General features: G+C 44.1%; 1 protein-coding gene across 1 annotated transcript; it reads left to right on the top strand.

Moving 5' to 3' along the window:
• The first annotated feature begins 28,869 nt into the window (after positions 1 to 28,869).
• Positions 28,870 to 31,853, top strand: ARL4A (ADP ribosylation factor like GTPase 4A). The gene is made up of 2 exons (XM_054020307.1): positions 28,870 to 28,968; positions 29,134 to 31,853. Exon 2 carries the CDS (start codon positions 29,232 to 29,234, stop codon positions 29,832 to 29,834), a length of 603 nt encoding a protein of 200 aa, XP_053876282.1. The 5' UTR covers positions 28,870 to 28,968; positions 29,134 to 29,231; the 3' UTR covers positions 29,835 to 31,853.
• The last annotated feature ends 35,970 nt before the right edge of the window (positions 31,854 to 67,823 follow it).

The following is a 67,823-nucleotide window of genomic DNA, read 5'->3' as shown; positions in this document are numbered from 1 at the left end:
AGGCCCAAATAAAGTCTCCCACTCTCTGCAAGTGCCTAAGGTTTGAAAGGCAATGGAACAGATGCAAATGTGCTGCACAGGGGAATAGGTCTTGGAGAGCTCATACAGGTACAGTAGAGCTGTGCTCCTAAATCACACAGCAGTGGAGGGGAGTATAAGTGGTTAACTCACTGCTAGGGTGCCTCCTCCTGGCTGCTCTGGGGATTAGCTTCTTCCAGATCTAAATGCATCCTTCTGTCACTCATTCTTGCACCCTGCCACCCCTCTCTCTGCAACTCAGGGTGCTCTCTCTCCATGGCTTGGCCCTCTGGTCAGGTCAATGTGTGTTTTCCCCTTCCAGGGCTTATCAAAGGCTCTCTATCTGAATGGCAGTCTTCTTTCTCACTGTGCCACTTCCCCTGTGGGTAGTAGGGGAACTCAGGCCCATCCTCTATTCTGGGTTTCAGCTCAGGAACCCTCTAATAAGCAGCTCAAGGCTTGCAGTGTCCCACCTTGCTGTCATTTCCCTGAGCCTTTTTGTCTCTCAGGCTTTTGCTCCACCACCCTTCTGGATTAACCTTTCATTCAGGGCCTAGATTCCTTGAGGTTTCTACTTTCCCCCTAGGTTTCCTTCCTTCCCTAATATGTAGTGAATGGCCACAGGATTCCCTCACTGCAGCCCCCTTCTGCTGCAAGCTTCCCGGCTTTATATTAGCCCTGCCTGTTCGTTCTCATGGGCTCCATCATCAATCAACGTTTCAGTCCCTGGCTCTTCCCCAGATGCAGCCCATCAGATTAATTAACCTTATTTAGCCTGCTTTGCCTTGTGTGGGGTGGACACCCCATCACAAGGAGCTTTGGTTAAGAGGGTAGTGGGTTTTGGGCAGGATGCAGCTAGTTGATCTGCAGCTATGTGAATCCATTACATTCCCTACCCTCTGTTTGTCAGAGGGTGGAGATGGATGGCAGGAGAGAGATCCGTTGATCATTGCCTGTTAGGCTCACTCCCTCTAGGGCACCTGGCATTGGCCACTGTCACTGTCAGGATACTGAGCTGGCTGGACCTTTGGTCTGACCCAGTATGGCCATTTTTATGTTATGTACATTTGGGACATTACAGTAGTTTTGGAGCATGGCTTAAAATCCCTGCGCAAAGTCTGACTCAGGTTTGTGCAGGGAGGGAGGATGGCTTTTGTCATTTTTGGTTATGTATTGTTCTTGAAACAACAAGTTAATTTATGATATAGTATTTGCTGTGAAGTTTTTATCTTCAAGAAGATAATCCATTAATTGGCATATTCAAAAAATTACTACTGCACTTGAGCTAGGGTACACTGAATCCACCTTTTAAACATTAATACTGAAAAAACACTATCTCGCAAGTCAGTAGTTCTTTTTCTTTCTCCAGTCAGTAGACCACAGCATGAAAGGGATCCTTTCATCAACCCAAGTCCCAAACTTCTACTTCACTTCACGAGTATCAGTATTTTTATTCTGTATACCATCAGGGTTCTACAGACCATTAGTTGTCCATGGGCCACTAGTTTGAGAACCACTGTAATAACCTATTCTTCAGTACCTCTGCAATGACTTCTACCAGCTATTCAATTCCAGTTGAATACCAAGCTCAAGAAGCTGTCGCATTACCAGTATATTACCTACAGCATTGTACATTGGAGCAGAAAAGTTGAGATTTTCAAATGACTCATGGGAATATAAACATATCTCCCAATAAAATGATATATCCATATAATGCAATCTCTATATAATCTTTTCTATTTCTACTATCTTTTATTTTCAGATGAGATGATCAACTGAATACTATATTCAAGGTAATGTGGCAAGGCACCTTCTCAGTTTCACCAGTCTCAACTGCTTTTTTCCTTGGCAAGACAGGCTTGGGTAAAACAGTCCCTCTTGGTGGCACAGGGGAAGTCCGTTCCTTCTCTCCACCAGTTTTTTAGCTTGTTTTTCTCCCTTATGGGAGGGAATGCAGCCTCCCTGCTCCTGACCTACTGGCAGCAGGACTCCTTTCTTTCTTTCCTTCCCCCTCCTCCCAACACGGGAGGGTTTAAAAAGGTCTCAGGCAGCCCTTAGTTGGAATCAGCTAATCCTAATTGACCTCAGGTAACTCCCTCTCAACTGATCCTAATTGATTCTCTGGTAACCGCTTCTCAGCTGAACCTGATTGACCTGTAGTTACCCCTCCTTAGTAGATAGGGAGGAGGGCCTTTCAACCCTCTGAGACTGTTTTCTATCTCTTTTCCCCCCCAACCTCCCCCCCGCTGTCTGTCCTGAGTTTATCACAGTGAGTACTTCAGGCTGTAATAACTTTGCGTAAATCAAACAACTTACTTTAACAGTTGACACTGCATATGGAGCAGGTGTCTTTGTTCAGCTGTTGTCCACAATGATGCCTATGTCATTTAATGGGCAGCAGGTTTAAAACAAATAAAAGTAAGTTCTTCTTCACACAGCGCACAGTCAACTTGTGGAACTCCTTGCCTGAGGAGGTTGTGAAGGCTAGGACTATAACAGTCTTTAAAAGAGAACTGGATAAATTCATGGAGGTTAAGTCCATTAATAGCTATTAGCCAGGATGGGTAAGGAATGGTGTCCCTAGCCTCTGTTTGTCAGAGGGTGGAGATGGATGGCAGGAGAGAGATCATTACCTGTTAGGTTCACTCCCTCTGGGGCACCTGGCATTGGCCACTGTTGGTAGACAGGATACTGGGCTAGATGGACCTTTGGTCTGACCCAGTACAACCGTTCTTATGTTCTTATATTTTCCCAAAGAGGTCACAACTAATTCAGAAGCCATCTACATGTACAAGACTAAAGGCACACAACTTCTGCCTCTGCAGATTGGGGGGCAAGTGGGTCACAGGGATTCATGAGCATTACCTTATACTAACTCGGGAGGGTCCCAAGCCTCTCCCCCTTAAGGGGGCGTATTCTTCAAGAAGCAGAGTCTCAGGTTTCATTGAAACCTATCTAACGCTTACATCCACCACATCATGGATTAAACCAGATTCAGTGTCTTACTCACTGAAACTCTAAACATTGCACATCTCCTTGTCTCTTTCCAGCTAACTTCCTCCTTTCTTTGCACTTCCCGCTAGATACATGCAGTGGCCGCAAGATGGCACTATGCCATAACATGCTTAGCAGGAAAGTATAAGCAGAACCTTGCAGGGATTTTTTCTGCCCTTCTAGTCCATTCCTGCTCTATGGAAGGGAGCAATGTATCACAGGACTTTACATCTCAGAATTTTGTTAGCAAATTTCCAGATTAGTCTTTAGTAGGGGACTATATTGACAGCAAGTTGGAAGTCTAAATAAATTATATCCACATTTTCCTCTTTATTTTATTGGTTCTTAGAATTCTCTATAGACTCATAGCATATGATTTACATTTACAAGAGTCATGCCGGTTTATTCCCTATCTACCTACTTTCACAGTACCATGATTTTGGCAGTTGTGCCTAATGGTCAGAGCAGGAGTCAGGTCTAGTGATTACAACAGGAATCAGTAACAAGGACTCAAAGCCAGTGTCAGAAGCCAGATCCAAGGGAGTAGGAAGTCTTGAATCTGAGCCAAGGGTCAGATCCAGGTTATCTGAAGTGGGACAAGGCAGGAGCAGAGCTGGGGCTAAGCAGGCCCGGGAGATATCACAGCCATGGGTGAATGCTTTGAGCAACCACCAAACTTCTTCTTTATGATGAAGCAGACTCACCTACTGAGTCTATAACCACCACTTACTATGTTCCTCATACATTCATGCCACTACACTCTCTTACCCTGCTCTGTCATTAAAAAAAATAGTAGAGCTTAGCCACTGAACTGCTGCTGGGCTTAAGAGCCAATCTGATGACTCTTCCAACCAATCAGGCAATATAACCAATCAGGCAGCCCACAACATGCATATGATAGGTTGCCTGGCCACTGGCTCTGCTGCAAGCCTGGATTCTTGACACCTACAGTAAATCTTTAATGGTTTTTCAACTAGTTTTCCCAGTACTAAAATACAATTTTCAGATTCACATTCATTATTTTTTTTAAAGTTGGGAACAATGTTTTGCTCATTCCAGTTCTCTGGTACAATGACTAATTTTAATGATAAATACAGATTTGATAACATGATCTGTGATCATCAATTTGTATATTCCTTTAGCTTTTTCCTATGGGCCCCGTTCAGAAAAACAATGTTGTGTTCTTAAGCATGTGGCTTATGCACATGCTTAAACATAAGCATGTCTTCAGTTCTTTGCTAAACTGGGGCCTGAGTAAGGATTAATTGCTTAAAAACTAACTTGTACCTCCTGGGAAGGGAACAGGAGGATTGGAATCTTTAAAAAGTTTAACTTTTACCATTCTTTTTATAGTTCTAAATTACTTTGACACTTTTTAAATTTCTTTGCATGAAATCAGAAATTATTTAAAAGATGTGGGTAATGATATATAGTATCATATCTACAGTTGTCAAGGCTGGATCCCCACTTTGAACTTTAGGGTACAAATGTAGGGGCCTGCATGAAAACTTCTAAGCTTAACTACCAGCTTAGCTCTGGTTCTGCTGCCACCATCTATTTTCCCTCCCTGGGAAGCCTTGAAAAACCTTCACCAATTCCCTGGTGAATACAGATCCAAACCCCTTGGATTTTAAAACAAGGAGAAATTAACCATTCCCCCTCCTTCCTCCCACCAACTCCTGGTGAATACAGTTCCAACCCCCCTGGGATCTACAACAGGGAGAAATTAACCATTCCCCCTCCTTCCTCCCACCAACTCCTGGTGAATACAGTTCCAACCCCCCTGGGATCTACAACAGGGAGAAATTAACCATCCCCCCTCCTTCCTCCCACCAACTCCTGGTGAATCAAGATCCAAACCCCTTGGATCTTAAAACAAGGAAAAATCAATCAGGTTCTAAAAAGAAAGCTTTTAATTAAAGAAAAAGGTAAAAATCATTTCTGTAAAATCAGTATAGAAATTAACCTTACAGGGTAATCAAACTTAAAGAGCTCAGAGGACTCCCCTCTAGTCTCCGGTTCAAAGTACAGCAAACAAAGATAAACACTCTAGTAAAAGGTACATTTACAAGTTGAGAAAAACAAAGGAAAACTAACACGCCTTGCCTGGCTATTTACTTACAAGTTTGAAATAGGAGAGACTTGTTTAGAAAGATGTGGAGAACCTGGATTGATGTCTGGTCCCTCTCAGTCCCGAGAACGAACACACTCCCAAACAAAGAACACAAACAAAAGCCTTCCCCCCAAAGATTTGAAAGTATCTTGTCCCCTTATTGGTCCTTTAGGTCAGATGCCAGCCAGGTTACCTGAGCTTCTTAACCCTTTACAGGGAAAAGGATTTTGGAGTCTCTGGCCAGGAGGGATTTTATAGTACTGTACACAGGACAGATGTTACCCTTCCCTTTATAGTTATGACAACAGTATTTTAGGAATTGCTTGTATAGACTGGATAATTATGATTATTCCAAGATAATTTCATTTAGAGGAATTAAATATTTTGAGTCTCATAATTTGTTCAAGGAAGTAGCTGTCTCATAATAAATAACCTCTCTGTTGTAATTTATTGCTTAACAAAGAACATTAAAATGCATAATAAGCATTGTCATCTGGGTTTGTAATTAAAATGGTCAGGACTATACAAGAAAAGTTTTTTGTCTACTTGGTGAGGAGATAATATTAGCTCAGCAGTGTCACTCTATATACATTACAGAATGTCATACAAATGTGAAATACTGTCTAGGTCATATATGGTGAAGTTAGCTTTTTGCAAGGACTAGCATCTTTTATGTTCATACCTCAACCTGCTGAGGCCCAATGTGGGACATGTTATATGTGACAAAGTGAGGAACACAAAAAATTACTCATGCAGAGGAGACTTTACATGCTATGGGCTTACTTTCTTAAGTGTAAATTACCCTATTACCTCAGTTCTATAATTCTTTATTACTGATGTAAATAATCTTCATAATAAAAGTGAGGGAGACACCACATTTGTGTGGGGTGTAGGTAAGTTTGGTGCCTAAGGGGCTTGATGCTATACCATTCAAGTCAGTGAGAGGTTTTTCCATTGACTTGAATGGGAGCAGGATCGAGCATTAAATGATTGATAGTGCTCAAAATGAGAGGTACTTGAGTGGTATGCATAAAACACTTTCAAGCCCTCAAAATTATCATCATCACCAGGGAAAATCCCAAAGCCACATGGCCTCCTTGCAAATCAAGTACCACCCAGATCAATAAGGCATTCTTGGGGGATATTCATTTTATGTCCATCACTAACAATCTTATCATGCCCCACTATGGAGTGGCATTCCTTGGTTACACACACTTTTGAAGCCATCAAAATAGGGCACCTTAAGTGGCATGTAGGCCTTGTACTGGCTCCCTGCACAAGCTTTTTTTTATTAAATAGCCAAAATTAGGTTCTAAAAGTATGTGACTGACAAATTGTGACCTGAGGTGCCTAGGGTAGCCCACAATGAAAATGCCAAGGTCAGGGCAGGCTGTAAAAAGGAGAGCAGATTCTCCCAAAATTGGTGGTTAACACTGTAATTAGATTCACCAACCAGTCATAAACTGTGCTCCTGACCCTCCACACTGGTGTGTGAGGGACATGATACAAAAGAAGTTAAATTATATTGTCCAATGGTAACATGGCATTTTGGGGGATAAACATAGGAATTGCCATCCTGTTCCTGCAAATGGCTAGCACCAGATTCTTTTAGAGGAAGGTACAAGAAGTGGTGGACAGGACTAATCTGTTCAGAGAGATTCCTTCTTACCACCCTTCAGTTAGTAATTGGCTTATGTTCTGAAGTGTAAGAGCTTATATCCCATTTTTTTTATCCTACCTAATGTAACTGTGTATCTCATCCAGATAAATTTTAAATCTAATATTTCTTTGAATCCTCAGAAGCTCTTGGCTTCAATGCTATATTGTTGCAGTGAGTTACACAGGTCACCTATATATTATTTTTAATGTATTTGTTTTTATAAATTTTGATTTAATTGGCTTTCAGCTTCCTTCAATATCACTTTGTCCAATTCACTTTTGCTATGCCTGTTGTTTTGGAGTGGAGAAAATATCTGCCAATATTAGGCAGGACTGTACAGTAACAAAATTAAGTAGATACCTTTGGGCATTATTGCACTTGTATTTGAAACAGTAATGCCTTAAAAACAACAAGGAGTCCAGTGGCACCTTAAAGACTAACAGATTTATTTGGGCATAAGCTTTCATGGGTAAAAAACCCACTTCAGATGCATAATGAGTAATCCCTTAATCAGCTTGAAAGCTACTTAGAATCATAGGACTGGAAGGGACCTCAGGTCATCTGGTCCAGTCCCCTGCATTCATGGCAGGACTAAGTATTATCTACTTCCAATGTAGTAAGGAAAAGCAAATAAATATACAACCTTGTTCAAAAGATGCACTGTAAAGAGACCATACCTTACAAAGAAACCTCAGCTTGATAAAATTTTTAAGAGGTTTAGAATAAGTCTGGCATGCAATCAACCTTCAACGTGGTAACATTCCAGAAAAAGTATTGGAAAAAAATATTTTTTCTCAAAAGGCTTTGGAGGCCAGATTAGTGATTTCAGCATGGTAAAGTTGAGGGGCATTACAGCAGTTCAGAACAAATATAAATGCTGCTGTGACAGGATCGACTACCCTGTCCTGGACTACCTGATACCCCCTGTTGGAGGCCTTGTGGCCCTGCCACGCCCCACCCCAGAAAAGGGCAGTAGAGAGGTCCCCCAAGCTGCCTAGAGCAGCTGTGTGGGAAGCAACCACTCAGAGCCCAGCAGGCTAGTATAAGAAGAGCTGCAAGGCTAGACTGAGATCAGTTCCTTGCTAGAGTTGAAGGAGATTGGATGATTCTCTGGTCTGGCTGCTGGGACTCTACCAGGACAAAGCCCTGAGATAAGTATGAAGAATGTGCTGGAGCAAAGCACGTCCACTATTTCCCACACATTGCTCAGAATCACAGCCCTTCTTGGCAGGATGCAATTATTGACCCTGCATTGCATGACCGCAACCCCAACAGTAGACTTCCCAACTCCAAACTGATTTGCAACTGACCACTAGCAGTCTGGAATTGCCAGCTTCCACACAGCAATTGCCACACGCTTCTCCGCTGAGAGGGCAGCTCTTATTTTGGTGTCCTTGCACCAGAGGGCAGGGCTGAGCTCCGCGCACAGTTCTATGAAGGTGGGTTTTGCGCATCCAGAAGTTCTGCAGCCACTGCTCATCATCCCATACCTGCAAAATAATGTAATCTCACCACTCAGTGCTTGTTTCCCAAACCCAATAGTAACAGTCCATGATGTGCAGCTGCTCTGCGAATGCCAAAAGCAATCTGAAATTGTTTCTTTCCATGGCACACAGCAGGGCAGGCACTATAGATTCATTTTCAGATTCAAAGCACATGAAATTCTGCATGATGACTGCATTGTGTTCATAACGCTTATCAAAAAACTGGAGAGCGGTGCAGGATCCATGCTTTCAGACAGAGATGGTGGGCGCACAGTTTATAGGGGCTGTTGAAAAACGGCACGCAATGTAGTTGGAAGCCCATCGAACAACAGGACAGAGAACTGCATCATGGGACAGTGAGCCTGCACCCAACATGCACGGTGATTCATTCCCAGAACTCCTAGTGGCCGAAGGTGATGAGGTGCACGTAGGATAGCACTGGTGCAATTCTCTCTCTGTTTTTGCTACAACACCAACTGTAGACACACTCCCCTGACACCAGGAGCATTGTGTGAAGATGCACAAGCAATGTAATTATAGTTGTTTATGATAGCGTAACTTGAGTCGACTTAACTCTGTAGTGTAGATATGGCCTTGGGGCCCAATCCTGCTATCACTAGGCATGACTTACTATTGTCTTAAACACTGTGTAGTCATTTATACCTGTGCAAACTGAGTGTAAAATACTACAGAATCAGAATTATCCACTCTTATATTGGGAAAGTATTTTACACCTATTTTGTAGAGCGGGAAGGTTCCTATCCTGTGATTGACTAAACACAAGCAGGTCACTCTGACCAGATGGAGTCAGTGGTAAGATCTGGACCTAAATAACTACATAACGTGCAAAACACTGCAGAATCAAACTCAGAGATGAGTGAATGGGAGTTTTGCCACTTTTAGTGGAAGCAAGATTAGGGCCTTAACACTTTAATAACATGAAGACTCAACTACAACACATGGTGGATTTCACTTTCTGCTGCTACTCCAATATATTTTTACTACACAATTACATTTTATTTTACACATTTTGCTATTTCAATTTCTAAAATATAAAGTGTAGGCTCTGAAAGGAAAAATGAATTATAATTGCCAGAAATTTGTCAAAAGCATCTTTTCTTTTAAATTCCCTAGCGTGACTGCTGGGAAGTGCTCTGGGAACCAAAAGATAAGTGTAATTTTGAGCATGACACCATTACTCTTTCATCGAAACATAGCAGGTCAGTGACCCAAGGCCCAGATTCTCTCCCTATACCTATGTAAGGACCTAATTGAGTTAAGCACATAAGCATATGCTCAATTTTGACTTCACTGGTTCTAAAGTATGTAATAAGTTAAGCATCTCAGTAGGGATGGTTTCCTGAATCAGGGCCTAATTGGGAGTTAATGAGCCTGATTCTCATTTACAATAAAGCCCTTTTTATACTGTTCCAAAATATGCCTTAATGTGGGCATAGACAGGCCACTTTACACTACAAGAGTTGTATAAAGGGGCCTTAGTGTAAATGAGAATCAAGCCTATTGGAGTTACATGGCTGTAAATATAGTGGAAGTAGAAAGGAATCAAGCACTAGGTCTCAACTCCTATTATTGTTTGTAGTATCACAGTGCATAGGAGCCCCCCTCATAGACCAGGACCCCATTGTGCTAGGTGCTGTACAAACAGAACAAAAGGATATAGTCCAGTAACGTACATAGATTTATTAATATAGCATTTAATAAACCAAAGTCTTTCACTTAGCTTATTGCTCTCAGAATAAGTTTAAATGTTAATAAATCTTAAACAGAATGTAGCATATCCTTGCAGTGTGAAGAACAGCTCCTACTGGAGCAATGAGGATGTCAGGGAGCAGGCTATAAGCAACAGTTCCAGAGTATTGTTTGAAACATGCATGTATAATCAGCTTTTCTAATCTCTTTTTCCAAAAGGCCACCTGGACTATTTGGCCTTATGACATGGAGGCCCATTGGTGCCAATTGGCAAAGGTTCACTGTTCTTTACAAGCAGCTTCTGTCTGAGACCTGACAAACTCACAACACCTAATACACCACTTCTTTGGTATTTATATAGGTTGTATGTGGGGTCTCTGCTGCAAGCTTGTAATATATTGATACTTGTAATCGTTGTGATGTGTGTATGGGTGATATATAAGGAATAATGTAACTATACTGGAAATTATGTACATATAGTCTTGGAGTGAAAGTGAGCCACCAGGGAATAATATATGTCTTGGTGATGGCCTTTTCAAGGGGGAGGGAATTATCATCCCTCCCTGGCAAGCTGATTACATAATGTATTGGTAGTCATGCTGTCTGGAGTGGCTCACAACTATGAGTCCCTACCTCAAGAGAGATACCCCAAATTGATGGTGTGTTCTATAATTAGATTTCACCAAGCCAGGGACAAATGTGAACTCCTGGATCACTATACCAGTCTCACCATGGACTCACACACAATCCCTTTAGACTCTCCAGTCTATCTTGCCACCCACACAAACTGGATTTTGTGATAAAAGGACACAAACCAAAAATCATATCGCATTTAGGTTGCTCCCAGCCTCAAGAGACCACTTACCCCAAATCAATTGGTACTTTAGATCTTACACCAAAGACAACAGTGGTAGCCAATTCTATAGTAAACTAACTAAAGGTTTACTAGCTATGAAAAGAAAATGAGTTATTGAGATGTTAAAGTGGGTAAAATTTATGCACAGATGAGTCACAGTTTATAATTCCAAATGGTGGCAGTGATGTAATAAACTGCTAGTTTCCCAAAAAAGTCTTTTCAAGGCTCCCAGATGGAGATCCCCAGAGTCAATCTTCTTGTTCAGTTATTCTACCCTGTTAGAATCCAAACAGTCCAGAGATGGAGATCTTTCCCAGAATCCATACTTATAGCTTCTTCTCACAGAAAACAATTTGACAGTGTCATTACCCACGTGGGCTTTTCCTTTGATGACAAAGTGAGGAATGCGTTTTGAGTCTTTGACCTGCCGTCATACAAAATGACCACTTGCTTTGAAATTAGCTCTTTCCTGTTAGAGTTCTTCATCTGCATTCCACAAGGCTTCTTTCTCATTTGGTGGATTATTTAGTTACAGAGTATACACAATGTAAATGTTTGCTACTACATTATAACAGGATACAGATAAGTGAACACAATGCAAGTAACATCCCATTAGTTTTCATGAAGTTTAAACACCAAATACACACTTATACATTTAACAAATCACTTTGAGCTATACTGTACTAATACAAATGTGAATTGGCCTGGGGCTTCAGTATGAGCTGGCACCTGGTTTGCCAGCATCACATTGGCCAACTGTTCACCTTTGCACCAACCAGGAAAAGTCAATGGAAAACTATCAAAGACACATGATAACCAATGCAACCCACTTTGAAGTGAAAAGGAACGATATGTCAGCGAGGGGATTGCCCTGTCTGTGAATAAAGACAAAAAAAAACCTGATTCTGTATATCACAGGGTGGAGAAAGACATGCTGTATCCATTTACTGAAGAGGTACCTTGATGAGAGGGATGCTTCATGAAAGACTGGGTCCTCGTTCCTTTGGGCTAGCGAACACTGCAAAAGCCTGAATTTTGGGGTGAGAATCCACTTTATTAGCTAGGAAAGGTGACTATTGATAAGTGTACACCCTAGTTTGCATTTTATTATTTTGTAGTAACCATTTGTTTCCATTACTCACACGTCTTTTGATTTCCATCTCTATTCTTAAAATTTCCTTTGTTTCATTATAATTGAACTCAAGGGCTAGGTGTGACACAGGTGCAGTGATCTAAGGTAAAACTGGTAAAGTGGAGTACACTGGTCCTTTGGGAATAGAGTATCTGGGATTTCTGAGGGTATCCAGAGATCACGGGCTGGACACCGCATGGGGACACTTTGAAGGGAATTGGGGTTTAGGGCAGGGGCGGCAAGTTATATACACTGGTGGTGCCTGGGCTCCACCAATATTTAGGGCCCAGCTCCATCAATGTTTGGGGCTGGGTCTCTCCCCCAACCACGCCTGCCACCCCCACGTGCCTCCCCCAAGTGTCCCCCGGCCCCTACTTGCTGTCCCCGCTCACCTCGACTCTGCTCTGCCAGCTCCCGGCATCAATTGCTGCCGCAGGGTCCTAGTGTCCCCCATTCACTAATGGCAAGGCAGGCTGCCCTTATCCTGCCCTTCCGTCCTAGCCCTGAGCCTCTCCAACGCCCCAAACCCCTCATCCCCAGCCCCAGCCAGTGCCCTCATCCCCCCGCACCCTAATCCTCTGCCCCAGCCCTGAGCCCCCTCCTGCATCATGAACCCCATAACCCAACCCTCTGCCCTAGCCCTGAGCCCCCCTCCACACCCCAAACCCCTCATCCTCAGACCTACAGCCCTCATCCCTGCCCCCAAACTCTCTCCCAGAGCCTGCACCCCTCACCCCCTCCTACACTCCCATCCCTTGCCCCAACCCAGAGCCTACACCCAAACTTCATCCCAGAGCCTGCACCCCTCACCCCCTTCCCCAGCCCGGAGCCTGCACCCAGCACCCAAACTCCATCCCAGAGCCTGCACCCCTCCTGCACCCTAATCCCCAGCCCAGGGCCTGCACCCCAGATCTCCTCCCCCCATTCCAAACTCCTTCCCAGAGCCTTAGGCAGGTGGGGGCGGAGTTTGGGGGACAGAGTTTTTGGGGGGAGGGTTCTGGGCACCACCAAAGTTTCTACAAACCTGCCACCCACGGTTTAGGGGGCATCTATTGTCAACCTGCAGGGAAAGGCAGGGCTGGTGTAGGCAAGAGGAGAAGGGTTGAGTGACTGACAGGCAGGTCATGTCAGGAAGCTAACACCCAACTGGCACAGGCAGGAATCTTGTGCTGAAGATAGATGGCACCAAGGTGACTCTTGCCTTGGGTGCCCGGAGAAGTGTCATACCCTTCTCGGGGAGGGGCAGGGCCCTGTGCAGAGGTGACCCATAATTGCTGATAGTGAGGGGCACAATTGAAAGGTTCTGGTCATATGCAGCGAGGTTCAGAGCAGGTACTCAAGAGACAAAGGTGTTTTGATTTCTAGACATATTTTTGATGTCATGTTTTACGATACTATAATAGCAGATGGAGACAGTTCTAAAAAGAGAGCTACACATTAGAAAACTGTGGTCATATGATTCATACGTGCATTAAAAATCTTAACAAGAAAGTTGCCTTAATATACAGTTAAACGTTAAGGCCAATTCGTATGCGGGTGGATTTAACACTGGAGGTTTTTTTTTTTTTTTTTTTTTTTAAAAGCACTCCCAGAAATTAGAATGCATTCTATCATTTGCTTCTTTGATGTGCTACCTTAGGATAAAATGTCAGAATTAATCTTGTGAATAAATATAATCCCAACACAACTACATGCAGCTTTATTATTACAACCAAACCAAGTGAGGTTTTGATTAAAAATCATCTATATTTTAATAAAAAACATTGTTTGGGGTGAAGTAATGGTGTTTGCAGAATAACATTTTTTTCCCATACTTAAAAAAACCCAATACATGTTTTGTGGAGAGGTTGGCACGAGTATGTGTTGGGTTTTAATTACCCAAATCTCTCTGGTAGAAATTATTAGATAAACAACTTTAGATAACATAACAACAATGCAGTTGTTACTGTGCATCGCTGGCAAGTGTAATTTAAACATTGTTTTAAACATTGCAAGTGTAATTTAAACATTAAACAACAACAAAAATCACAGCGCAACAACAGCGCCACAGTATTATTGAGATGACTAGCTGGTGTTCTTAATCAGAAAGGAAACAGGGCAACTTTATGCCACCTTGTGGCTTCCAATATGGAATGTTTTAACAAAAATATGCCCTAAACCTATGATCTTTATTTTTGATAGTGGTGTATCCAAGAAATGACTGAAATTTAAACCATCAACAATTTTTTTTTAATTATTATTGTTACCAAACAGAACCCAAATCTGGGTATTTTTCACAGCGGGTATTGTTCTCCTGACTGTCTATCCATGCATGACTATACCTTTTGTAACAACTAACTGTTAAGCAATAACAAATGTAAATGCTGCAAAAAATAATGACTTTACCTTGTCAAAAGAATTGTAGGTGTTGGTCCTTTCTGCTTGTGAACCTCGTAATAACAGCCAATATGTTAACAGCTTGTCCTCCTTCAATCTGTAGTATTGCCAGGTTAGAATCATGAGCATCTGTCATTGTATTCCTCAGGTAAGTTTTAAGTTGCCACAAGGAAGAAAAGCTTCTCTCAGCCGATGCTGTAATCACTGGGATAGTTAAGTAAAGCATGTAGCGTTTTGACAGATGTCGAAGGACATCACGCAGTGCTATTTCACAAAAGAATTGCCATCTTTTTTCAAGCTGGGTGGGCTCCTCTTCTTCATTACACTCGTCAGTATTGCTAATTTTGAACATGTGGGAAAAAAATTGTTATTTCAGAGTTCAGATCATCTTGATACTGTAAGTGGTGGGAATAGCACCTACACTTTCATCTGATGGGTTTTCAGATGAGAGACTGTCTGCAAGGGACTTGAAAATGAACAGATAGTTCTTGGAAAATCAGTCTTCTACCTCCTTAATAAGGGATCCAGAGTTCTGTACAATATTTCACTCCTATAATAGGCCTCAGGTTTCTCAAACAGGACTTTTCCCCTCTTCCCAGTTTTGGGGAAATAACCCCTTTGTGAGGCACACCAGGGTCAGGATAACCATTTTCCTGCCACAGTTCATTAACATGATTAAAGGTTTGGGATGCAAAACCATCACCAAGTAGTTTGTTTCCATTAGCACTTTCCACATAAAAAACATCCAGTACAGAAAAGTGAAGTCTTGCACATTTCTGAGAAGTAGAGAAGCTTCAGCTGTCGAACTCCCACCTGCAATTTCATTCAGAGCTTCAATCTTTTCATCAAAAATTTCCAAAACAGCTGATGATAATCTCAACATGACAGTTGCAATGAGTGTCACTGAGTGATTTAAGAGTAGATGCCCCCCTCCCCGAAAAAATATTTTCTGACATTTTTTCAAAGACAGCATGTTGCTTTGAGTTTACTTCAATGAAAATTTTGTGGAGCGTGAATTCCGAAAGCATTTTGGACAACTGGAATGCAGGAAACCATGTCCGCTACATACAGATTTAATATATGAGTGGAGCAGTGAACATAGTAAGCTAGAGGATTTTCATTAAGTATCTGTGTGGCCACACCTTCATAAGACCCTCCCATCCTGGTGGCTCCATTATAGCATTGACCTCTTAGAGCTGAAACATCAAGTCCCAAGGCTGATGGTGTACTCTTGATCAGGGTGGCAAGCGAAGCACCATTCACTTGCAGTGTCTTGTAGAAGACAATAAACCACTTTTGTATTTCAAATGACTGGTTTACGTAATGCACTAGGAGAGCAACTTGTTCATGTGTTGACAGATCCATTGTTTCATCTGCAATGATGGAAAACACTCCAGCTTCTTTGACTTCAGTTATAATTGAATCTAGCACTTGTGAAGCCATAATCTCAATTATTTCATTTGACACGAGCTTTGTAGGTAGGTGAAGTACTTCTGTTAGTTTGCCATAAATTACTGAATCAGTTACTACGCAGTTTAATCAATTCTTGCAAATTGCCTTGATCTGTGGAATCCAGTTCCTCATCATGTTCCCTCAAAGGTATACCCTGGCGAGCGCAAAATAAAGTACTATTATAGTTTCTAAATATGCTTGGTTGTCCTCCACTGGTTGTTTTTTGTTTGTTTGTTTGTTGACTGTCAAGCTCGGATGCAACACTCCATGTTTTCCAGGTTTGCAGCCTATCCTTCCATTTAGCAACAGCTTCTAGATGAGATTCACACTCTGAATGTTCACAAAATCTTTCATTTGCTTTCTTCCATGTTTTAAAACCAGTAATTTGAAATGCCAGTTCACTGTTTCGCCCATTGCCAAATGCTCAACAATAAAAACAGAAAACTTTGTCATCACAGACACTGTATTCAAGCCATTTATACTCAGTATACCACTCTTGCCTGAATTTTCTGGTTTTATTCCCACTGGCACTGGCCGGAAAATCAATAATTGGCTGATATGGGCCTTCCTCAATATATTCTAAAGCTGAATCCGGTCCAAAGTAAGGGTCTCTTTTATTGAAAGCTGCACTAGCCTCTGTAAGAGCGTTTGAATTGGAATCCAAAGTATCAGTGTAACTCTCGTTGCTGCTGTTAACATAATTCTGAACTCCAGATGAGTCAGGTTCAGTTCCTGATGTACTTGGTGTTGGCAATTTAGCTTTCTTCATGTAGAAAAAGTCCAAACTTAATTGTCTTTTCACCTTACAACAGGTACATTATTAAATTAACTCAGTTTAAATGTAGACTGTCCTCAAACCACTTTTCAGAAAAATAAGTAAAAAGCATAATAAAATTCCAAGGTCTAATGAACACATTTGTGAATGCCATTGAGGAAGATGACCTCATCACTGAGATCTTTTGAGATTTCTTTGTTGTACCGTTGTTGAAATTGTTCAGCTGCAGAAAGTAGATCTTCATTACTCTGTCTGTTGAACTGCCAAAGAAACCCAAAAAGGGTACAAATTAGTTGCAGTGACTCAAATCAACGTGTAAGACCTGATTGAATAGAGTCAATGATGACAAGGAAGACATTGACCCTATAATGCTGCTCGGCTTCAGATTCAGCAGGTAAGTTGCGATTGGTGGAGAACTCAGATGAAATGCCAATATTCTGTACTACTAATTTGGCGTCAATCAGGATCGCATCCCACTGTTCATGAAACTGTTGAATGTCATCGATAAGACTATCAGTGTTATCCCTCTCAACATCAAGTGTAGCATTGTGTTCTTCAATTACCAGATTAGTTTGGTGGATCATTGTAAGTAACTTCATCCACAAAGATGACATCAGAATGCATTCAAATTTGGACATGTGCTTCTGAATAGACTGAAGTTCAGTTTGAGCCTGTGCAGTGAGATTGAGAGATTCAAGCTCATTTAAAGCCTTTCTCACTGAACTCAAATGCTGCGGAACTGGTTGAACACCATCAATCCCTGCAGACCATCTAGTTTTGGACATCCCATGCAGTGAAACAGAAAGATATTGCTTCACAATTTCCTACCTTTATGTACTACTACTGAAAAGATTGTACATTTGCTGAACAGTTCTAAAGTAAGTGTCTCCTTGCATGATTCAGCACAGTCAATACCTACAAGATTTAGTGTGTGGTTTCCACAGCTGGAGAAAATACAGTTTGAATTATGCTCAAGCAGAACTGCTTGTACACTTTTGTACTTCCCAGACATATTAGATCCATAGGCTTGACCAATGTAGACTTGAAAAATCTGACCTTCTAGAATTGCTAGTACTCGAGCAGCAATTTATTTTCCAGTTTTTCTTGTGAAATTATCAAACAAAATAAACCTTTCTTCAAGTGAAAATTTTGAGCTGTCTACAACCTTAACATATCAAATAACCATAGTAGTATGTTCCCTGTGAGAACAATCTGGAGTGGCATCAACAATGATTGAAAAATACTTAGCATTTCAAATCTCATCAAGAATTGTTGTTTGTAGGAATGATACACACAGCTCAATAAACTCATTTTGTATGCGTGCGGAGAGTAGATAATGGACTTGCATGTGCTTTTGACTCTCTTGCAATTCTTGAACACGTTTAACATGCTCTGATAAAAGTGGGTCATATTTGAACTATGCCTAGAAAGTTTCCATTTGCACAATCATCAATATGTTGATTGGAACCAAAGAAAGCCAATCCCTGCTCAGAAAAAAAAAAAAAGGATGACATTTAGGATGCGCTCAAGAAGTTTCTTCCAGTTATTAGTTTCTATAGAGAGTTCAGTCAAGAGTAAATACTCAACTGAACTTCCAGCTGATGCTGCCCTACTGGCTGATTTCCATGCAACATAGTTTTCTTTGTGTGACATTGAACTCTCATGTGATGGCATTCAGTCTTTCAACTTCCTCCAACCTCTGTTGATGCTCCATCCTGATTGATCAGAGAGAACTGATGCATTTGCAGCACTTTTGTTCAAAATGAAGCAGGGTGCACAGTACAGAGATTGTTTTTCTGTACTCCAACATAACCAGTCTCTTGTGAAGGTCTCACCATTGGAAGAGTTTTTGTCAGCATATGAGTAGGGAAAGCATAATTATCAGCATCTTATGGAATGTTACTTGTAATTTCAAAACAACTACACCTCTACCCCGATATAACGCTGTCCTCGGGAGCCAAAAAATCTTTGGTCTCGAGCATTTCCGTAGTTAATACTCAGCAAATCATTTTTGTTAGAACTAACACGGTGTATGCAGTAAATAAATCTGTTCTTCAATGGTTAAATTGTATCTCCTTTCTTTAATTACAACAATTATTTTATAAGCTTACTTAAAAGATACAGTGTATTAACTACACAGGTACTAAACATTGCTAAATGCAACCATGTAGGCTAGGTTTCATCATACATCAATCGTTTGGTCCACGTGTAATGCTTAGGAAAATGCAAAATTCACATAAAATATCAGAAAATGCTTTTAATTACACATCCTTACAAACTGTTGTAAAAAAGAATTTTGGTATGTTAGCAAATAGGAGCATGGGCCACTTTGTCACTTAGCCAACTATGTGATATGTAGATTGTTACGTAATATGAACTGTTAACTATTAAATACACTGTAGTTTGAAAACTTTTTTGGGGTACAAGATGCTTTCTTATTTAAGATGCACCCCTTAACATTTTTTTAATTAAAACAAAAATCATTATACACCTCTACCTCGATATAACGCTGTCCTCAGGAGCCAAAAAATCTTACCGCGTTATAGGTGAAACCGCGTTATATCGAACTTGCTTTGATCCACCGGAGTGCGCAGCCCTGCCCCGCTGAAGCACTGCTTTACGTTATATCCGAATTCGTGTTATATCGGGACACGTTATATTGGGGTAGAGATGTACTTTGTTGCTTCATGCTACTGCGAGCCGCCTTCTTCACCAGGTCAATTATGGATTTTAACTGCAGTATTTGCAGTCTATCCACATCTTGGCTTTCTAGCCACTTAAGACCAATCTCTAACCCTACAACCGCATCAGCAGCTTTGGGCGGTGGCTCCAAGGGTTCTTTGTCACTATCCTCAAGGTTAGACACATTTTCTGAGGCACAAGGTGGTTTGAGGGGCATCATTATGAATTATATCTACATCTGTAAGTCATTCAATAGGTTGGACACATAGCATCCACCTCCATCCATTCTTGAACATCAGCTATCCCACTTTGAGCCATAAGTTCCCTGTAGACTCGTTCTGCCTCCATGGCCTCTTCTTCCGTAAAACCTTCAAAGTTGTTCTCATCTTCATCTTCTTCCTCATCTTGGTTGTCGTCGCTTTCAGTGACAAAAGCACTTTTGAGACACAATGCCAACATTTCTCTATCATCGACAGAGTGATTCCTAGCCAGGCTGTCTCACCTAAGTTAAATACATCCAGCAGATTCAATTTCTTGATTACATCCATTATGCTACTGTTGTCCTCAACAATTTTATTTACACCATCAGCTCAGGATTAAACAAAGACTGTGAATGGCTAGCCAACTACAAAAGCAGTTTCTCCTCCCTTGGTGTTCATACTCAACTGCTAGAAGAGGGCCTCATCCTCCCTGATTGAACTAACCTCGTTATCTCTAGACTGATTCTTGCCTGCATATTTATACCTAGCTCTGGAAATTTCCATTACAGGCATCTAACGAAGTGGGTATTCACCCACAAAAGCTTATGCTCCAATATGTCTGTTAGTCTATAAGGTGCCACAGGACTCTTTGTTGCTTTTTACAGATCCAGGTTAACACGGCTACCCCTCTGATACTTGCCAAATGCCATGACGTTTTTTAAAACGATTAAGCCAACCACTACCAGCTTTAAATTTGTTACCTTGATGGGCAGAAGCATCCTCGCCCGAGCATCTAAAATCGAGATCCTTCTTCAATTTCTCCGCTTGTTTCCTTATAATGTCACCAGAAATTAGTGTGCCGTCAGAGCGTTCTTGGGTAAACCACATAGAGCAGTATTTATCTAGTTGGTTATCCTGGGCAATTTTTAGGTACTTCCTTTCCAGGCCTTCACTTTCATCCAGTTCAACTAGCATTGATCGTAATTTTGATCCACCCTCTTAATATTGATTCCCCCACACCTAGTTCTTTTGAGACCTTTGCTTGGCTCATTCCTGATTTCAGTCTGGCCAAAGCTTTCCATTTTTCTTTGACTGTCCATGCCTTTCGTTTCCATAGCTGTGAACTACTTGCCATCATGTCAATGATATTTTAATACTGTATTAATGGAAACAATCTTTTTGTTTTGTTTAGAAAGTATCAGCGCACAGTTACAATGTTTCCAAAATACAACTAGCGAGACAACTTAAGTTTAGCCAATACTGCACACAATTTAGAAACGAGATTAAAATAGGCGGGAGAGATGAGAACGCCTAATGCATGGGTGGGCAAAATTTTTGGCCCGAGGGCCACATCAGGGTTCAAAATTGTATGGAGGGCCGGGTAGGGAAGGCTGTGCCTCCCCAAACAGCCTGGCTCTGCCCCCTATCTGCCCCCACCTACTTCCCACCCCCTGACTGACCCCTCAGAATCCCGGACCCATTCAACCCCCCTGCTCCTTGTCCCCTGACTACCCCCTCCAGAGACCCCCCGCCCCAACCACCTCTACCAAGACCCCACCCCCTATCTAAGACCCCCTGCTCCTTGTCCTCTGACTGCCCCAACCCCTATCCACACCCCAGCCCCGACAGGCCCCCATTCCCCATCCCCTGACCGCCCTGCCTCCAGAACCTCTGAACCATCCAACCCCCCTTGCTCCCTGTCCCCTGACTACTCCCCAAGACCTTCTGCCCCTTATCCACCCCTCGGCTCTGGCCTGGCACCCTTAACATGCCTCTCAGAACAGGTGTCAGAGCCAGACCCACTGACAGGCTGATCTGCCAGAGCGTACTGCCCCACCCCCCCAGAGCGCTGCTTTACCACATTGTATGCGAACCCGTGTTATATCAGGTCAGAGGTGTAATTTGAAGAAAAGATTGCATTTGGGCAGCATTGCTCTTGTCAATAATTCCAATGTCAGTCACAGTCAAACCTGTAGTACTCATGAATTGCTCTTGCTGCATAAGATCTACACGTTCCTCTTGAGTGTCTTGATCGCACACAGGCTCTTCTGCTGCATCTGTTACTGTTGTCACATTTCCTTCTTGACTACTGGCCTCATGTTCAGGTATTGGCATTGAAATATCACCCATTGCAGTTGCAGAGTTTTATCAGTAGCACTGTTTGTTGGGTAAGATGTGTTTTCCAAGGGTTTGAGAAATGAAGTTATTGGCTTTGAGCTCTTAGCTGCTGCTTCACTCTGTTGTTTTTGCTGTCTCTTGCTTGCACCACTTTCAAATCTGCTCTTCATAGTGCTCTATCTGAAACATGGAATAAAAACAGAGAACCTCACTAAAAAGTTATCTAAATAAATGCATTCATTTCACTCCTTTTCAATTCTAAATACGTGAACCCACTCAACTCATAAAAATAATCCGGTGGATTTCAAAATTATGGAACAATGCTTAGTGTTTTATTTTATTTTGCCCATTATAATAACATGGTTAAATTGTAAGGTCAAAAAAACAGCAAAGGTAGAATCAAAAATGGAAAACAAGATGGGTGACGATAATCTCATTAAGGCCTGGTCTACACTACGGGTTTAGGTCGACTTTAGCAGCGTTAAACCGAATTAAGCCTGGACACGTCCACACAACGAGGCCCTTTCTTTCGAATTAAAGGGCCCTTTAAACCGGTTTCTTTACACCACCTCCGACGAGGGGATTAGCGATAAAACCGGCCTTTGCGGGTCGGAATTGGGGTAGTGTGGACGGAATTCGATGTTATTGGCCTCCGGGAGCTATCCCACAGTGCTTCATTGTGACCGCTCTGGACAGCGCTCTCAACTCAGATGCACTGACCAGGTAGACAGGAAAAGACCCGCGAAGGTTTGAATTTCATTTCCTGTTTGCCCAGCGTGGAGAGCACAGGTGACCACGCAGAGCTCATCAGCACAGGTAACCGTCATGGAGTCCTCCCAGGATCGCAAAAGAGCTCCAGCATGGACCGAACGGGAGGTACGAGATCTGCTCGCCATATGGGGAGATGAAGCAGTGATAGCTGAACTCCGTAGCAGTAAAAGAAATGGAAAAGTATTAGAAAAGATCTCCAAGGCCATGAAGGACCGAGGCCATAACAGGGACACACAGCAGTGCCGCGTGAAAATTAAGGAGCTAAGGCAAGCCTACCACAAAGCCAGAGAAGCAAACGGAAGGTCCGGGGCAGAGCCGCAAACTTGCCGCTACTACGCGGAGCTGCATGCGATCCTAGGGGGTGCAGCCACCACTACCCCAACCGTGTGCTATGACTCTCTCACTGGAGAAACACACAGGGAAGACGGTTCGGGGAACGAGGAAGATGACGATGGAGGTACTGTAGGTAGCTCACAGCAGCAAGGAAGCGGAGAAACCGGTTTCCCCAACAGCCAGGATATGTTTGTGACCCTGGACCTGGAACCAGTAACCCCCGAACTCACCCAAGACCCTCAGGGCACACAGGAGACCTCTGGTGAGTGTAACTTTGTAAATATTTGTAAACATTACAAAAAAAAAGCAAGCAAGTCTGTTAACGTGTATGGGGATGGGGCGGAAATCCTCCAGGGACATCTCCAGAAAGCTCTCCTGGTTGAAATGGGGTGATTTTATTAAGGGGGACATTCAGAGGCGCCCGTTCCTGCTCTTCTGACCAGAAATGTTCCCCGCTGTTAACCACGCGGTGGGGGGGAGGGGTGAAGTGATCATCCCAGAGAATCGTGTGTGTGTGTGTGGGGGGGGGTGGTTTACTTGTGTTTGTGCCGCATGTTAACCGGGAAACCGCAGCCCCCTCCTTTTACATTGAAACCCCATTTTAAATGGACAACCCAATTCATCCTTGATATGGGAAATGCGCTGCTGTTTGCAACCTTTCCCGCATGTTAAGAAGGTTAAAAAAGCCAAAACACTGTGGCCTACGATGGCTGCCTGCAAGCCGAAATATGCGACCTTGTAATGAAAGAGTGTACCCATTGTTCCCTAAAATGTGTCCTTTTTAACCACCTCTCCCTTCTCCTCCACCAGCTGCAAATGTTTCTCCTTCGCAGAGGCTCGTGAACATTAGAAAGAGAAAACGTAAGACGAGGGACGAGATGTTCACGGAGCTGCAGATGTCCGCCCAGGCTGATAGAGCACAGCAGAATGCGTGGAGGCAGTCAATGACGGAGATGAGAAAAGCCCAATATGAACGAGAGGAGAGGTGGCGGGCTGAATCGCGGGAAGAACAGAGCAAGTGGCGGGCTGAAGACGATAGGTGGCGTCAGCTTGCAGACAGACGGCAAGAGGCAATGCTCCGTCTGCTGGAGCATCAAAGTGATATGCTCGAGCGTATGGTTGAGTTGCAGGAAAGGCAGCAGGAGCAGAGACCGCCGCTACAGCCCCTGTGTAACCAACAGCCCTCCTCCCCAAGTTCCATAGCCTCCTCACCCAGACGCCCAAGAACACGGTGGGGGGGCCTCCGTCCACCCAGTCACTCCACCCCAGATGATCGCCAAAGCATCAGAAGGCTGGCCTTCAATAAGAGTTAAAGTTTTAAAATGCAGTGTGTCCTTTTCCATCCCTCCTCCCCCACCCATCCCAGGCTACCTTGGCAATTATCCCCCTACCTCTGTAAGGAACTAATAAAGAATGCATGAATGTGAAAAAACAATGACTTTATTGCCTCTGCAAGGGGGAGGGGAGGGTGGGGTGGGGTGGTTGGTTTACAGGGAAGTAGAGTGAACCGGGTCGGGGGGGGGGGTTGGAGGGTTCATCAAGGAGAAACAAACAGAAGTTTCACACAGTAGCCTGGCCAGTCACAAAACTCGTTTTCAAAGCTTCTCTGATGCGCACCGCGCCCTGCTGTGCTCCTCTAACCGCCCTGGTGTCTGGCTGCGCGTAATCAGCGGCCAGGCGAGTTGCCTCAACCTCCCACCCCGCCATAAAGGTCTCCCCCTTACTCTCACAGATATTGTGGAGCGCACAGCAAGCAGCAATAACAATAGGGATATTCTTTTCGCTGAGGTCTGAGCGAGTCAGTAAGCTGCGCCAGCGCGCTTTTAAACGTCCAAATGCACATTCCACCACCATTCGGCACTTGCTCAGCCTGTAGTTGAACAGGTCCTGACTCCTGTCCAGGCTGCCTGTGTACGGCTTCATGAGCCATGGCATTAAGGGGTAGGCTGGGTCCCCAAGGATCACGATAGGCATTTCAACATCCCCAATGGTCACTTTCTGGTCCGGGAAGAAAGTCCCTTCCTCCAGCTTTCGAAACAGAGCAGAGTTCCTGAAGACGCGAGCATCATGTACCTTTCCCGGCCATCCCACGTTGATGTTGGTGAAACGTCCCTTGTGATCCACCAGGGCTTGCAGCAGCATTGAAAAGTACCCCTTGCGGTTTACGTAGTCGGTGGCTTGGTGCTCCGGTGACAAGATAGGGATATGGGTTCCGTCTATGGCCCCGCCACAGTTTGGGAATCCCATTTCAGCAAAACCATCCACTATTGACTGCACGTTGCCCAGAGTCACTACCCTTGCTATCACCAGGTCTTTCATTGCCCTGGCAAATTGGATCACAGCAGCCCCCACCGTAGATTTGCCCACTCCAAATTGATTCCCGACTGACCGGTAGCTGTCTGGCGTTGCAAGCTTCCACAGGGCTATCGCCACTCGCTTCTCAACTGTGAGGGCTGCTCTCATCTTGGTATTCTGGCGCTTCAGGGCAGGGGAAAGCAAGTCACAAAGTTCCATGAAAGTGGCCTTACGCATGCGAAAGTTTCGCAGCCACTGGGAATCGTCCCATACCTGCAGCACGATGCGATCCCACCAGTCTGTGCTTGTTTCCCGGGCCCAGAATCGGCGTTCCACGGTATCAACCTGCCCCAGTGACACCATGATTTCCACATTGCTGGGGCCTGTGCCTTGTGAGAGGTCTATGGCCATGTCAATTTCCTCATCACTCTCGTCGCCGTGCTGCAATCGCCTCCTCGCCTGGTCCGGGTTTCGCCTTGGCATGTTCTGGCTCTGCATATACTCCAGGACAATGCGCGTGGTGTTCATAGTGCTCATAATTGCCGCGGTGATCTGAGCGGGCTCCATGATCCCAGTGCTAGCTATGGCGCCTGGTCAGAAAAAAGGCGCGAAAGTAGTATCTGATGGACCAGGAGAAGGAGGGCGGGAGGGAGGGAGGGAGGGAGGGAGGGCCAAGTGACGACATGGCGTACAGGTACAGGAACAGGGAGAAACACAAACAACTGTCACACAGAATGGTCCCCCCAAAGATTAAACTGGAAACCCTGGGCTTAGCAGGCCGTTGATTTCACGGAGGAAGGGGAAGCAAATGAACACAGAATAAATCTATTTTTTACATCTTAAGGTGGCAGCCGACGCTGCAGCATGAGTGACAGCCATACCAGTATGATGATGATGGGTACCAATCATAATATACCATCATCTGCCAAAAGGCAAGGGGCTGCTGCTGTGTAGCAATGCAGCCCCATGTCTGCCAGCCCCACGTCCGCCAGCACCCAGCATCGCCCTCGGCCTCTTCTGGGTGCTTAGCAGACAATATTGGGCAATTGGCAGAAAATAGTACATTATGACTGGTAACCGTCATCATCGAGACAGTAGCATGTCTGCCCAGGTGGCCATGATTGACAGCCACTCCAGTACGACGACGACGGGTACCAGTCATAATATACCATCGCCTGGAAGGGGCTGGTGCAATGCAGCCCTACGGCTGCCAGCCCCACGGCTATCACTCATGCTACACCGTCTACTGCCAAAAGGCAGTTAGCAGCTGCTGCTGTGTAGCAATGCAGTCCCACGTCTGCCGGCACCCAGAGGACATATGGTGACGGTGAGCTCAGCTGTGCTGAGCGGGCTCCATGTTGTCTGCACAGGTAACCCAGGTAACCCAGGTAAAAAGGCGCGAATCTATTGTCTGCCGTTGCTGTGACGGGGGAGGGAGGGGCCTGACGACATGTACCCAGAACCGCCCGCGACACTGTTTTGCATCATCCGGGCATTGGGATCTCAACCCAGAATTCAAAGAAAAGGCGTGAACCGCTTCGCGGCTCGAGCTGTGGCGCAAACGTAGTATCTGACGGCCTAGGGGAAGGAGGGAGGGGGGCCGAGTGACGACATGGCGTACAGGCACAGGGAATTAAAATAAAGAACGGTGGCTGTGCATCAGGGAGAGACACAAACAACTGTCACAGACTGGTCCCCCCCAAAGATTAAACTGAAAACCCTGGGTTTAGCAGGCCGTTGATTTGACGGAGGGAGGGGGAAGCAAATGAATACAGAGAAAATCTATTTTTTACATCTTAAGACGACGGTGCAGCGTGACTGATAGCCCTCGGCATCTTTCTGGGTGCTTGGCAGCAAATACGGGGCGGTGTATGACGATGGTCTTCAGGCCTATTGCACGAGCTGCTGCTCAGGGAAGACTCTGCTAATGTGCGATGACCCGACTTGTAATAGGCCGGCTAACAGTCATAATACACCATTTACTGCCAAAAGGCAAGCCCCACGGCTGCCAGCACCCAGATCGCCGATGAAGGCTACCAGTCTACTGCACCGTCTACCGCCAAAAGGCAGTTAGCAGCTGCTGCTGTGTAGCAATGCAGTCCCACGTCTGCCGGCACCAAGAGGATATATGGTGACGGTGAGCTCAGCTGTGCTGAGCGGGCTCCATGTTGTCTGCACAGGTAACCCAGGTAACTAACCCAGATAAAAGGGCGCGAATCTATTGTCTGCCGTTGCTGTGACGGGGGAGGGAGGGGCCTGACGACATGTACCCAGAACCGCCCGCGACACTGTTTTGCATCATCCGGGCATTGGGATCTCAACCCAGAATTCCAAGGGGCGGCGGAGACTGCGGGAACTGTGGGATAGCTGTGGGATAGCTACCCATAGTGCAATGCTCCGGAAGTCGACGCTAGCCTCGTACTGTGGACGCGGTCTGCCGACTAGAGCACCTAGAGCATTTTATTGTGTGGACATACACAATCGGCTGTATACAACCGATTTCAATAAAACCGGCTTCTATAAATTCGAACTAATTTCGTAGTGTAGACATACCCTAAGAAAAAACAGAGATTTGGAATTAATGTTTTTTGTACTGTGTACAGTTACATGAATTAGGGAGCTCCGATAATATTCAAGTTATGAAAACGAGTCAGGTAAAACGGAGAAAAGGGTGGAAAGGAGGAACAAGGATTCTAGAAAAAGTAAATCAGGCTTCCCCGCTCCTCCTCCAGCAGAACAGTGCCGCCAGCCCTGGGAGCGCTACGTGCCGGTGCCTTTTCCATGCACGTCCCTCTCAGCCCCAACTCCTCCCATGTCCACCCCGGCAGAAAGGGGGGGGCAGGAGACCCCATGTGCCACCCCCCACTCGTCACCTCTGGGGGTAGCAGCGGGAGCCCAGCACCCACACTGGTGGCAAGGCGCTACCAGCTGAGCCTAGGTTCTCACCGTGGACTCCGGGTCCACCCGGCCCGGCGCTGGCCGCAGCTTCGCCGCAGAACCTGGCGTGAAGCACAAACAGCGCACGCCGCGTGCCCCCTACCTCGGGACCACGTGGCTGGGCTGGCGCTCGCTATGGGGGGGTCCGCGCTCGCGCAGAGGGCGTGACCCAAGCACAACAGGGTGGAGGAGTTGGCGCAAGGGGGACAAGAACGCGCCAGAGCCGTTTGAAGCGGGTTGCTAGGAGACTGATGTGGGCCGGGCCAATGGGGAGGCCATTGGCGATGACGTTCCGGGTGTGCGAGCGCGCGGGAAGCCTCAAACCCCTCCCTGCCCCCCTGGGGAGTTGGTGGGTCAAAGGTGGATTTCCGCGCTTCTCCCTGAGGGCGAGGGAGGTGGGAGGGGCCACGGGGCAGGGTCCCAGGGAAGGAGGCTAACCAGCCCCCCTCCCTTCCCGTGTTGGGTGCAGCTGCTGGCGACGGAGCGCTGGGTCTCTACGGCTTAAAGGTGCCTCCCCCCGCCCTGGGTGAAGGGCGGTCGCCGCCGACTGGACGGAGATCCGGGGCTCTTGGGGTGCGGGCGGGGCTCCTCCTGCTGGGGCACGTGCCGGGCTATGCAGCAGGGAGGGGTGTTGCTCCATCCACCGCCCGCGAGGAGGGCAGGTTGGGGGCGTGGCTACGTTGGAGCTCCGCGGTGACGGACTGTGGGACGTAGTGTGCACTGCGCGCTCTGCCTTGAGGGCATAACGTACAGACCTCTCCTCTGTCCCCGCCCCACACCCGCGTGTGTAAACCCGGGAGGACGGGAACGCGCCGCGGAGGCCCCTGGTGAGTGGCGGATGCCTGCGCCAATGGGAGGCGGCCCTCGCTTTACTCCCCACCCCGCAGCTCCCCGCGGCCAATGAGCGGCGCGCTGCGGGCAGGGGGCGGGGTTCGGTCTGTGCTGGGAGGAGCAGGCGCTGCCTCGGACTCCGGCAGACGCTGAGGAGGCGGCGTTGCGGCGAGTTGGTGGCTGTTGCGGTGCTGGGCGCTCGGGCAGACATGGGGCCGCCAGCGGCGTGAGGTGCGGGCTGCGCTAGCTTCGCCAGCCGGGGGACGCGCGGGCGGGCTCGGGGCATGTGGTGGGGTTGAGCGCGGACCTAGGTCCCCGGCTCCCCTCAGCCTGGGGCGGGGCGGGGCGTGGCGGCCGGTCAGTCACCGGGGCTAACGCCTCTCTTGTCGTTGGCAGGGTCTGAGCGCGGCGCGCCTGTGAGTGCGGCTCGGCGGCCGAGGGGAGCCCGGCTGTGCCTGTGTCGGCGGCGGCTCGCTGTCCCCCCGCCGCCGGCGATGGGGAATGGGCTCTCGGACCAGACGCCGATCCTCTCCAGCCTGCCCTCCTTCCAGTGCTTCCACATCGTGATCCTGGGGCTCGACTCGGCGGGCAAGACCACCGTGCTCTACAGGCTGCAGTTCAACGAGTTCGTCAACACTGTGCCTACCAAGGGGTTTAACACGGAGAAAATCAAAGTGACGCTGGGCAGCTCGAAAACGGTCACCTTCCACTTCTGGGACGTGGGAGGCCAGGAGAAGCTCAGGCCCCTGTGGAAGTCCTACACCAGGTGCACGGATGGCATCGTGTTTGTGGTGGACTCTGTCGACATCGAAAGAATGGAGGAAGCCAAGACAGAACTTCATAAAATTACTAGGATATCTGAAAATCAAGGCGTGCCTGTCCTTATAGTGGCTAACAAACAGGACCTGAGGAATTCCCTCTCTCTCTCAGAAATCGAGAAGATGTTAGCAATGAGCGAGCTGAGCTCTTCTACCCCCTGGCATCTGCAGCCTACCTGTGCGATCATAGGGGATGGACTTAAAGAGGGACTTGAAAAACTACATGATATGATAATTAAGCGAAGAAAAATGTTGAGACAGCAGAAAAAGAAGAGATGAGTTCTGTTTCCACACTTCTATCTTAGAGTAGTTTCGTGGTCAGAATTTGACATAACAGCTTCCAAAGCCTGACCTGCTTGCTTGGATGCTGTTAAAGCTTAGTTATGTTAAACAATCAGTTGCACAACCTTGCCTTGTGGAAGTTGTGCAGACACAGAACCTTTTGAAAAGCAAAAACAGAAAATAGTTTTTCCAAGGTTTCTGGCACTGTATTATTTTGGATGCCCTATAAAGTAATATAAAGCTATCAGGAAAGAGATGGGTGGGTAAATGTGACTTGGATATCTAAATAGCCAAATAAAATGAGAGGTTTTTTGCTTGGTGTTTGTATTCATATATTTGAGGGTGCATTTTTACAAGAAATTTGCATTGAAGGCATTGTGTTTTTAAACTTCTTATGCTCGTAAGTGGAGTGTTTTAAGTGAATATATACAGCTTTAAAATATTGATTTCAACAACGTGTATGGAATTAGCAATCCATTATTTCAGGAGGCTGTGAGCCTTGGGGTTTTTTATCTTCTTTGGTAATGATTTCCATGAGAGAGTTTGGCTATATGGTATGTTTTTAATTTGGCACTTTTGAAGTTGAATCACTTTTAGTTCTAATACTTGAAACTTCAGTGCTGTGGATTCTTCAACTGGTAGAGGAAATAAGACTTGTTAGACAAGTACACAACATGCAAGAGCATGGATTAGTTTTCCCAACATGTAGCATGATTTGGTGTGTAGTTTTCTTAGAAATAGCTATGCATTGTTATACAGTGCTAACTGGGTTTAGAATTTTTTTTGCTGTTCAAACAATTGAGTTACTCTGACATCCCCAAGTTATCAACACAAAAGTAAATTTGTTGGTGCAGTAAAGGAGATGCATACAGTGATTTAGGTCTCCCAAGACTTTTAGCAGTGCAGCATTCTGGGCTCTTTAGATTATGATTGCAATAAAACTTGATCATCATGAAATATAAAGAGAGCTAAAGTCAACAGAGCACACTTTTTGTATCTGCAAAAATGCCCAGGTTTGTTACTTATACTGCTAGGTCACTTTCTATATAGCCTTTTTTATTAAAGTTTTTGTAGTGCTTGTGGTTAGGAATGTAAAGAAGCTTTAAACACTTGACACTGGGAAAACAGTTTAAAGATGGCCTGTGTTATGCTCTAATTATGTTTAAGCTGTTCTTGTTTACAAAGTACGCAAACAGTATTAACTGGGCAGGACAGTATGTCTAATGAGAAGAAAGATTAGTTTTTCTTACTGGTACAGAACTTCAAACAGTTGTCTAGACATCTTGATTAGCAAATGAAAAGGGCTAAACTAGAGCCTGAATTTTAAGATTAACTTTAGTGGTGCTGTAAAACAGAATGTTAGATCATCTTGAAACTTCCATTAGAAATATCAGTCTTAAAGGAGCAATGCAAGAATAATTTCCTCTTACTCAACCAGCAAAGTTACTGCATTCTTACCTACTGCCATGTATTAAGAGGATAACAGCTGAATGTCAATCAACGTAAGGTCTGTCTACGTAAATATCTGTATAAAATCAAACTTCATAGCCAGCAGCTGTTTGTCCAGAAGGTAACCAAAAATGCACTTTAGTGTTTTCAATAATTGAAAGTGACAGCTGGTGTTTGTTTTTTTTTTTTTTTTTTTTTTTTTATGACACCCTGGTCCTTTTGAAAGAATTGAAGTAGCTTCCAGTGGAGCTTCTGTATGTTGGTTATATATGTACCTGCACTAGTGACATTGAAAGTCACTTACTCAGTAATGTCTATATTTATAGAAATGTGGATAACTTCTTAAACCTCAATAAACATAACTCAAAACAAGTCTGCAGGGAGAAGGTGTTTGACTTCCTTGAGTTACAGTGAAGTGTTCTTGTTGGCCTCTATGTGCAAATCTCGCTCTCAATAGCAGTAGAACTATCTGCATGAAAATCAGACTCTTATAAATGTGGTGAGATTCGTAAATGTGACAATGTTATAAATCACAGGTATCTCATTAAAGACTTAATATCAATAGCATACTTGTATTATGTTCCATATGTTTGTAACAGAACACTGTTTGCTTCTAGCTATAGCCATTACTCTCCTTGTGCAGTGGTCATGTGTATTGTAAACCTTCCCTTCTCATGAACAGATTTACATGTTACATACAAATTTGCTGGGGCAGCTCTCAAATGCTCAAAGCTCTGAAATCATATACAGTATTAACAGACTACAATGGTAGTATTAAATCCTTTAATCAGCTGAGACTAACATTTTTACTTGGTTTAGCATTTCTTATGCTAGAAAGGTGGGGTTTTTGACTATGTAGATGAAATATGTTGCATTTTTCATACCTAGACAAGGGTACTTTTTCATTGTAAACAGAAGTAGAATGAAATTTTCAAAGCAGGGCAGAGGATTCAGCCATACTGCTTCTTGATTTTTTTTTAATGGAGAATGAGTAAATCCCTTGCACTGACTTGGAAATCTCAATGACAGTATCAATACAAAGTACCCCATAATTGCTGTCAAACACTTGTGTACGCTATACTGATTTCAAGATCATTCAGTTTTGACAGAGAAACACGTAGGGCTACTTTTTTTTTTTTCAAAATTAGGTGGGTACAGTTGTACAATTGGAAGCATATAACAGCTCTAAAAAATCCCTCACCTTTGAAGTTTTTGGATGAAACTGTTCCAAATGTAGTGTATCTTTGCCCACCAAAACAGATTCTACATCTTTATGTTGTACCTTTTTATCCCCAAAGGGCTGAGGCCAGTTTGGCTTATACTGGCAAACCTCCAGTTCCCCTCCCCACTCCATGCCCTAATTAGCAGGTTGTACACTACTATTGTACAAAGAGGCATTGAAATGCCAGTCTTTCTTATGGCTCATGAATGAGGGTTGCATGCTGTGGAACATGCTCTGTTTCATCTGAGAGCTTAATAGTTCATAAAGTAAATTTTGTGGGGAACTGATTGTGCATCTTGCCCCAAAGCCATGTGAACACTCTTCTTTGTTTCCTATCTACCTGACCTTTTCTGAATAAGGATACTATATGATGCTGTCAATGGGAGTTAAGTGTACATTAGCTTGAAAGATCAACCCTATTTCCCTTAACTGTATCAAGAAACACTAGTGTTAATGCACCCCCTGTTGGCTCCCTACTCCTTGGTAACTTTATGAAGAACAGTGGGATGTGGACATGGTTGCACAATATATCTTGAGCCTCATAATGAGTCCAGTAAGATACTTTCTGCAGGAGATCCTGGCTGTTCATAAAGTAGCCTTGTTCATGTACAAATCACTATTCCCCTTATTATAATGTAATATTACATAATGTTGACTGGGAGCAATGTTATCACTTGACATAAGAAAGCTTCAACCCAGAGCTATGATTTCTACAGTAAGCTGAAGTTGGGATGTGTAAGGAAGTCTTTATTTGAAATAAACTAGAATTTAAACAAAAGTTTGTTTTAACTTTATGTTCAAGTTACTCCACTGTTATAGAAATTAAATGTTTGGTAAATGTCTTTTGTTAATGTAGGTTACTTTATAAACTGGTTTAATAAAGGTAATAGCTATTTCATATAAGGACATTTTAAACACACTAGGAAATACCTAGGAATGTGAAACTGCTTGGAGCAGCTGTGTCAAAGAGAATGAGTTACATCAGTAACTTTACCTACATTATTTGAATCTCCTAGTATAATTATACTTAAATCAACAATTACTGTGGCGAGGAACAAAGAAAACAAACTCTTTGAGACCCACTCAAAGAAATTGTTAATTTCTCAGGTTTTATCTTTAAAAATATGGGGTTGCTCGATTGATTAGACGGGCTTGCTCACTTTATGTAAACTTTATTTTTCATAGAATTAATATCTGTTTTAGCTAGCACATGGTGTTGAGCTGTGATACATTGCAGGTCCTGGCCTTGCATTAAGCTGAGTGTTGCAGTGAACATGTATTGGCTATTCACTTTTTCAGTACTCTGAATTTTAGCCACTATACATGTCAGCAAAACAATACTTAAGAGAGGTTGCAGTTTGGTAACCTAAATCATTCCTCCCCCATCCCCCCAATAAAATAAAAATCCTTGTATCAACTGAACAATAGCTATATGTATTTACTGCTATCTACGCACAATGTCTAAAATGGGCTCTCAAACTAGGGCTCAGGACCCCTCGGGGTCGTGAGCTGTCAGTCTCCACCCCAAACCCTGCTTTGCCTCCAGCATTTATAATGGTGTTAAATATATAAAGTGTGTGTGTGTATGTCTAGAGAGAGACTTGCTATGTAAAAGGGGTCACAAATACAATAGTTTGAAAACCACTGGTCTAAAAGCCAACACACAGTTCTTATATCTGTCCCTGGTATTTGTATATAGTATTGTAATATAAGAAGTGTGTTTACAGGTTTTATCTGTGTACTGATGTAACAAATCAAGACTCACAATGGGATCCACAAATGTACTTAGGAGCCTAAACCCCAGATTTAAGCACCAGGTCTCCCCCTGCCTTCTCCTTCTCCCCCCTCCATTATGATCCACAAAATTGCTGCTGACCCCTCTCAGTGCTTAAACTCACTTGCTGGCTAAATTTCAGAGGTGCCCATGTTTCAGCTTCTGGGCACATGCACTGCCTCTCACATGGTATCTCTTCCTTTTCCCCACACCCCATCTTCCTGTTTAATCCCCAAAGCTATTCACAAACCAGGGGAAGCCACCTAAAATTGTGGCTGCAGCCCAATCCAGCAGGTGTGCTCAGTCTGCCTATGGGTTTGGCTCCCATTCAAAGTCTGCCCAGAGGAGGAAGAATTGTCACTGCCTACCTTGTAACTCACCTGGCATGTAGGAAACCCAGATTCAATTCACTCCCACCTCCGTGTGCCAGAGGGGGAGAGAATTTGAATAAGGGTCTCCCACCTCTCAGGAGAGAGCTTTAGCCACTGGGCTATGTGATATGCTGATGTCGGGCTTCCTCAGTGTCTCCTGTTGAAGTTCTAGTAATTAAGGAGTGATTGGTGCAGAAGGATTGGATATGGGGTCTCCCACCTCCTAGGTGCTTTCCCTAAACACTGAACTACAGAATCGTTCTTGCACACTCTCAGGCCCCTGGATAGTTCTATCGTGGCCAAATGCTTAAATTGTCATTGAGCTGGGAATTATTCTGTGGTCCAATGGTTAGGGTACCCACCTGGGAGGTGGGAGACCCCGGGTCTAGTTCCCATAGCCCACTTACTCTTTCATTATTCATTAGAAGTGGCACAGCTTCACCAAGAGATATTGAGCGGGGGCCCCATCAGAATATTCAACACTGCAGTGATTAAAGCACATCCGTGGTTAAAGTTTGATGGAGACTCCTGTTTAAATTCTTTTGCCTCTGCTGCTAGAGAGGGAGGAATTGAACCTCGGTCTCCCACATCCCCCATGAGTACTCTAACCACTGGGCTAAAAGTTAGAAGGTGGCAGTGGTGGCACTACCACACCTCCTCTGGACACTTTGTGTGCCTCAAGGCAAGGCAAGAAAGAGCTTAGGCACTTAAACTGCCTGACTCCAGGAGAGGGGATCCTACTTGTGGATTGCTAAACAGAGCTCTGGCCCTCCCTGCAGCCCAGATTTAGGTATCTATCTTTGAGAGGGGGGTGAGGTTTAGCACATGCCTGTCTGGCCAGCATCTCCATTGGCTAGTTTAAATGGCTCCTGCCACTAGCTGGCTTGTGTGGATCACGTTGATTGTACAGGGAACCTAAACACTTAATTCAGCCTTGTGGATTGTGGTATCATTCCTATGATTTTTCTAGTCACCGAGAAGTTAGATGCCAGGCTGCTCAGCACGGCAATGTCAGTCCCTTGGTGGATCCCACCCTTAAGCTTCACTTCTGAGAGTGGGAGGAAGTAAAAGTATAGGGAAACAGGTTAGGTGGGACAGAGAGGATGGATTAACCACAGTGATGAAAAAAACCCTTTTGTCACTGTAGCAAGCATCTACATGATGGCACTACAGTGGCACAAGTGCAGCACTGTAGCTGTGCTGCCATAATGTCTGTAGTGTAGACAAGCCCTCAGTCTTCTATCTAAAGCAGATGCAAGCTAAAAAGAGAAACACTTGGCCTTAATTAATTTGTGAGGACCTGACTGAAAAACAACCATAAAAAATAATACCTAGAAGTAAATTGGAGATTGGGTGAATTAAGGGGTAGGAAACCCAGCAATGTCATTGTATTTTCAGATCCTTACCTCAGGTAAAATTATATATGAACAATTATCACAGTAACAAAAGATAAGAAAATTGATAAAGGCTATAAACCCTCAACTTCAGGACATAAACCACGCATTAACTCGCTGTGATCAGGAAGAAATTTCCCTTTCAGGGAGACTATTCTCTAGTTGCCAATCATAGAATATCAGGGTTGGAAGAGACCTCAGGAGGTCATCTAGTCCAACCCCCTGCTCAAAGCAGGCCCAATCCCCAACTAAATCATCCCAGCCAGGGCTTTGTCAAACCTGACCTTAAAAACCTCTAAGGAAGGAGATTCCACCACCTCCCTAGGGAACCCATTCCAGTGCTTCACCACCCTCCTAGTGAAAAAGTTTTTCCTAATATCCAACCTAAACCTCCCCCACTGCAACTTGGGACCATTATTCCTTGTTCTGTCGTCTGCCACCACTGAGAACAGTCTAGCTCCATGCTCTTTGGAACCCACTTTCAAGTAGTTGAAAGCAGCTATCAAATCCCTCCTCATTCTTCTCTTCTGCAGACTAAACAATCACAGTTCCCTCAGCCTCTCCTCATAAGTCATGTGCTCCAGCCCTCTAATCATTTTTGTTGCCCTCTACTGGACTCTTTCCAATTTTTCCACATCCTTCTTGTAGTGTGGGGCCCAAAACTGGACACAGTACTCCAGGTGAGGCCTCACCAATGTCGAATAGAGGGGAATGATCACATCCCTTGATCTGCTGGCAATGCCCCTACTTATACAGCCCAAAATGCCGTTAGCTTTCTTGGCAACAAGGGCACACTGTTGACTCATATCCAGCTTCTCGTCCACAGTGACCCCTAGGGTGCTTTTCTGCAGAACTGCTGACTAGCCATTCAGTCCCTAGTCTATAGCACTGCATGGGATTCTTCCATCCTAAATGCAGGACTCTGCACTTGTCCTTGTTGAACCTCATCAGATTTCTTTTGGCCCAATCCCCTAATTTGTCTAGGTCCCTCTGTATCCTATTCCTACCCTCCAGCGTATCTACCACTCCTCCCAGTTTAGTGTCATCTGCAAACTTGCACCTTCTTTTGAAGCATATATACAGGTGGCTGCTGGAAAAAGGATATTGGACTAAATGATCTGGTCTGGCAATTCCACTGTTTCTATAAGTACATTGACTATTATGTGTCTTATGTTGTATACTGAAGGCAGAGTCCTTAAAATCTTTGCATCAAGTATAAAAATACCCCATCATTCTGATCAAACAAAAATGTATATTTTAAACATGAAAGATAAAAGTGGCCCTTGGTAGCTAAAGGCAGGGTTAGTCAGGGAGAAATCAGATGCCAGAGATTAAAGAAAAAACTTAGTGAGTTAATTACTCTGCAACAGGTATAAATCTTTTATCTTACCTTTAACTATTGTATTGAGTGCAGATTGGCAGGACAGACTATTCTCTACCATGGAATACAGTGTGTATTGTGTTGATAAATGTTTTAGAATGGTGTTACTTTTTTTTTTTTTTTTAATTCTAGGAGCAATAGGATTTGAACTTTTGTCCATTTGAATCCTGTGATGCTGTACCCAGAGTTTTAGTAAAGAGGGATAGAAACGATATATAGCTGGAACCATTGATGTGTTACTCTCCTGCAGCATACCCTTTGCCATGGGAGGGGAGAAATCCATTCAACTCTGCCCCCTCAGTAGCTTTCTTTTTTATTCATTGTCACAGAATAACCATTGGGAAAGGAGCAGTTTCTGTCTCTTCACCATTAGCTGATGAAGTAGATGACAGCACTACAACACCTTCTTTTGGGCTGGGCAGATGGTGGCTTAACAATCTGGTTAATGTGAATTTTCAACCAGGGGAAAAAAAGCATGTGCGTATGCCAGGCATTTGTCATCATTTCGCCAACCTGTGGAACCAGTGCTTTGATATGATCAGTCTTGCTGGCTTGATCTAAGAATGCCCCAACTTCTTGGGACCTCTAGAACCTGCAGAAGCTTCTGCCCCTTTAAACAAATCCTTCCTGAGGCACTAATGAGGATGCTTTTTCTCATTTGTCGAGTTCAGTTTTTTAAACTTTTGAATCAGCTACTAAAATGTAGCTGCCACACAATTCTTGTAGTAAAATTAGAGCCCAATTATGATGTGTTTTGTCAATTTTTTGACATCAAATTCCTACATTTAGTTTTTAGTAACTATAACATTAATTTTGATCACTTGTTTTTTGAATCATAGTCATATAAATATCCAGGTAACTTTATTCTTGTGGTACCATATCATTTTCACCTCTTTCCCCCCATTCCCCTTTGGCTGCCAAACTTTAATAGGCTTTGACATTTTGGTGAATGGGGCTCAGGTGAAGAGAGTTCACAAGTTAATAGGATCAGGCAGAGGACAGTTTCCACCTTTGCTGCTGTTACTATTTAGCTGGAGACAGTCTTTTGCAAAGCAGGCTTAATGTGAGAGATGAGGGAATCCAAAGCACTTTGGCCTTGTCTACAATAGGGACGTCTTCTAAAAATATCTCACTGTTGCTAGCATCAGTTGAACTCTACCAGTGTTTTACAACATGGGAAGCCCTAGTCTACAGAGGCTGCTGGTATTTATAACATTGACTGGTGTTTAAAATACCTGTAGCGGCTGATAACACATTGACTTTGAGGTCTCCCAATGTGATAATAACATACTGAGCTTGCAGTTCTTAGAGTGGAGGAGTATCACAGACCTGGCAAAATTAAAAAGAAAAGAAAAAAAAAAAGCCAGATCACTGAGTGCTGCATTTAAAGCACTGTCTTTGCAAAGCTTCTACTAACAGATTATGATAGATAGATAGACACCCCCGCGCCACATACACACACACACACACACACACACACACACACACTTTTTTAAGATCATTTTAAGCACTGTCAATTTGTATTAGCAATGATGGGAAATATTTCTAGTGCGGGACTCTGTTTTACAATGAAATCTTTGATTTTGTAGAAAACATTGGCAAATATAATGAATGTCTCAGCTAATGCAATGTTCTTCTCAGTGTTTCCCCTCATAATTGTGAATAAAATGCAAATAGGCACTAATTTTAATCAATTGTTTTGTTTTTAGTATTTTATATTGAATATTTTTTCCTGACCTGAAATGTTAAAAATAAACACTGAAACATTTCTGGGAAAGAGTTTTAAAACTTGAAATCAATTTACAGGTATAATTAATCAAGATAACTGGGGAGTATAAAACTGGCATAAGTTAATAGTCTTCTGCTGCTACATAAGTACTGAGATATTATAATTCCAAAGCAGGAGATTAACAAGGTTATTTTATAATAATTTCCTATCTAAACCCCTAAATATTAAATGTAGATGTTGTAATATTACATGATAAATGATATTACTAAAAAGCTGCATTCTGATTGGCTTATAAAACATTTTTCTTCTCTGTTTTAGCCAGACAGAGATACATATCCCTCACTGTATTAAATATACTGTATCTTTATAAATGAGCTGGAGTTTACTCACAGCAGAATTATTGATCTACTAATTGTTATGGAAAGTAGACTTATTGGGCCAAAATCATATCCGATGTAGCCTCACTGAAATCAGCAGAGTTACTCTGGGCCTGCAGGTTGTGCCTACAGTGAATTGTGAAATTCTCCCTCGATTACCACAGCACCAATGCAGCTCCACATACAGTAACAATGGTGGGAGCACTAATGTAATCTAGTCACCAGCATTCATACCTTTGTATCACATAATCCTGCTAAGAGGAGGTCTAGCCAATACACCGATTCAGATGCCTGCAAACAGTTTACAATTCATAGATTCCAAGGCCAGAAGGGACCATTGTGATTGTCTAGTCTGATCTCCAGCCCTTAGAACTTCCCCAAAATAATTCCTACAGCATATCTCTGAGAAATGCATCCAATCTTGAATGAAAAATTGTCAATGATGGAGATTCCACGACTATCCTTCCTAAATTGTTCCAATGGTTAATTACTCTCACTGTTAAAAATTTGCACCTTATTTCCAGTCTGAATTTGTCTAGCTTCAACTTCCAGCCATGGGATCATGTTATTCCTTTCTCTGTTAGATTGAAGAACCTGTTATTAAATATATGTTTCCCATGTATGTACTTAAAGTCTATAATCAAGTCACCCCTTAACCTTTCTTTGTTAGGGTAAATAGACTGAGCTCCTTAAATCCATCACTATAAGTCATTTTCTCTAATCCTTTAGTCACTCTTGTGGTTCTTCTTTGAACCCACTCCAGTTTATCCACATCCTTCTTGAATTGTGGATACCAGAATTGGACACAGTATTCCAGCAGTGGTCATACCAATGCCAAATATAGAATAAAATAACCTCTCTACTCCTACTCGAGATTCCCCTGTTTATGCATCCCAGGATCACTTTAGGCCTTTTGGCCACAATATAGCTCCTATTGTTACTACAGCAATGATAGGAGATTTGAAGAAAAGGCTCAGAATAGACAAGGCTCCTAGTGTGCTGTAGTAATTAAAAAAACAAAAGCAATCTTCTCCTCCTTCCCTATAGAGCAGAGGACTAGAAGTCAAGACTTGAATTTTATTCTTGGTCCGCCACTCACCTGCTATTTTACCCTGTACAAGCCAGATTCAACCTTCATGCCACACTTGACCCACCTGTAAAATGAGTATCATTGAAATACTTTACTCACAGCATGCTGTTAAGCTTAAATTCATGTTTGAAAAGTGCTTTGAGATCCCTACATGAAAGATGCTATAGAAATCCAAAGTGGTAGAAATTATTTAATAAAGTTCTGGTTACTAGCTGGTTTGAAGTTTTAGTTTATTTCTATATTGCCAACCACAAGCATTCAAAATCAAAACACATAAGTCAGGGTCCCCAAAATCATGTAATTGGCTTAAAAAGCATGAGATTTTAAAAAATCATACATTTTGAATTATTTTTATTTGCTTCTGTTTTTTGAACCTTGTATGTTCTCCACAACTATGAAGACTAGAAACTTACTCTCACTTTTATTTTTTAAATGAAAGCTGAGCTTGTCATGTAATCACCTGACTCCAGGAACTAGGGCTACAAAAAGTACACCAAATATTGTGAGAGTTGGCAATGCTGATATACTTTAATTTTGTCAGTGAATAATAATCACCCATTCAGAATGATGACAGTCTGCTGCTAATTCCATCTAGAATTAGGCCACAGATGTTCATTGATAGCAGTTAAAATATGCTTGTCATTATGCATAGTTTTGGATTTAAAGCAAATTGGAATGAATATAAGATCTTCTAGCCCTAGAAAATGAATATTTCTGGGTACTGGTGATCAGCAAAGTTCTTGTGTTAGAACAGCATCTACCCAAAGTTTTTTTTGAAGCAGCTAGTGACAAAAATTGCTCAGTTTGTTTAAAACGAGTGGCTCATTTTGTACAGTACAGGAGAGTGGAGTGTTGTGCAGTACTTTCAAACCTGAGGATTCAGAGGTCCCCCGTTCTCTCTCTTTTGGCTATAATGAAGCAGGCTGCACAGGATGTGGCTGTTAACAGATGATAATGAAAAGTGAAGGGCTGGGCCATGGAAAGCCCCAGGGTGGCTCAGCATGGTGCTAAATTCTCAAAAAGAGCTGATTGCTTTCCAAAAATAAGAGCAGGAACTAGGGCAGATAATGCCCATAAAGGCACTTGCAACTGCTAAACATTCACAAGTAGTGTATTGTTTTCAGAAATATGCATCCTTACACATTTGATTTTATATACATGTAAACATACCATACACATATGTATACACCATAATAGGATTCATTCAAGAATTGCTCCTCTACTAAAATATTATTTGTATTATTATATTTTACTGTTACTAATGTATTTGAAAATATTAATGCATTCATATTTTAAACCATTTAATTCCAAATGTGAATTGCAAATGTCTGACTAACTGAAACAAAAAACATTTGAAATAATGTGCTGTGTTTCAGATTAGCTTTACTTTATTATAAATCGGACAAAGGTTATCCTGATTTCATATTTACCTTGTTCACACTACACATGAACCAAGCAGTTCTAGTTTAGCTCTAAATTATGATGGCGATATTGCCATTGTTCAGAGTTAGGGTTATGTCAACACTTCTCTTATAAATATAAATGCTTGTTCCAGAAGCTTAATAACCTAATAAACCATGGAATTTCACACTTGCCTTGAAACTTGGCACAGAGGTTCTGTGCTTGTGGGCTAGTTTTGCGCTTTTCCACAATTTCTTTTAATTAAATATATTTGTTAGGAATGTAAATACATGAAAAAAGAAGCAGACTGTTTTTAATGCTTGTTGTACTCCTAAAAGCTTAACAATAGCTTTGTTTATTAAAATGAAAACATATGAGACATGGTTCCTAGTGGAAACCCCTGGGAAATGTTTTTTTAAGTTTGAAATAGCAGCTGCTAATGTTTGCAAATCACTCATTTTCAGGGTGGGTCAGCTTGTAGCCTTATTCCTGAAAGTACTTTCAGGGCAGGTCTACACTGAAAACGTACATCAGGATAGCTACATCTCTCAGGGATGTGGATTTTTCACACTCCTGAGAGATTTAGCCATGCTGGCCTAATCCCCAGTGAAGACAGTGTTAAGTTAATAAAATCACGTTTTACTTATTACTTAACTCAGAGTATGTGTTAATACCTGGGGGAGCAAACAACTGTGCATCTCTCTCTATCAGTGTTATACAGGGCAAACAATTGATGAGTTTACCCTGTATAAACTTTATACAGGGTAAAATGGATTCATTTGGGTTTAGACCCCATTGGGAGTTGGGCATCTGAGTGCTAAAGACAAGCACACTTCTGTGAGCTGTTTTCAGGTAAACTTGCAACTTTGGAGCAAGTAATTCAGACCCTGGGTCAGGGCCGGCTCCAGAGTTCTGGCCGCCCCAAGCAGCCAAAACAAAAAAAAGCGGGAGCGAGGGACCTACCCCGAATTGCCGCCGAATACCTGGATGTGCCGCCCCCCTTCGGAGCAGCCGCCCCAAGCACCTGCTTGCCAGGCTGGTGCCTGGAGCTGGCCCTGCCCTGGGTCTGTGTTGGAGCGGATGGGAGTGTCTCGCTCAGCAAGACAGGGTGCTGGAGTCCTGAGCTGGCAGGGAAAACAGGAATAGAAGTAGTCTTGGCACATCAGGTGGCAGCTCCCAAGGGGGTTACTGTGATCCAACCCGTCACACTACCAACTTACTGCCTCTTGGGGAGGTGGAGGTGCAGTGATGAGAACCCTCCTGTCATTGCAGTCAGTGTCCACTAAAATGTTATCGTGGTGCAGGTGCAGCTATGCTGCTGTAGCATTTTGAGTATAAACATACCCTCGTTAATTTCAGCAGGACTACTGATGACTACCTTCCTATCGTTTTTTACTAGACATACTGATGCAAAATATAAAACAAATGTAAATGACTGTTTTACTGTGTGAGAAAGCTGACACTGTTGAGATTCCCAGTCTGATTTTTAAAGCAAAGAAATTTGAAGACGAATCTGAAACCAGGGGAAACATAGAACCTTTTGAGGTTTGCTTGGCACTAGTCAACATAACCTTAAAGTTGTGTGAAAATTGATATGGTTAGTGTGTGTTCCCCATGCACAAAAGATTTTTTTCCCTTTAAAGGTGCATGTGACATGGAAATCTGCATTAATGACTTACTATTATGGGCCTGTCTTTTTTCTGCCTTGCTCCTTGTGCACTCATTTACACCCGTACACAAGGAATTGGAACCTTCCTGTTCTGATTCACTAGCAGTTCACCCCCACTTTCCACTTACTTTAACCCTCCATACAGGACTGCATAAGGAAGCCACTGTATTTCTTTGTGGGGTGAGACAGCATGACGGGTTCTCCCTGAGGTGCCATCTGGAACTGAGGTTCTACTGTACTGCTGTGACAAGCTGCAAAGCCCTCCAGCCTGCACTTTCACCAGACTTCATACAAGTAGGGCCACACCCAGCTGCAGTTACATGCAGGCTCTCTGACCAGCCCCTGCATAGGAAGACTACACAGCCAAGGCAACTCCCAGCTCCCCATGCACGCACCTCCTCTGGAGTATAAATCCAAAATTATACCATCTGGCACTACACAGGGAACTGTACAGGGTAAGCTCATAGAGTTCACCCCCTCCCTCAATGTGGAGAGAAATATGCAACAGCCTTTGCCCCTTGAGCTAAGATTCCCACACACTTCACGCCAACTCACTGGTTTAGATAAAAACAAGTTTATTAACTACAGAAGATAGATTTTAAGTGATTATAAGGGCTAGCAAATACATCAAAGAAGATTACCTAGCAAATAAATAAAAAATGCAAACTAAGCCTAGTATACTAGACAGATTGGATATGAATTAGCAGATTCTCACCCTAAGAGATAATACAAGCAGGTGCAGATTCTTAAGGGACAAGCTGCATTTGCTTTACAGCTTGAAATCCTTAGCTGTTTGATTTACAGGCTAGAAATCCTTTTAGCCTGGGTTCAGTTCAGACTTTGTTCCCCCAGTTCAGACTTTGTTCTTCAGATATTTCCAGGAGTCTTCTTGTGTGGGGAGTAAAGAACCCCCACAGATGATGTCACTCACTGCCTTATATAGCTTTTACATATGGCGGGAACCATTTGTTCCCAAAGCTTGGTTCCCAGACCACTCTGTGGAAAAATACTGACATCCCAAGATGGAGTCCAGAGATATGTGGTCTGGTCACATGTCCTTGTAGAGTCATAGCACCCATTACTTGGAGGCTGTCTGTAGCATTCTCAGGAAGGCTCCCCAGGTGGGATTACCCCAGTGTAACTACATTTGAAATACTGATACTTAGTCAATATTCATAACTGCAGATACAAAAATGATTCATGCACACAAACAGGATAATCATATTCAGCAAATCATAACTTTTCCAATGACACCTCACATGACTTATCTTACATGAAATGCATCATAACTATGCTCTAATCATATAATAATATCACTATGAAGAATATGGGGTGCAGTGTCACAGAGAGACTATAAGAGAAGGGATGTGTTGTGTCGGGCTCCTCCTCCACACTCACCTAGCCCACCCCATTTTATACTCTGCATATGGACTGTACAACAAACATTCCACATCATCTCTTTTCTCCTACTTTAAAACAGCCTACTCCTGTTTCCTGTGGGATTAGCAAAATTATATTTTCTATGCCACCACCTGCCAACAGACACGTCCATTGACTTCCTTGGGCTTTCAATCTGGCCCAGAGTACCCTTTGAATTCTGTCTGCTGTGTTGTTGTAGCCATGTTACTCTCAGGATATTAGAGAAACAAGATGGGTGAAGTAATATCCTTCACAGGACCATCTTCTGTTGGTGAAGGAGACAAACTTTTGAGCTGACACTACACTCTTCTTCAGATCTGGTCTGAAGAAGAACTGTTTGTAAGTTCCAAAGCTTGTCTCTCTCACCAACAGAAATTGGTCCAATAAAAGATATTACCTCCCCCACCTTGTCTCTTTGAATTCTGGTCTACCGAATCATTCTTCTTTTGTCATTGAACTCCCTAATCAAAACTCATCACCTCTGCGATGCCCACAAGAAATAAATCAATAGCCACAATTTAATATTATTTTTAAAAAGCAACTGAATCATGAAAATGCCTAACCTGAGTCACTGTTATTACACTGTCCTTCCTCACCCTCTCCTCTCCTCACTGCTTAATACCTTCATTTGTCACATTGTGTCTACATTTAGAAATGTAAGAAATCTAGGGCAGCGACCATGGGCCAGGTTCTCAGCTGGTGTAAATGCGTGTGATTCTATTGAAATCAATAGGGTTTGTTCCATTTAAAAAAAATGTAAATATCTAAATCCTGTTTACATACTGTTATTGAGTCCAGCTTGATAGTTCAGCTACACCTGTGCCTGGTTTTCTCCCAATCCATGGGGTTTAGAGTCCAAAGACCTTGTGAACAACAGGGAGTAAGGTGATTATGGGAGAGCTATACAAGAACAGCCTGAGTGTAGCCAAAGAGAGACCTGTGAAAGGCAGATGGAAAACTTGCCAGTTAGCTGTGAAGTACTCAGTTCGGGAGAGTCTGTAGAAACGGTTTAAGACAGGGGTGGCCAACCTCAGTCCGAGAAGGAGCCAGAATTTACCAATGTACATTGCCAAAGAGCCACAGTAATACGTCAGCAGCCCCCCATCAGCTTCCCCCCCTCCATTCTCAGCGTCTCCCACCCACCGGCAGCCCCACCGATCAGTGCCTCCCCTTCCCTCCCCACACCTCCCGATCAGCTGTTTTGTGGCATGCAGGAGGCTCTGGGGGGGAAGGGCGAGGAGTGAGGGCATGGCAGGCTCAGGGGAGGGTGCGGGAAGGCATGGAGTGGGGGCAGGGCCAGGGGTTGAGCAGTGAGCACCCCCCAGCACGTTGGAAAGTTGCTCCAGCTCCGGAGTCGGTGCCTATACAAGGAGCCACATATTAACCTCTGAAGAGCTGCATGTGGCTCCAGAGTCACAGGCTGGCCACCCCTGGTCTAAGAGAAGGCAGGACACAGACGATCTGGGGAGGGATAACAAATGAAGGAGGAGGCTATCTACGCAGTATAGGACTGGAGTCCTGATGTTGGTACCAGTTGTTTGTAGGGCCCATGTCTGGGCTTTCAGTGGATGATCAAGAAAGCCTCTTTAGATCCTGCATTAGTAGGATAAGGACCATTTGAGTCTTGGAGAAGGGTTGTTTGCTTTTGCTTATCTCTAGAAAGGAAGAACAATTCTGCAGGTGTGGTTAGTGACTCTGTCCGCTAAACCCAACAAAGCTCGAGAAGACAGTCTCACTTACTAGCCTCAGAAAGATAGTCTGTCTAGGTTGGATGGTGGAGAAACTGAGGCAGTGTTGTGCTGGGTGAAGATCCATTTCACTGTGCTATGGGATCCAGCGCTATTATTTAATGGCAGTTGGTTCTAGTAAGGAAATATTTTTATACACATATTAGAACAAGTCCCTACAAAATGCATGTTTTCTGATTCTCTGAAAATAGCTGGTTTACTGTATCTATTGCATGGGCTAAACTCTGGGCCATGCTATAGTCCCTTTGCGACACTCTGATGGTGCAAAGGGGCACCTAAGCTGTCCTAAATGGGCAGTTGGGGACTTGCCTGGCATGACAAAATCCATGGCTGGTGCAGAACTGCCATGGCTGTCTACTTCACCTCTACCCGTTTGCCTCCCTCCCTTCCCAAACATAGTGGGCATGTTAAGAAGGGGTTGTCAACTGGTGATTCCCAGGTCTGATGGGAGGCATTACTAATGAAACATAAATTAGAGCAACCCTGAGGCTGCTGAAACATTCACCAGGGCTGAACTGCCTTTGGCAACCCTGCAGAATGGGGGAAATCAATGGGGGTAGAGAGCCATGTCACTGGGCTGCTGGCCTCCTCAAGGGAAGTCAGCGCCCCATCTATCTATAATGGGTTTCTCTAAGGTGAGTGAGTCTATCTTGGGTCACCTGCATGTAATTAACTGCCTAGGTGGCTGGTTGGCAGCTAATTGACTAATGAACATCTGGACCTGATAAAAGACACCAGGTGGTGATGGAACGGTGCTTTTAGGGAAAGGAGCCTTATGGTAAAAGGCATTTAGGAAGGTACCTCCTAGATAGTTGCAGGAAGCCTAACTGGTGAGGGGCTGTGTGCTGCTGAGAGAAGAGCTTCAGTAGGTAGGAAGGCTCTGCAGGGGCCCTGGCTCTAGGAAAGGAATCCAGGTTGAGAGTGCATTGTGGGTAAAGGGCTTGGATGCGGGATTGAAACTCAGATGGTATCTGCTCCCTGCTAAGAACCCTGGGTGAAGATTCCTTGTGTTTGTGTGGAACTATCACTTAATAAGTGGGAGAGGATGTGTGGTTTTTTTAAAAAAATACGTAATAGCTTTAACTGAGGAAATTAAGGCAGAGTGTACGTGTAGCACCACAACGGGCTAAAAGGGTGCATGTCGGGCTGGTACATGCCTCTGAAAAACCATCTTTGCTCTGGACCCAAGGATTGGCCCATCTGTTCAGCACCTTCTCACCCTAAGAGAGGCTACAGGAGTTGCTATTGTTCTAATAGGATTCTTGGACGTATCAGTCCCATTTTTAAATATTGTTATAACTTTTTTTACTGTGCTGGAAATCTTATTTCTCTCTACTGTGGCATTATGCATGATGTGGTGGTTATAAATTAAAATGTAGACTAGTGTGACCACAGACTTTAAAAAAATAAAAAAAGAGTACTCCAGAATCTGGTGTACTACAGCCATAACAACAGAGGTTAGAAATAATTCTTATGAAAGCAAACTCTTGTTTTTGTTTTAAATTGCTCTTGAACACAGATTTAAACATTAGTGGATAGTTGGCAAGTTAAACTAAACTAAAAACGTGAACAGGTTGCTTCTGGTCCTAAGAATTTACCTCATGAACAAAAACTGTTAAAATCAAAGGCCATCTGGTTATTAAGCAGGAAATAGTGCCACATTATTTTTCACAGTTGGGGAATAACTTCTAGTACCTGACGCTTGCTGCTGCACAAGCTGCTTACATCTAGTGCCCTCCAGCAATGCTTAGTAAAGGGCTGCAATAAAAGAGATGGAACTCTGTCCTAAGTACAGAGGGGATTCTTTATTTAACATGCTGGGCACATGCAAGCCTTGATTACACTTGAGGAAAATTCCTACTGTGGGTTCAACTGAATTGGTGGGAGCCTTACTGCAAGTAGACTCTGGCCACTACTTATCTTTGTACTGTTAAACTGATTTAGCTACTGTGCCTCTGGGAAGTCTGCAAAAGTGGCAGGGGCCCAAGCTGCAGTGAGAGGCACTGTGACCAGGTGCATGGATTAGCAACATTGCTCAAATTTGGCCCAGCCTTCCTTCTGTCAGTGAGGGAGAGCTGGGCCTGAGTCAGTGCGGTTGTGACCTTGTGTGAAGGGTCACAACAACACTACTCAATTTTGGTCTTTCTGCACCTCCATTATGAGGGAGGGATGGCCAGGTCAAGGGAAGGGACTCTGCCATTACACCACCGAACTCTGGTCAGGGCCAAGGAATTTGGGTTCTCAAAAGCATGCATGTGTGGAAAAGATCCCTTTGCACCTGCCTGGGCTCTCATGCTCATGTTTATCTAACATCCTGGCAAAAATGCCAGAAGCCTACAGAGCCTTTCCTACACTAGGGCTTCCACCATTTTGAATGCTGGTTAAATTGAATCCATGCTAGCACTGGGGAGGGTTTTGAAGAACCTCCCACAGACTGTCAGGTTCTCCCTCTCTAACTCTGTCTGTTATGCAGTTTCACTCTGTAGGATCGACCTGAATCTTGTCCAGATCAGACAGACTTGTATCTAAATGGATTGCTGACTATACTATATGCTTTTCCACATTTAAAATGTTAACAGTTAAATGATTTGACTATTCTATGTTGTCCTGACTACTCTAAACTAGGAATATACACACACAGGAGGTTTAAAATATCTTAACAGTAGAACAAATAATACTCAAGTGATGGTGTCCAAAGAATCGCTTATTTTATCTCATTGGCCTGTCATCAGGAAGGTCTGTAGTTAAGTCCTTGGGGGTTCAGAAATCATCAGTGTTGCTGTCTGTGGGTCTTCTTGTGAAGAAATGTCATCCTCATCATCATCCTCCTTTTGACTGGCCGCAGGCTGTGTCTGACCTCTGAGGATTCACATGTGAAGCATTTTGTGTTTGTAGAACTGCCATTCCTGGGGATGTGATTAAAGTGCCTTGGACATAGGCCACTGCATGACAGTGGGGGTCAAATAGTGTAATCAATTTCCCTTCTTTCCTCTGATGGACTAGTGCTGGGTCACTGCTGTTAATATTAAATTGTGATGCTTGACTTTCTTGCTCAGCGTGTTGCTTCTCTTTAAGCCTGTGTCAATGTTATGCAATGATTCTCTAATTCCAGAGAAACTTGCATAGCATCTGTTCTCAGGACCTCCCCTGTACTGTAGAAATAAATATGGCTTGAGGTAGCATTTTCAGGAACTGTTCAGCCTCATTATTTGCCCAGGGCCAATAGGGAGTGACTTCCGTTCCCCAACCCCCTAGGGTAGGAGCCCATAGACTAGGCAAAGCCTGAACTTCTGGCTGAACATTGGTGACTTTCATATCTATATGTACAGCACTGCAGCTATACCAATACAGCTGCACCATTGCGGTGCTTCTGGTGAAGATACTCTATGCCAACAGGAGAGCTCTCTCCTGTTGGCATAATAAAACCATCTCTGTGAGTGGCAGAAGCTATGTTGGTGGGAGAAGCCCTAAGTGATGAATAACTCAAATGTCCTTTTTTCCCCCTTGCATTACTCAAAGTCCATTGTCTCTGCCTCAAGACCCAGGAAAGCTTCCTAGGGTGTAGATTCTGTCCCCCCAGCGTCATCACCCTTGCTTATTTAGCTAGATGGCTTTGTTTACTTTAGAGGTAAATGTATTTTTGTTGTCCTCTGCCTGTAGCTGAACCAGTCATATATGTTTCTTTGTCTAGGGCAGGCTGAGTTTATGCTCTGCCTCCAAAAATATTGACATATTTCCAGCACTCATTATGCACAACCAGTACCTACATCATCAGTGTGTCACCAGTTTACACATGATACTTTACATGACACCTTTGGTATATATATATGTGTGTGTGCTGGGGCAATGAGTGTGTCAGACCTGCTGTGAGTTACAGTATAGGGGGGCCCTCTTCCAGTCAGCATTGAGGTGCTGCTGGGGTCACAGGGCATTACTCTAGGGAAACAAAAGCCAAAGCAGAGGACAAAATTTTAATAATGACTGTAAACTTGACATCTACCACCTCACTGGCTGAAAGGTCCAGAATGAATCCTAATTCTTATAAAGGGATCTTTAATTCCTGAATTTGATATGTATATACTTCATCCCCCAAAACAAAGCTCCTATAAGCCCTTTGATAGACTGTATTGATTGCATTTTTCTGGCTTGAATGTAGGGGGTTTCACTTTTCCTGAAACCCTTCATTTTGCAAGCATGAGATCATTCAAGAATCTTCACTGCAGACTTAGCTCTGGAGGTAACCATGGCCAGTTTCCCTAGAACCACTGGGAAAGTCTAAAGAAGTGTAGATTTAAGCATTACCATAGTCTGGACAGCAAGTACAATACAGCTGGAACTTCACTACCCTTAGTCCTGTGTGGATTACTAGGAAGTGGGGAAATGAGTGCAGGAGTTGGTAGCACAGCCAAGGAACTGGAAATTACTCTCCCTATTCCAATCTTGGAATCCTAGAAATGTACGCCTGGAGGGGACCTTGATAGGTCATCTAGTCCAGTCCCCTGCAATGAGACAGGACTAAGTATTATCTAGAACATCCCTGATGAGGTATTTGTCTGTCCTGTTCTTGAAAACCTCTAGTGACAGATTCCACAACTTCCCTAGATAACTCGTTCCGGTGCTTAACTACCCTTATGGTTAGGAAGTTTTTCCTAATGTCTAACCTAAATCTCCCTGGCTGCAATGTAAGCCCATTACTACTTGTCCCCTCCTCAGTGGATAAGGAGAACAATTTAGCCCCCTCATTTTTCTAACCGCTTTCATATACCAAGATTATCCTGTTTCCCACTCAGTCTTTTTATCTCCTGATGACACAAACCCAATTTTTCAATCTTTCCTCATAGGTCATATTTTCTAGACACTTTATTGCTCTCCTCAGGACTTTCTCCACTTTGTCCACATCTTTCGCAGAACTAGATACAGTACTCCAGTTGAGGCCTTACCAGTGTTGAATAGAGTGGAAGAATTACTTCTTGTCTTGCTTACAACACTCCTGCTAATACATCCCAGAATGTTGTTTGTGGTTTTATTTTTTTTGAAACATTATTACATTGTTAACTCACAGTTTGCGATCCACTATAACCCCCACATGCTTTTCATCAGTACTCCTTCCAAGGCAGTCATTTCCCATTTGGTACTTGTGCAGTTGATTAGTCCTTCCAAAATGTAGTACTTTGCATTTGTCTCTATTGAATTTCATCCTACTTATTTCAGACCATTTCTGCAGTTTGTCAAGATCATTTTGAATTCTAATCCTGTTCTCCAAAGTGCTTGCAACCCCTCCCAGCGTGGGTATTTTGTACAGAAACCCAATGGAAAATCTGTGTTTTGTTTTTGAAGGCTGGCAATCAAATCCACTAGTGTTCACCAAAGATGACGTAACTGGAGGAATGTCTAAGTTCTGGGAAGCTTCATTCCACAGTGTATAAGGCCTGCAAGTATGCAGTATCTTTGTTTCCCTTTTTTCTCCTTTAAGGGAGGCAGAGTTTTCAGCTTGTTTACCTTAGACATATCAGGAATGTCAATGTTGATTTCCTCTGGGCTTGCTGGAGTGCTTGTGATGGCTCGGATGTATATTTTTAGCTTTTCTACCTTAATTGTAGGGGTGGGGTTTTTCCTTTCTTCAAAATAATTAATCATTATTTAAATATTAAGGCCCAGATTCCCTGAGTGTCACAACACCTAACTTTTAGGCACCTAGAAAATCACATGAACAACACTGTGATCCACAGAGCCTGAGTTAGGTGCCTAGGCTCCATATACAATGAATGGGGAGAAACAGGTGCCTTAGAAAGCAACCCACAAAGCCATCGTGCTAGGTGGGGAGCTGCCTAAGCTAGTCAATGAGAGATGCTGATGAGAGGGTTGTGTTAAGCCCTGCACTTTTTTCAGAATTTGGAGCCTAAATCTGGGCTGCAGAGAGGCACCTATCTCAGCTTATGATTTGTGAACTGAGGGAAGATGGGTGTCTGGCTGCCTAAAATTGTGGATTGGGAATGATCTGGTGGACATGCTTGGAGACCACCTAACTCCATCACACAGTCAGTGGGGGTGAGCAGGAAGAAGAGAAGCTCCCATATAATCTTTAGCCTGGTGCTTTTAAAGCACTCGCCCAGGATGTGGCAGACCCCTGGTTCAAGTCCCTCCATCACCCCTCCTCCACCCGATAAGAAAGGGCTTGAACCACTAGCCCCAAAAATGGGAAGAGGGGGTCAGGACCATGCCCCCCAACTTTTTAACAAAAGAAACTTATGCGCTGTGGGGAAAAAACATGATCATACTACTAAAGGCCAAGATGCACTATGGGATCAGATTGGATGCATTCCTAGATATCCACTGCCATCCTAGATAATCACGTGATCAAAATAGCACTGTTTACATTTTTTACTCAATAGATATTATATTACTTTTATCTGCTACAACCTGTTGATGGTGTTAGGTGTGAAGGGTTGGATCACAGAACCCCCCCCCTTGGGAACTGCCAACTGATGTGCCAAGACTACTTCTGCCCCTGCTTTCCCTGCCAGCTTGAGACTCCATCACCCTGTCTTGTTGAGCCAGACACGCCAGTCTGCTCTAACACAGATCCAGGGTCTGAACCACATCCCCCAAAGCTGCAGACTTAACTGAAAGCAACTTAAGTGTTCCTGTCTTTAACACTCAGCTGCCCAACTCCCAATGGGGTCCAAACCCCAAATAAAGCTGTTTTACCCTGTATAAAGTTTATACAGGGTAAACGCCTAAATTTTTCGCCCTCTATAACACTTATAGAGAGAGATGCACAGCTGTTCTTCCCCCCAGTATTAATACATACTCTAGATTAATTAATAAGTAAAAAGTGATTTTATTAAATACAGAAAGTAGGATTTAATTGGTTCCAAGTAGTGAACGACAGAACAAAGTAAATTACCAAACAACATAAAACAAAACACGCAAGTGGAAGCCTAATACAGTAATAACACTGGATACAGATAAAATTTCACCCTCAGATGTTTCAATAAGTTTCTTTCACAGAATGGATGCCTTCCTAGTCTGGGCACAATTCTTTCCCCTGGTACAGCCCTTGTTCCAGCTCAGGTGGTAGCTCGGGGATTTCTCATGATGGCTGCCCCCTTTGTTCCGTTCCACCCACTCATATATCTTTGGCACAAGGCGGGAATCTTTTGTCTCTCTGGGTCCCCCCCTCTTCTAAATGGAAAAGCACCAGGTGAAGATGGATTCCAGTTCAGGTGACATGATCACATGTCACTGTAAGACTTCATTACCCATTTGCCAGCACACATGTATACAGGAAGACTTACAAGTAAAATGGAGCCATCTACAGTCAATTGTCCTGGTTAATGGGAGCCATCAAGATTCCAAACTACCATTAATGGCCCATACTTTGCATAACTACAATAGGACCTCAGTTATATTTCATATTTCTAGTTTCAGATACAAGTGATACATTTATACAAATAGGATGATCACTCTCAGTAGATTATAAGCTTTGTAATGATACCACACGAGACATTTTGCATGAAGCATATCCCAGGTACATTATATTTACACTCATTAGCATATTTTCATGAAATCATAGAGTGCAACATCACACTAGGTTTTCTACAAATATAATTTTTTAATTTTTTTTTAATAAAACATTAGGAAAAAATATTTTACATGGTAGCTTTATATGGGGACACGTTTACTTCCCTTCAAAGTTGGTGGTTGTTGCCTTTTTCCAAGGAGATTTACAATTTAGGATTACAATTGTTAAAATATGCATTATATATAAACAAGGATGATTTGATTGTGATGTTCCAGAACTGCATGTTACAGTTTAATAATAACAGTGCACTATTAATAGTGGAGTATACACAGTAAAATGATAAATGAAAGTGAAGTGGAAAAATAAAATGCAGTCCCAATTGTTTAAAACTAAAATTGTCTTTTGTTTGTTTGTACTATAATTATGATGTGTAATGTGGCTACATTTTGTATTCTGGTTATGTTACATTTGTACTCTGCAGGATATTAAGTAGTAGGTTAATTTCCCCACCACTTTGGCTTTGACCCCTCCCCCTCTTCTACAAAGGTTCCGGTGACCTTGACTTGAACAGGGATCTGCCATCTCTCTAGTTGGAGCACTCACTTAAGCAGAGTGGTTATTCTCTCTCACTCTGGCCCAATTAATATTTAACCAGTTATTTAATTACAATGGAACAACTTCAGTGGAAGAGACTGAGGGAGACAGGCTATGGAATATTCCAATATCAAGCAGTCAAAGCACTCACCTGAGAGGGGGAAAGGCCCCTGTTCAACTCCCTTTTCATCAGGCAGAGGGTAGGGTTACCATACGTCCTCTTTTTCCCGGACATGTCGGGCTTTTCGGCAGTCAAACCCCTGTCTGGGGGGAATTGTCAAAAAGCCGAACATGTCCGGGAAAATGGCGGCTCTGCTCCTCCCCTGACTCTTCGGCTCTGTTTAAGAGCCGAGCTGCTCGAGCGCTATGGGCTTCAGGCAGCCCCCTTGCCTCCGGACCCCAGCCGCCGGCCGGGCACTTCCCCTCCCGGGCTCCGGCGGCGCAGGGTCCGGAGGCACAGGGGCTGCCCGAAGCCGGTAGCGCTCGGGCAGCCTGGCTCTTAAACAGAGCCGAAGAGTCGGGGAGGAGCAGAGCCGCTGCAGCTGGAGGCTCTGCTCCTCTTCGGCTCTGTTTAAGAGCCGGGCTGCCCGAGCGCTACTGGCTTCGGGCAGCCCCTGTGCCTCCGGACCCTGCGCCGCCGGAGCCCGGGAGGGGAAGTGCCCGGCTGGGGGCGCAGGGTCCAGAGGCATAGGGGCTGCCCAAAGCCCGAGCGCTACCGGCTTCACTGTTTGCCGGGCAGCCTCCAGACCCTGTGCCCCCAGCTGGGTGCTTTCCCTCCTGGGCTCCAGCTGCGCTGGGGAAGCGCCGGCCAGGGGCGCAGGGTTTGGGGGCTGCCCGGCAAACCATGAAGCCGGTAGTGCTGGGTCAGCCCTTTCCCCATGGCTGGGAGTGGGAGGGAGGAGGGGGTGGAGTTAGGGCAGGGGAGGGGAGGAGTTGGGGCTGGGCTAGGGGGTGGGGAAACGGGCGGGGCCAGGGCCCGTGGAGGGTCCTCTTTTTTTATTTATTAGATATGGTAACCCTAGCAGAGGGGAACCTTGAACTAGGTCTCTTCTCCATCCTGGATGAGTGCCCTAGGCATTGACCTAAAGGTTAGAAGGGAGGTCTGCTGTCAATTGTTGAGTGGACTTAAGAATGCTGTGCATGCTTACCAGATTGGGCCCAGCACATTACATAGGCAGCCCAACACCTGTCTTGCCCATGGTTTGTAAATCACTCTGGGGCTTAGGTGGGAGGTAAGTAGGTTTGCCACCCTCCAAGATTGTCCTGGAGTCTGCAGGAATTAGATTAATTTTTAATTAAAGATAAATGTCCTGTGATGAAACCTCCAGGAATATGCCCAACCAAAATTGGCAACCCTAAAAGTAAGTGCTTGAATACTAGAGTGAGCTACCAGTGTGCATGCTTGGAGGCAGAAGCACAGGTGCCTACAGAATTTTTAAATGTAGGCGCTGAGTGGTTTCAGGTGCCTTCAAGGTTAGGCAGTGCCTGAGCAATTTTGTGGATCACAGGGGTGCCTCAATGTGATTTAGACACCTAAGTACTTTTGTGGATCCCACTCTAAGTGACTTATCTAACAAATAAAATTAAGCTTTATATTCTGACTGAAAACTCCTTCCATTCAATTTTCACTCTTGGTTTTTGTGTTGATGTCATGCCACTATTTATCCACCATTGTGGACTCTTAGGCTAGGCAGGACTTGCATTTCTAAAGTTTAAAACAAAACAAAACAAACAAACAAAAAACAGAAGCCAACTTAAACCCAAACCCTTTCAGGCCTCTACATGAATAAGGAAGGAAACCACACAAGACCAGCTGTCTTTATTTTGCAGGTCACCTTTAATGCTAATTACAATCTGTGCATTAGAATCTATTGACATCATTGAAATCAGCTTTCAAACTCTAGTGACAATACAAACTGGAATGTTTACTGATAGGGCTCTCTATTGTAAACCAGCATTTTCCCCCCCGAAAGTTGGGCTTGTATATGAAGCACTAGCTGGGATTTCAATTTATTAAATAAGCTACCAAAGTTTGACTTTCTCCTGTAACTTTTTGTTCAATCTATTTTGTTTGTTGCATTATAATAAAAGTCAATAGGGCATAAAATTCAATTGCATTACTTAATTTGAAGTTAAAACTATCAGTTGAGGAATGTAATTTGCATTCAACTTTGGCCTGTTTTGTGTGTTTTTGTTTTTGTTTTTTAAATTTTTGGATAGTAGGGTGAACAGAAGACCTGGAACAAATGAAAACAAATCTCCTGGGAATTGGATGAAAACAAGAATGACCCAGATTGGTAGGATCTTCTTTATTATCCTAATGGGTCATGTTGTGCTGTGGCAGGCAGATATCTTGCAACTCACTTGAGAGTTCTGTTCTAACTTAGTCTATTGCATTATCTAACTGTTTTCTCAGGCACACTTTATAGATTAGAAGTACCCTTAATATAAATGATTAATAGATGCTGTACACACAGTTCAGACTTGAATATATGTCTTACACATGTGCTTATGTGAATGGTTCCTCTTGAACTTTGTAACAATTCAGAATGCTTTAACATACATCTTAGTAAATGGGATAGCTCAGTGATCTTAGTAAATGGTTATTCATTTGGTAACTCTTTATAAATATACCTTTTAATATGTGGCCACTTTCTCCATAATGCTCATAGATATTCTCATTTAAAATGTTTTAATACTACTCAAACTCTCTAGGACTGATCTAAAAGTTCTGTATTTCTAGGAGCACTTCAGTTGCCAGCAGTTTTACTGTCAAGTTTATCATGATTACTTTATAATGCCCAGTGGTGTGCTGGTTCTTCACTGGAGGCAATGAAAGATGGCCTCTGCTCCAGAGAGGCAGATTACCTTTCAGAAAGGACACAGTGAGAGGGAGGGCAATGAGGAGCAATAGGGATGGGCAGTGGTAAGAACAAAGATTGTGGCGGTCTGGTTGCATGGTTACACTGCTTTGCTGAGTACAAATGGGTGTTTCAGTGAAGCTTCCTTATGTACATTATTGAATGTACATATACATTGGTCTCCTATGCCAGTGCACAATTGTCCTGCTGAGAGTAAATGTTTGTACTCATTTGACTGTCAGTCAGAACTTCACTGTGACAAAGGTGTGACAGGTTGGATCACAGAAACCCCCTTGGGAGCTGCCACCCGATGTGTCAAGACTACTACTACCCCTGCTTCCCTGCCAGCTCAGGACTCCAGCACCCTGTCTTGCTGAGCCAGACACTCCTGTCTGCTCCAACAGAGACCCAGAGTCTGAATTACTTGCCCCAAAGCTGCAGGTTTACCTGAAAATGGCTCACAGAAGTGTTCCTGTTTTTAACACTCGGATGCCCAACTCCCAATGGGGTCTAAACCCAAATAAATCCTTTTTACCCTGTATAAAGCATATACAGGGTAAACTCCTAAATTGTTTGCCCCCTATAACACTGATAGAGAGAGATGCACAGTTGTTTGCTCTCCCAGGTATTAATACATACTCTGGGTCAATTAATAAGTAAAAAGTGATTTTATTAACTACAGAAAGTAGGAGTTAAGTGATTCCAAGTAGTAACAAAGTAAGTCAGCAAGCAAAATAAAATAAAATGAGCAAATCTATGTCTAATCAAACTGAATACAGATAATCTCACCCTCAGAGATGTTTCAGTAAGTTCCCCCTCCCCCCCAGACTGGACACCTTCCAGGTCTGGGCACAATTCTTTCCCCGGTACAGCTTTTGTTCCAGCTCAGGTGGTAGCTAGGAGATTCTTCATGATGGCTCCTCTCCTCACTTTGTTCTGTTCCACCCCTTTAAATATCTTTTGCATAAGGCGGGAATCCTTTGTCCCTCTGGGTTTCCACCCCTCCTCATTGGAAAAACACCAGGTTAAAGATGGATTCCAGTTCATGTGACATGATCACATGTCACTGTAAGACCCCAAGCCTTCATTCCTCCCAGCCTGATTCACAAGAAGGCTTGCTTGCAAACATAGCCATCCAGTCAATTGATGGGAGCCATTAAGATTCCAAACCACCATTAAGGGCCCACACTTCGCATAATTACAGTAGGCCCTCAGTTATATTTCATATTTCTAGTTTCAGATACAAGAGTGGTACATTTATACAAATAGGATGATCACACTCAGTAGATTATAAGCTTTGTAATGATATCTTAAAAAGACCTTTTGCATGAAGCATATTCCAGTTACATTATATTCACTCATTATATGATTTTATAAAAATTTGATAGACTGCAACATCACAAAAGGAACAAGCAGATTATAATCTGGGAGTAAGCTCAGTTTTAAGGGATTACTTTGTTTACCACGGGGATATTTGTCCCTCCCTCCACTCCATTGCCGACCTCTGGTCCTGCATTGCAACTGCTATCCTTTAGAAAGACCTAACACAAACCAATTAGACAATAGGTATAGATGCACCTAAGCCAGTTCTACACTAGCAAATCTTGCTGGCACAGCTATGATGTTGAGGATAGACTTTTTTTTTTAATTGCAACATTTCTGTACTGTTGAAAGCACTCTTGTGTTGATATAGTTTATAACACTCGCTGAACCAGTAGAAACTATACTGGCAAAAATGCATGGTTTGTGAGGGTTTTTTGCTGCTGTTGCTGGTATAAACTGTGTTTACTCTAGGAAGATTTTCCACTACAACTATACCATCGAGCATCTTCTAGTGGATTTATTAGTGTTTGTTTCCTTCTGGCCTTAATCTATGAACCATTGCTGGTCCTGATACTGCAGACTGGTGATGGTGATTGTAAAGTATTATATAAGAGCCATCAGTTGATCCTTAAAATGCTTTACAAAGTAAAGTAAGGCCCTCTCTATCCTACAAAGTTTGGTTGGCACAAGTTACAAACTCTGGCAGCTGCATGCCATTGTATATCACCCAAGTGTGCACACTTGGTTGCTTGAGCTTGTGCTATGTATATTCACCAGGAGTGTTTGTATTGGGTGTACCATCAATCTAAAGTGTGTGCAGCCTAGGTAGATATCCCAGTATGCCCTGCACTGCCATCAGGTTCAATGCCTTGTGGGACACTATTGCAGTGCTTTGTGGGGTAGTAGTGAGTTGCCCAGAGATTTCTGGGAGCTAGAGATCAAGTTCCAGCCATTCCACTTTCCACATCCGTAACTTTTCCACCATGCTTTTTCAAACTCCCACAATCCTGTGCTGTGCTGCTTGGTGTTTGCCATCTCTCTGACAGAAGCAAGGAGCCTGCAGAGCTTAGCACAATTCTCACTTGCGTTATTAATACAGGACATACAAGTCTCCAGAATTGCACACATTATTACAGATTAGGTCTCACTGGTACCTTGTACAATGGTAGTAATACTTTCCTAGCTCTACTAGAAATACCTGGTCTGATGCATCCTAGGATTGCATTAGACTTTTTTCATGCTAAAATGGTGGGATTGGAATGGTAAGAGAGAGGCAGATGAGGTTTGAGGGGAAAGGAAAAGCAAGAAACAATGCATGTACACGCTTACCCAACCTCCCTTCCCCCTCCATCAGCAGGCTCATCTATGCTTACCTGGCAGGACTGACTAGACTCTTGCAGAGTTATAAGTAGTTCCTGACTTGTGGCCCAGCTGGAGTCCTCTGCTGCATCTCCTCCCTCCAGGGGCGGCTCTGTTTTTGCTGCCCCAAGCACTGCAGTCAGGCGCCCTTCGGCGGCATGCCTGCAGGTGATCTGTTGGTCCCGTGGCTTCGGCGTACCCACCACAAGACCGGCAGACACGCCGCCAAAGGGTGCCTGACTGCCGCCCTCACAGCGACCGGCAGGCTGCCCCCCCGCGGCTTGCCGCCCCAGGCATGCGCTTGCTGCGCTGGTGCCTGGAGCTGCCCCTGCCTCGATCCTCCTTGCTGTTCACAGCAGAGGGTCTCTATCTTGGGCTTCTCTGAAGTATCCACAGTTGTCTGTGGGGTGCTGGTGGGGTCACCGCTAAGTATGGCATGCGGTTTGCTGTAAAAGTGGCAGGTCTGCAGGGCAGCACAGATTTCTTGTTGCCCTCCCTCAGTTTGAACTATTCTTGGTGTGCGTCTTTCACTTTCACGTGGCACTGCTGCTGATCCCTCTCATGCCCCTCTGCCACGAATTTCCCACCTCCCCACTCTACAATCTGCTTGTAGATGTTGCTGTATCTATGGCTGCTCCCTAGTTGTGCTTGCACAGCCTCTTCTCTGCACAGGCTGAAGCAATCCAATGCTACTCGCCTATTTGAGGCAGGAGTGTGTCTAATTGTTCTTTGTGGGCATGGAGCCAGCCTGGTTCATGGAGCAGTCAGTTGGATGCACACAACAAAGGTGAGTTGGGAGGTGGCCAATCGGGAAAAGGCGTTTCAAAAACACGTGGGGACTAGGTTGTAAGGGGGATAGAGGTGGGGAAGGGCTTCCACTCTCTATGATGCCTGGGCAGTGAAGATCAAAACTGAATAGAGCAGTTACTGTGGTGGGGACGTGGGCACTGTGGAACTGCTGCTGGAGGACTGTTGGGGTCAATCCAACTGATGCAGTGTTGATACTCTCACTGCATTGACTTAAATAGGTTGATGGTGGCTCTGTGCCTCTTGGGGAGGGTGATGTCTCCTGCGACAGTGATGCAGTAACCAGTGTAAATGCAGATGTGCGCACAACTTGGTCCACGCAAGTGGATTTACCTCAACCTAACTCGGGCCTGATTTACAGTACAAAGTATCTCTTCTACTTTCAGGCACCTCTGTGCCTGCATGGATTCCTATTGGTTTCCATGAGGCTCCATGACTGTACAGGGGTCCAGCATTTGTTTGCAGGGTCAGAGCCACTGACTGGCACCATGCATCAAACATTACTCAGTCAAGGCAATGGAAAGATGCTGTAAAAGCTCAGCAGGCAGTCTGATGTTTGGATTGCAAGACTCAACAGTCTTTTCCCCTTAATGAAAACCATGGCAAATCTTTGATAGCCATATCGTCTGCTAATTCTCTACTCTCAGTTAATATGCCTATTGTTTTTGGATATGATCAGACACCAGTGCTTTCCCCTAACTGACAAGCAGCTCTTTTTCCTTAGCTATGATGATGTACAAATATTATATAATGCTTTTGTTGCAGTAACACAGTAATTAAATGTTCCAACTACCCTAGAAAAGATATTACTTTGTCCTGTAGTTCTTTTCCTGAGTGATCTCACCTTAATTAACTCCCTTGAAGAAATGGCCTAAAGCTTTTGCTTTTAATGTAGTCTTGCAGAGTACAACAGAGGATGCCCTCTTGCAATTAATTTAAAACAAGTCTCTTTCTACTCAGTGACTTAAAATAAAAAAAAGCTATTATCTGAAGTATAGAGACCTTTTCAAGCAGGAAAAGGGTGTGGGGGGGTTGAGTGAGTGTGTGAAAACTGTCTCCACGTTCTACAGACTGGCTTCTTTGTCAAAGTGCTGAAGAAACCTGCAGAAGCAAAATTTCTAAGTTAGACCTACTAGGGTATAAACCTGGGAAGTGCAGCAGAAAGTAAAACTATATCTTTACCTGCACTGTATTCATTTGTATCAAACCCAGAGTTACTTAACCCTCTCCTCTCCTCAGACCTGTAGAAGTCAGTGGGAGGCTTCCCATTGACTTCTGTGGGCATTGTCACACATCATCCCACAGCAGAGAGCACAAGGAAGGAGAGGAGTACAAGCTCCTACTTCTCCATTTAACTGTCTGCCCTGGCAAAAATTGGCTGCTCAGGCTCTGATGTGTAACATGTAGTTAACTTGAGGCGGTGGCCTTGTGTGAGACTCCTCTTAACAAAAAGAAGAACAGGAGTACTTGTGGCACCTTAGAGACTAACAAATTTATTAGAGCATAAGCTTTCGTGGACTACAGCCCACTTCTTCGGATGCATCCGAAGAAGTGGGCTGTAGTCCACGAAAGCTTATGCTCTAATAAATTTGGTAGTCTCTAAGGTGCCACAAGTACTCCTGTTCTTCTTTTTGCGGATACAGACTAACACGGCTGTTACTCTGAAACTCCTCTTAACACTGGCAGCATATTACAGGAGTGCTCAGGGATTGACGGCTGTCAGTAGGCTTCCAGCAGGTATCCCAGATGTCTGCTTTAAGATATCCAGCCCTATATAACTGAGAACCCCTCTGTCCTTGTCAATGTTATGGTTGATATTGGTGGAGATGCCAGCTGGAGGTCTCAAGTTAGAAAAGGGGCTGACTATAGGCAGGGTGTTTTCTGGAATTCACTCCCCCCTCATATTGTGCAATTCTTAAACCACATGCTATAAGCACATAACGACCCCTGCTCAATCCTGGCTGGGTGAGTTAGTCACAGCTCTAGCTTACTACCCCTCTGGGCACTGCCAATGTGCTATAAACAGCTTCCTGAGGAGCAGCATGGGCATGTACTAAATAGATATTGGAAGTAGGCTAGAGAAATCATTCTCGGCTCTGTTAGCTTTACGCTGGTGTAACTGGGCTCTGGAAAGGCATGTGTGGAGTCCTGAGAGGGTGAATGCAGCTGTCACCACTCCACAATATCCCCTGGGAGGTGATCCGAGCAGTGGTTATATAAGCAGCCACCTGCCTTGTGCCAAGCCTGGAGGTAATGAAGTTACTGAATTATGACTGCTAGAAGGGAGGGTAGACTGGGAGACGTGGGCAGTCCCTTTCTGGCCTAAACAGGAAAGGACTGTTCTGAGAACAGGTGGTCAAAGGGAGGACCACCCTAAAAAAATAGGGGACAGGTGGGAATAAAAACAAGTGGGTTTGTTTAAGTATTTGTTTGACTGACTTGTTTGCATTTAAATGGTCTCTGGAAGGCTTTGAAGTGACCCTATTGACAGCAATAGGGAAAGGGAGTTCACACCTTTCCTGCTGCTGTTTGGTTAGGTGTGTAGATGCTTTTTGTAAAGCTCTATCAATAGGGTGACAATAGCTTCCCCTATAGACGCTGACTGTATTGCTAATGTAAAAAAGCTAGAAAGTTCATTGTCATTTAAGAAATGCCGAACAAAATCTGCACATTAAAAAAAAAAATCTACTACTTTCATCTGTTTACTGATCCTGTTTGAGTTGACAAGGGGTGGGATTTTCCCATTCGGGTCAATGGGAGTTGAGTGCTTCTGAAAATATCAGACAAAAATTCTCCCTACCCCCCTTGGGGCAAAGAAACGTTATCCATTGTTTGTTTTTTGAGGCTATCATCTGCTTTCTACCTGAGCTGATCTGCAAGACCTGATCCTCAGGATCTCATGAACTAGCATGTTCATGATTGTTCCCTAACATAGCTCGGAAGTCTGACTAACTGGGAAGTTTTGTTTAGGCAAAGTGTTGATTTTTGTGCAGGTCTAGAAAATCCTGTAAATATAGGCCATGTTTATATGCTCTATGCCACTGGGAGAGAGCTCTCCTGCCCCCATAGCACTGTGCACAGAAGCGCTTATACCAGTGTAACTGTTGCTCAAGGGTGGACTATTCACCCCCCTGAGCAACATAAATTTTGCTGGCATAGATTGTAGTGTAGATGTAGCTTTACACTATGCCAGAGTTCAGGTGACTCTCAGAGCTGAAGACTGAAGTCTTCTGTCCAGATAAGAAAAAATAACAGGAGTACTTGTGGCACCTTAGAGACTAACAAATTTATTAGAGCATAAGCTTTCGTGGACTACATCCCACTTCTTTGGATGCATATAGAGTGGAATAAATATTGAGGAGATATATATACACACATACAGAGAGCATGAACAGGTGGGAGTTGTCTTACCAACTCTGAGAGGCCAATTAAGTAAGAGAAAAACTGATGTGCTATCCACTACAATAAATCGCAGTAGGAATAAACAATTCCACAGTCAGCGCCAGTATCGTACTCCATGAATAGCCCTATTGTAAGGTATGATTGAGAGTAAGGATTGCTCAATCTGTCCCTTAATGTCTGAGCTTTTGCTAAATTTAATTTTGGGGTGCAGACTACTTCATAACTGCAGAAATTGCACATAACTACAGTTCCGAATGCAGCTGTAGCAACTAAATTCAAGGCTGTTAAGAATCCACATGCCAAAGCCAGAAGGAACATATTCTGTTGAGCTTCAATGCCACAGCAGCTTTGCAAACATCTGAAATGAGGAAAATATTCTTCTTGCAATGATTTGTTTTATAGTCTCTGAAATAACCTGCTGCAGTGAAACCACAATGAATTTTTTCACGAATGATGGCAATTGTATTAATTAGCTACTCAGGGATGGCAGAATTTGCCTATTGTTGCAGAGTCAATGCCAAATATGGTTAAACCATAATTGGCAGACAGTAACAAAAAGGTCACCCTTACTTTAGGGGTTGAGTTGGCTGTAGGTTGGGCCTGAACTAAACACAGTGAGTCAGAAACTCAGTGTAAACTGGCATAACTCCACTGACTTCAGCTGAGATTTTGTCTACACAGGATATATTGGGGGTATATTTGAGAGGGGCGTGTTTGATAAAGGTCTATTTCCTTAAAGGTATTTAGGTACCGAACTCTCATGGAAATCAATTTGAGGATCTGGACAAACTGCCTTGCATCCACACACACGTCTTTTTGCTTTATCTGATGTCTTATCCTACTATAATTAATCCACTTTCAAAATGGCAACTATTTTGGACTGAGGCTATGTCTTCACTACCCGCCTGAATCGGCGGGTAGAAATCAATCTCTCAGGGATCGAATTATCGCGTCTCATCGGGACGCGACAATCGATCCCCGAATCGACGCTTGTACTCCACCAGCGCAGGTAGGAGTAAGTGCTGTTGATGAGGGAGCCGCAGAGGTCGATTTGCCGCCGTCCTCACAGCGGGGTAAGTCGGCTCGGATACGTTGAATTCAGCTACGCTATTAGCATAGCTGAATTTGCGTATCTTAAATTGACACCCCACCCTGCCCCTGTAGTGAGGACGTAGCCTTAGCTATGTTGCCATACAGATCATGTGGAGACCTCCTATTTCAGGTTAACTACACCTTTTGTACCCTCCTGCTGCTATCCTGCACTCCATGCTTAAAGTGGCCTGAAAAAAAGTGTGTGGGGAGTGAGGAGGGGTCTATCATAATCCCAGGTTATATTTTCGTACACTGGACACAGACAAACTCACAATTTTAATACATATATTGCATAATCCCATCAATGTTGATAATGGGCTTAATGAGCTATTTTTTAAATGAGGCAACAGGCCTTATGCAAATTCTTAAAATACATCCTGTGAGTTTGAGGGAGGGGGTTTGGGGATTCAGTGGGACTGATGCTCTCTGGGAATAGTGGGTTGGGGATGCAGTGAGATTCAGTGGAGTTGAGAGATGGCGCTGGGACAAAGTGACAGTGGAGGCTTGTGGGGGTGAACTCTCTGGAGATGGGATGGGGTGAAGTGACAGTGGAGGTGAGGGATGTGTCTGTGGGGCTGGGTGGAGTGACAGCAGGGGATGTGTCTGGGGCAAGGGATGCAGTGATAGTCAGTGGGTTTAGAAGATCTCTCAAGGGGCACAGTCTGGAGTCTATGCTGGGGGTGCTGCCTCTGCTCCCTGCCGTGTCTTTCTGCTGGCCCAACTCTGAGCCTGTTCTTACAAGGTGGTGGGTGACCTGTGTGGGAGGGTCTGGGTGTCTGTCTGCTTTCTGATGCCAACTTCACCTGAAATTCTCTCCTTCCCTCCCCCACCTGCCCTCCAGTTTAAATGTCTCATACCCTTAGCAAATCTAGTTGCACCCAGCTCATGGCAAGTTCTCAGACTGAGAGTCCATTTCAGACACCACACCCTGTGTTTCTGCAGGGTGACATTGGGGGATCTGGACTCTGTTGCCCTCTGGGGAGCCATTCAGCATCCTCTTCCGACTAATTACAGGCAAGCCAAGATCTGCTAGTGGAACAAATGCAGGCAAAAGGGCATAGGTGGCTGGTATCAGAGGCTGGGGGAGGCTGAGCCTCCCAAACAGCCAGGTGTGGCCCTGCCCATGCTCCTCCCTCAAGCTCCCTCCTGCTTCCCACTCTGCAGATCTTCCCCAGGGCTGGGGCTGGGGCTGAGGCCGCGCCACCCACCCATCGTTCTGGGACTGGGCCTGCTGGGGCTGCACTGCTCACCCACCTGGCACTCCAGGGATGGGGCTGCGCCACCTTCCCAGCACTCTGGGGCTGGGAGCACTGGGGTGGTGAGGGGCAGGCCGCCATGGTGGGAGGGTCTGGGCTATAGCGGGGGTGTGTGTGGAAGGGACAGGGCTGGGGCTAGCCCCCCCCAAATGGTGGTTCACGTGCCACCCATGCAAAGGGGTATTCTGGAGACATGCTGGTGCTGCACCAAAGCCAAGGAGTTGTGGCAGAATTACAAAAACACCACCTCTGGTAATGCTCTTAATATAGATGCAGACTGAGGAGCTGGACCATATTTGTATCTGAAGGGCCATCACACTGCACCAGCTGTCTTTGGACAGTAAGACCACAGCCTGCAATGAGGCAGACATCCTTATAGAAACCACACAGGCAACCATGAATCCTGCTGGGAGGAAATTCCCCCACACAGCCAAAATCTGTCACACTCTACAGCCAGCTGAAGCTGCCAATGGAAACCCAGTTGGAGATGTGTTCTATGAGCCAGAGTAACAGTGCTGCAGATGGGACCTCATCCAGGAAATGTTAAGCGCTGTAATACAGCAATCTGCCCCATTAATGCCTTCAAAGGGGGAGGTGTGGGAATCTTTGTTCCAGGTGCTGGCTGCATGCTGCCATCTCTAATGGATATTGCTGCAGCAGAGGGAAGATATATCCATCCCTGTGCAATGTCCTTAGTCTTCCACTTGCCTGTCTATTCTCCACTCCCCGCACCCCAGTATACT

The sequence above is a fragment of the Malaclemys terrapin genome, chromosome 2 (genome assembly GCF_027887155.1).
Source record: "Malaclemys terrapin pileata isolate rMalTer1 chromosome 2, rMalTer1.hap1, whole genome shotgun sequence".
Lineage (NCBI taxonomy): Eukaryota > Metazoa > Chordata > Testudines > Emydidae > Malaclemys > Malaclemys terrapin.
Note: the sequence above shows the minus strand (reverse complement) of the source record. Positions and strands in the feature narration are given on the sequence as shown.

Coding starts and splice junctions, on each gene's coding strand:
- ARL4A (XM_054020307.1), top strand. CDS start 29,232: ATGGGGAATGGGCTCTCGGACCAGACGCCGATCCTCTCCAGCCTGCCC.